A 72089-nucleotide genomic window follows, 5' to 3' on the forward strand; every position below is an offset into this window, starting at 1 on the left:
GTTTTTATTGTAATCTAAAAGAAACAAGCTTTCTACTCTTGACTCTAGGCACTGATAATAACAAAAGTTATTTAGATGGATATAAATGAGGCTACATAAATGCAGCCATGTAATCCTAGAACTGGAACCATCTTACGTAGTTTTAGAAAAATATTTCCAAATCCACTCTCAGGATTCATAATCCTCCATGGCCATAGGTATAAGGACTTAATGAATGACAGCCTGGCACAAATAAGATACAGAAGATGATAAGTGGCAAACGAAAGACCACCCACAGCAAGATGTTTAACACTGTTCCACGGAGTACAAAAGGAATAAATATTGGTGGATGTTTATGAAATAAAACTAAAATTAGATATATCTGTTAAAGTTCAATTTAGCTATCATATTTATTCTAACGAGCCTCTTCTTTTGCATGACAAAAGTTACCTTTGCCTTGCTTACTACTAAATGCCAAATTCTTTGAGTAGTTCCTGGAATACAGTGGTCTTCAAAAATATTTGTTAAGGGCAAAGACATTCAAACACTGAGAGTCAAATATTGGAAATCACTCTGTCAAGAGAAAGGAAGCAAAAAACAAGCTGACATAGCTACTCTGATAATGGATAAAATTGATTTTAAGAATCAGAAGAGATAATGAAAGTCACTATATATTAACAAAGGGAGCAATTCATCAAGAAGTCATAACAGGGGCTGAGAGACATGGATCATTGGTTAAAAGCATGTAGAGGGCCTGAGTACAGTTCCCAGCACCCATGTTAGGAGTCTCATGGCTTCCTGTAACTCCAGCTAGAGGGAGTCTGACAGCCTTTTCTAACCTCCATGAGCACCTATACTCAATCATATTTATCCATTTACCCTTCAACTCAAACACATAGAAATAATTAAATGTAAATTTTATTTTTAAAATGTTATAACAATTGTGATATATATGTACCAAATTTTGAAGTTCATAACTCTACCATAGTGAAAAAAATAGTTTACATAATAGGGGCAAAATGCCAACCATGTATCAGATAGGAATTTTACATATAGACATGCTTGCATATCTACATTTATTTCCCTATTCATTCACAGTTGTTAAGGAATGGAACCCCACATGGTAAGATGGCTCAGTGTGGACTCTTTCACCAGCTCTTGGGACCCTTTTCATCCTTCTGGGTTGCCTCATCCATCCTTTATATGAGTGTTTGTGCCTAGTCTTATTGCATCTTGTTAGGCTGTATTTGGTTATCACTGGTAGGCCTTTTTTTTTTTTCTGAAGGGAAATGGAGGAAAGGGGAAGGTGAATAGGGGGTACTGGGAAAAGTGGAGGGAGGAGAGGCTGCAGGCAGGAGGTATTGTATAACAGAAGAATAAACAAAAAGAAAAAAAATGGCTCAGTGGGTAAAAGCAATTTTTACCAATCGACTACCTTGGTTTAACTCCTTGGAGGTGGAAGGACAGAATCAATTCCCACAAGTTGTTCTCTGACTGAAACATGAATGTGGTAGTAAACACACATATACACAAAAATTACTTTAAATTTTTTAAACGAAATGGAACTATGCTAAATTTCTATCAACTGTTGAATGACTAGAGAAAATGTGGTGCATTTATAAAACTGAATTTATTTAGTGTGCTGGCTTGTTTTTATGTCAAATGGACTCAGACTAGAGTCATTTGGGAAGAAGTAAGCTCAGTTAAGAAAATTGTTCTTTTGGTATGCTTGTGATGCATTTTATTGATTGATGATTTGCATGGAAGGGCCCAGTTCACTGTTATTGTGCTGTTCCTGGGCTGGTGGTTCTGGGTGCTATAAGAATGAAGATTGAGCAGTCCATTAAGAACAATCCTCCATGGTCTCTGCATTAGATCCTGCTTCCCAGTTCCTACCTTGTTATTGTTCCTGCTCTATAGTCCCTCAGTGATGGACTGTGATGTGGAACTGAAATAAACCCTTTCTCCTTGAAATTGCTTTTGGTCATAATGTTTCATCAGAAGAATAGAAACCCTAACTATACATAGTTTATAAAGGAAACTAACATCATGGTATCTGCAGGAAAATTTATGGAAATTATATTAAGGAAGATAAGCTAGATTCAGAAATACAAATACCAGGTATAAAAATATATATTTAAATGTGCATGTTTGTTTGTCTGTTAATGTTAGTGTTTATTTACGAAAACTGAAAGGAGATCACAAGAAGAAAGTAAGTAACCTTAAGTAGTAAGGGGTGAAAGAAGATAATGGAATATGTGTTGTGAAAGCAAAAAGGAAGAGTATTTTTATGAAGTAGGTAACCAGCCAGAGGGAGAGAGAGGGCATGAAAGTAGGCAATGGGGGAAGGGACAAAAAAGAATAAAGTATCATGACATCCATGTGTGAAAATGGTATAATAAAATGTATTACTTTGTATGTTAACTTAAAAAAATCAAATGGGTGAAAATGCTTGTCAATTGCACAATTAAACAAAAATAATAACACAAACATCAAAAATAGGATGCAAGGATGAGTGATGATAGCACAAATGATAAAAGTATATATCATTTTTGTATTAGAAGGTAATTATTGATGTGAGTTTGTTTTGGCAGTTTTAAAAGAAAACCTCAACAACAGGATTACTCAACCTCAAAACTATTAACATTTCTGGGCATAGAGAAATGGTCCAGTGGTAAAGTACCTACCATACGAATATGAGTGCTAGAATTCTGATCCCTAGAATCCATGTAAAAGCCAGGCAGGCATGTTAGCCACCTATAATCTCAGCTTTCAAGAATCAGAGACAGGAGATTCCTGGGATGAGATTTATAGAGTATCTAGAATTAGCAAGCTCTGGGTTCTGAAAGAGAGCCTGCCTCAATCAATTAAGTGAAAGATAATTAACTAAGACACCCAAGGTCAAGTTAAGGCCTGAATATGTACATGCATGCTATGTGAGCACATGTGTACCTACATCCATGTTAGCATGTATACTACACACATATGCAACCCCCCTCCATAGCTATTAACTTTTTGCACCAGTGACTGTCCTGCATACTGCATCATCTTTAGTTTATACCCACAAGAAATCAATAACATTTGTTCCTTACTTTGTGAAAACTAAAAAACATACCAAAATACTAATAAATGTCTCCCTGCAGGAGCAAGATCACCAAAAATTGAAAATTATTGCATCAGAAGGACCCTATTAAGTTCAGAAAAGTTGAAATTCCAGAAAGTAGTATCAACCTAGGACCATGCTTTAAATATTGCTTAGCGTATTTTACACTTTTATCCTTGCAAAACCAATGCATATTTATTGAAACTATTTCTGTTGAAACTATTCCTTCCCAAGTCAGAATTTCATATTGAACAGTGGACAATAAAAGTGGGAAGAAAATACACTTATGATTCTGTGCTGTCAGGAAAAGCTAAATTCAATAGTAAACAAAATAAACTATACCTATGTATATGGACTTATTATACAGCAGGCAAAACAGTAAAAAAAAAAAAACAGGAAATATAATGGAGTATGATAACTTCTATGAAAATTAAGATAGAAAAAGTACTTCAAATAAAATTGCAGTGGGTGGTTTAAGCACTTTTGATGTCATTTTTTATTGCTTTTAGTTGGCAGAAACTCAGTTGCAAGCACAGGAAGCAGCTGTTGTGATTACCTTTGTTCCTGTACTTGTGGTAAGAAAGCTCAGGAAGACTGGCAGAAAATACGGAGGAGTTTGCCTTCCTGAGCCTAAACAGAGGTTCTGCCTGAACAAGGCCTCTCAGTACACGGGGCTCTGACTCCATCACAGTGTCTCCATAGGTTTGTAAATTGGTTTTACGCTTGATAGTCTGTTCAGTTAATTTTCCAGAAATTCTCAAGCTGCACTCTCTGAGTCAGCTACTAGACAACTACAGGAGCCTGAAAAAGAGAGAAAGTTCATACCTTTCATAAAAACAATTTTAAAACAACAACAACCAAAAATAAATAAATAAATAAATAAAAACCAAGAGGCATGCACAAAATTATTAACAGAAGCTGGATTGGCTCTGTCAGGTTACAGGAAGCAGAATAAAACAGGGTAAATAAGACATCAGAGAGGTCATATTTTCAGAAACTAATCTGCCTCCTTGATAGCTTCTGACTAGCATGAAAAAAATGACTAAGCTTTAATAGCTTGACAGCTACATCTCAGAGATACTTAGTATCAAGAAAATCAACTCTAGCCTTTGTGATGAGCCTTCTTACAAGTACCTTGTTCAAGAAAACCAAATGTTGTTGAAAAGTAAATAATGAGAATGGAATCCTTATGAAATAAGCAGTGGTACTACTTGAATGAAGGAAAGAAGGACACAGGAAATGGATGGTAGGTGAAAACTTATATGACAAGAGTTACCATAAAAGTAGGTGAAAACTGTCACTAATAGCTCACACAAATGACGTAAGTAAGCAAGAGCTAAAGGAAGATGGTAAGATAAGATTAAGATGAAATCTTCACTATCAGGCCTTGGGGGAAAATGTGCAAAAGGAAACTTAACAGTCATGGAAATGAAGGCCAGAATGACAGAAACACAAGGAAGAAAGAAACTGTATTAAAAAATGTGCCAATTAGTCAGCTCTGAAAACCTATTACCTACAAGTAACATTATATAAACCAAGTACGTGTGTGTGTGTCTGTATATAAATAATTTAAAGAAAAAAAGGCCATAACTTTGAAGGAAAGAAAGGAAGGCTATGCATGGAAGGGTTAATAATGTACTTAGAATCTCAAAACTTTACTTAAAAATACACATTAGTGTAAAATTTCTGTTAATATAGGACTAAGATCAAAAGAAATTTACAAAATGAAGGAGTGATAAACTTGATAGAGTACAAATTACATAACTCAAAATAACTGATAGAGGAAAGAGAAAGAAGCCATAGGCAGCAGCGCAGGCCTATGATTCAAGCACGTGGGGAGGCAGAGGTAGGTGTATCTCTGTGATTTCGAGGCCTGGCTGGCTTACAAAACAAGTTCAGGAGAGCCAACGATACACAGTGAAACCCTGTCTCAGAAACCCTGTCTCAAACAAACAAAACAAACAAACAAACAAATAAAAACCAAAACAAAGAAGAAAAAGAAATATAAGAATTAATTCCAATATACTGATTTTATTGTTAATAACTGTAGTCAAGTGATATCACCTATAGCAAACAAACATAGAAATAATGATACTAGCTTACTGCATATTCCATATATAAGCAACAAGAAGTAGAATTTTTACATTTAGATTTGTTAATTTTATTATTCTGTGTGTATGAGTGTTTTGTCTGAATGTATGTATGTGCACCACATGTGTCTTTTGCTCCAGGCATCAGTTCCCCTGTAAGTGGAGTCACAGATGGTTGTGAGTCACCATGTGCTTGCTAGGTGGGAACTGAACCTGATTCCTCTGCAAGAGCAACAAATGCTTGTCTTAACCCCAGCCAAAGAACTAGAATTTAATCAACTCAAGTAAATGAATGAAAAGAGAATAGAAAGAAGGAAACATGTGAAGTCAATCAGTAAAACAGTGTTCATAATAGAAAACAATGGAGGTAAGAGAATCCTTAAATATCCACTAATAATCAAGTCACTAAATAATTAAGATATATTAATGCAATAACATGCCATTCAGCTATTAAAATCAAGATGTTTGTGTAGTAGGTTTAGGAATGACAAGGTTATTCACATATTGTTCAGTGTATGTGTTTGTCTGCATGTGTCTAAAATTTGTATGTATACATGCTGTGTCCCTGGAATAATGCTGGAATAATGCACAAGACAATGCACAACATTGTCTCTTGTGGGAAGAACTGAATATTGTCAAGAGAAACGAAATGGGAGATTTTGATGTATAACACTTTATTTGGGGAATTTTGAGCCATTAGGATGGAAGTGTAATTGGCATGCTTAGAGCAAATGAGGATATTCTAAAGAGACCCTCACCTTGGTGATCTGGACCAATGACACAAGGAACCCCAAAGATCTAGAATGTAAAAATAATCTCCAGCTAGGAGAAGTAAAAGGCTGAATGAAGCCTGATGCTAGCCAGAAAGGAAGGAAAGAGCTCTCACACAATGCTCACAATTTTCCAGGCTACCTTACAAGACAGACTGGATTCCAGTTAATAATGGGACACTTATGGGACCACATCTTAACCAGGATTGCATAATTATTGACATCTATTGCCTTCTATTTAAACCTTCAAGACCCTGAAGAAAGATTTAGCAGGAGAATATCATGTAGGTCTCTTTGTCACACTCTTCCCAATATGCCCAATATGTTTCTGCTTTTCATTAATAATTTGGCTATTTTAATTGGTTTATTTAGGATGGGTGGGCAAGCCTAGCTAGTTAGGGATACCAGGGCAGATGCTCTGACCCTAAACAAATGGATTGTCTATTTAAAGAAAACTCACCTTTAAATTTAAAACACGGAAGAAACTGTTTGATCTTTTAATTCCCAGCCTTATTCATATCATATTATATGATATGTCTGATGCATGTTTTGCACCTTGCTCACTCCACATACATTTCTCTTTGTTCTGATCCCCTGAACTGAGAGAAACATGTGAGATTTGGCACCCTGTACCTCTGTTCATTCTCATTATTTATCCTCAAGATTTAGTAATTAAAACAACAATCCTATACAAAGACAGGAAAAACATTGCCTGTATATGAGTCAGAACCTTTGAGTCCTCAAAAATAACTTTTAAAATCCATAAGAGATCAGTTGGAAGTTTTCCTAACTTACAAACCTGACATATATAAAACTGGCCTTGGCACTCTCTTATTAGAGACCCTTCTTTTCTATGAATCCCAGATAGTAATAATTCAATACTTAAGATTTCTATCAGAGAAGAGGTTTATGGGCAGGAATGAGGTGACAAAAGGTAAAACAGCCAATCTCATGTCTCCTGCCTCAAATCAATTACCAAGTGGAAACATTAGTGAATGTTCATACTAAATATATCCATACATGTTCCTGAAAATTAAAGAGCATCATGTAAGTTTTTCTATGACTAGGGAAACAAGCTGCAAAACTACTAAGCACAACTTAGGACATCTTCAGCAGCAAAACAAAGTTTGTGAGTACTTTTGCCATCCTGCCCTTACCTCTATTCCCACTCATAGCTGAGGAAGTTGCCAACCTCACCTATTGTCCAAATTAAGAGCCTGGATAACATTCTGGATCCAAGGTTACATTTTGACATTTGGTACTGGTGAAACACAAATATTTATTCTAGGGAAGATTGTGTGACACAGTTTTTTGGAGTGCTCACTTCTGCTGATGATATAAGCCATCATCAAATTGCTATTCCTTCATTCAGAATCACCCCATCACCAGATACATGCAAGAACAAAGAACAATCGAATATTGATGACTATACAAATGAGGAGCTTGGCAGTGGTTTAAAAGATGTGGTGATTCAATAAACCAGAAGAACAAGTTCAGGTTACTATATTGCCAGCAACATTTGGTGGAGAGAAAATACACAGGTTTAATGAAATGGTCTTTAGGGAGAGTTGTGTGCTTTACGAAAACAAAACAAAACAGAATAACTGTACCAAAAGAATCTTTGTTACCAATTCCTATTTTTTTGAGAGTAGCCATGTTGAAACATTTAACTATCTTCATTTTTTACTTGCTGTTCCCATCAATAATAATAGAAAAAGCAAATGTATAGATGTCAAAGTAACATAGCAATAGAGAACACATTTTAAAATGACAACATAGAGAAAAACAGATGTTTTCAAATGTACTGGTCTCTTTTTTCTCTGAGGGAAGTCATTTCAAGTCAAGGTTATAACAAAGATACATTTAGTTTCCCCAAATTGCATTATTCCTGTTGCAACTTCTTGTTTTCAATCCTGCCCTCATTTCCAGGGAATGGAGTGAGGGGACCTCAAAGCACACAATCCCCAGGGACAACAGGTGGCAGGGGAGGGTTCCAGAATGAGGGTGGAGAAACAGTGCCTTTTGGCACCACACACAGAGGTACTCAGGAGAAGCAGCAGCAAATCCAGGACTCCTTCGTTCAGAAACTGGAAGGCAGTCTGCAGCAGGCTCACATCACAGAGCAGACAGCTCACACCAGAGTACGGCTCTGTAGAGCTGGGGTGTCAAGGGCAGTAGGAACGATCCGGCTCAGTGTTTGTGGTGGGAAAGCCCAGCAGCAGACAGGTACATTTTGTGCTCAGAGCTAATTAGATCTTGGTTGTCTGTGCCCAACAGGATGGGCGTCCCAGTGGTCATGGCCACGGCTCCTTTCATATGCCTTCTGGACCGGAAGCCCTCTTTGAAACGGGTCTCCTACCTAGGCTCTAACTCCCACCACACGACCAGTCAAGGGATGAGGGGGCAGACAAGAAAGCTCTCTGCATGCCCACCTAACCAATGTTTTCAGGAAGGCACTACCAGCAAATGAACAGGAGGGGGCGACCTGGGCCAGGACCTGTGGTGGAGATGCTTTGGTACCAGGTGGCTTTCCTGGGGCACAGCTGCTCAGAAGGTGTACTCTAGCCACTGAGGCCCTCTGAGAGTTGGGAGGCATCTGCAGTCTTCAAGTCTCCAGTGCCTGCAAGATGCTGGACCGCGGCACAGTACAGGGAACTTGGAGTTCTGTGATGTGCAGACGAGTAGGGAGGCGCATGCTAATTCCCGGCCAGAAGCTTCAGCAAGGACAGGAGCCTCTCTGCCTTGCCACTGTGCTGAGGTTAAAGAGGCCTAGCAGTGAGCTGCCACTGATGACAGGACTGGCAAGGCAGGGTGGACCAGGACTAGAGGACACGGGTGTGTGCACAAAATCCTCCTTGAATGCACATCATCCAGCCAAACCGTGGAGCTCTAGGCTCAAAGCGGGGGGGGGGGGGGGGGGGGGGGAGCGGGACACCACAGGCAGTTGTGGGAAACAAGACAGGGTCCCTCAGCCAGCCAGGGCAGCCCAAGGCACAAACCCGTGCTGGCTGTGTGGCGCGTCAATAACCACAGGCCACTGGCCTCATCCAGTGTCCCGGGACCTTGCATGGGCAGCATCCACTCCTGGTTGGAAAACTCCCCAGAGTTGGTGCAGGGCCCTGGCAGGCACTTCAGCTTACTGGTCACTACGGAGTGCTGCTGGGAACAGGGTACAAACAGGAGAGCTGCTGGGAACAGGGCACAAACAGGAGAGCTGGAACTCAAATGGTGTGTGGAGGCAGAAGAGGAAATGAAAGCTCTGGAGAGATGTACGGAAGAGAGCAGGCAGAAGGCAGGGTACTGTGCACAGAGACCACTTGCACAGGACACAGTGTCTCAGGACAGCACTCCAGGGACATCGGCAAGTACATGACACCTGTCCTGCAGCAACAGCCACAGCAGCACCCCTCACAAGGGGAGCACATGTCTCCTGCTTTGCCGTGGCTCTGGAAAGGCCTCTCCTGCCAGACACATGGCAAACATGCAGGCAAGCCAGTTCTGGCGAGGCAGGAGCTGAGGAGATTTGGAAGAGGTCTGGAAACAGGAAGAGGGCTGTGAGGGAGAGTGAACTGGTCGGGCCTGGATGCATGGCTCAACACATAAGGGCCTCCTCGCACTGGTGTGTGGATCTAGCAGGCAGAACACTGCTGTCTGCAGGCAAGTCACGAATACCACTGACAGCATCTTGTCCACTGTCTTTGTGGGGAGTTCCCGGATGGCCCCCCTCTAGAAAGGGCTAGGGGAGAAAGGAGGCTCCCTAAAAGTGAAGCAGCTGCCAACCCCCTCACCCTGCCAGGAAGCAGTGGGTGGGATCCTGAGGGAGGAAGGTGGCAGGAAGTGGTCTTGACAGCATCCTAGGGGGACAAGAAGAAGGAAGCAGGGCCAAGCCAAGTGGTAATCTTTACAGGGGAATCCTTCATCAGATGGGCACAGCTGGGCAACACGACCACTGCAGGGTACACAGATAAGTGCTGTGGACTCGGGCCTTCAGCCCAAGGAGGACAGTGAAGGAGGCCTCTTGCTTAAGGGCTTCCTGTGCTCAGGGCCCCATAGTGCCTGCTTCAAGGCTGTTGTCCTCTCTAGTCCTCTACACACACCTTCACCCTACCCCTCTTGAAGCTGACTTGTGCTGAGCACAGCAGTTCCTTTCTGCCCCTGGCTCCTGTGAGCACTGCTCAGTGCATCTGTCTAGGAGCAGGGACCCCAGGCAGCTGGACTGTGTGGTGCATTTCATCTCCTCCCTGTTTGTGCAGACCGCAGACTCAAAGAGGAGGCCCGTGCCCCCGTTTGATTTAATTTTCTTGCCAATCAAAGCACACACGTTTATTGATGATACACACTGGGGGTGGGGGAGGGGACCTGGGAGTTAGAGGGTCAGTCAGTACAATGGACAGGAGGGGAGGCGCATTTCTTCCATTAACATGCTAACCATCCATCAGCTAGTATAGGAAAGAGGAAAGGGGAAATACTTCAGCTTAAGCAGTGGCAGGTGCGTGTTCGGAACAAACTCCTGTATGGGTGTAATTTCTGCTAAGTGGTCCCGCTCAGGCAGGGTGATAACCACAGGGAAAAGCAGCACTCCTGATGTTGCCATTTGATGTTCTTCATCCGCAGCCAGCAGCCACGGGGATCCCTTTACCCTCTACTGTATGAAGAAGGCTCCAAGGGAGCAATTCACAATGCACTTTACCTGCAGACTACAAAACCCAGAAGTTGCCCACGGCTCATGGGGAACCCTGCCTGGCCAAGAAGAGTGTGGCCCTCCGTTTGGCAAAGGGAAGGAACTTTCACCCATGGAGGAGCCCACAGGCGAGGCTGCATCCTTGGTAGCACCCACTGCAGTTTCTTTGCCCTCAGTAAACTGCCAGGGCCCTGGGTGGCTTCAGTCTCATTCTGTTCGAGACAGCCACTTAAGGGGAGATGGCTTCCACAAGCATCTCTCTGCTCCCACTTCTGATAAAGAGGCACATGAATGACAACAGCATTTGGGCAGCCAGCGCTTCCTCCGCCAACACCTGCTTTTCAGACAAACCCATCAGCGTTTCCAAACCCTGAACCTTTGCACAGCCACTTCCCTCGGATATCAAAGGAAACTTCAGGTCTGAAACGGACTTGGCAAGCATGTTATTAATAACTGTCATGCTTATTAGCAGATTTAATCCTGCCTGCTGCAGAAATGACTTGCAGCAAGGTAACACTGTCTCCCGATACACTTCATCGATGTACATCTTAATCTGGTCCTGATTTGCAGTACTGGTGTTTGGGTTTTCCGGGACACAGGGAGCCTTCTCCCTCACAGTGGGCTGGGCGGTGAGGATTCTGCTTCCAAACACTGAGAGGCTAGCCAAATGCTTCCTTACATTGTGGCTAAGGGAAAAGCCAGCATCTTTGGGCTCAGTGAGCATTTTTTTTTCCCTTGAATGGAAGCATACTTGGTCAGGTCAAGGATTGGAGTAAAAGCTTTTTGTCAGCCTGGTGGTGGTACACCTTTAATCCAAGCCCTTGGGAAGCAGAGACAGGTGGATCTTTGTGAGTTTGAGGGTACCGTGATGTACAGAAAGTTCCAGGATATCCAAGGTTACACAGAGAATCCTTTTATTGTAAAATAGAATAAAAGGAAAAAAGTTTCCTGCCTTCAGGGTTCCAAATATCAACTTTTCAGTCGGCGGAAGAATGATTCTTGTTTATTTCTATGATCGTATCTTTGTGACTTCCTAAATACTTTTCACAAACAATTTAATTCTACATCATTTTCAGGACTTCGGCTTTCTTTGATCCTTGAACTGAGACTAATGCCTTTCTTCAGCCCTGTCTGAAGCCACCCACTCTCTGTTCTTTTTTATTTTTAATTGGTTTCTCCTTTATTGCAGTTGTGGATGAGCATTCTTACCACTTCAAGACCTGGCTTGCACACCAGATTTCAGTAGTTCATCAACTAAGCACATCCTATATCCATCAAAACTCACACATGGACCTCACTCTTAACAAAGTTGTCTAATGATAGTCTTCTGGGTCCCACATTATTAGGCATGTCTCCTGAATAGTGTCTTAATGTCCTAAGAGCAATGCAGTTTTAAGGTGAGTCTTTCAAGAAGGACATGCTAACACCAAATCAATCAATCTATCTATCTATCCAACTATCTACCTATCTATCTATGTATCTGTCACTCCCTTCTCTCTCCCTTTCCCTCTCTCTTTCTGTCTTTCTCTCCCTCTGCCTTTCCTTTAGAACCATCCTCCCTCTCTTTCTTGCTTGCTACTTTGTTTCAGAATTAGAATTTCCAAATGTTTCTGTCTGAAATTTCCCCTCAAGCATAACATATGCCTTTTTATTGTATTTTAATATAAAGTGGTGCTGGGGAAGGGAAAACAAAGACTAAAAGAGGCAGAAACAGTATTGCTTCTGGATTCTGGATTCTGACTTGCCACACCCAATTCCCACAATTTTCTGGGCTATAACACTCTATAGAAATTTCCTTCATCCATTTCCTAGGTTAGCTACAGAAAAACAGAGGAGAAAGAATCAAGTTTGGTGCATGCACTGATACAGAATTCTCAGGTATGTTCCCTTTAGATTCCAGCTTTAGAAGTTTGCCATTTAAGGCCAGTATGTTAGATACTTGCATGAATATATAATTAATCATGAATCACATTATTTTGTACAACTAAAATGCATGCACACAAATCAATGGAAGGCAAATATGAGCAGGTACAGTGATATATGTGAAAATATTATAAGGAAATCCATTAGTTTCTACATAAAGTAAGTAAAATTTCTACACAAAGTAAAACATTTGTTTTCAGCACATCACTCACATTGTCTTCCAGTCAATTTCTGACCTGGATGCTTCTCCACAGTTGCTAAACTGTTTTGCTATGCAGTTTCCCCATCCTCCTTTCTACACTATGAATGCTGTCACTGTGTTCACAGAAGCAAAGAGAGTGAGGATTAAGGGTTTTCTGGGAATAAGCGTGGAATAGCAGGTTCTGATAAATAGCTTAAATTCATTCAGGGTCTTTTGACTGGTTCAAGCCTGATGTTTCCTTAAAAGAATACAAACTTTATAGTGTCAAACATCTTGAGGGTGACGTCCTCTTCCCTTCCCTTGGTTTCTGCTGCCCTCTACAGACAGAAAAACAAAACAACATGCGTGTAAAGTCTTGTCAGTATTTAGAACTGGAAGAAAAGGCCACATATTCTACCTTTCACTAAATTAGGACTCTGGAGAACATTTCCCACATATCAACACCAGGTTCCCCAAGCTAGTCTGGGTCTATGGACCAGGTTCCTGGTCTATGGACCAGGTTCCTGGTCTATGGACCAGGTTCCCAGGTAATCTTCATTTTCATAACAAATTGTTCATATCCAGAGTGGTTACTTTCTTCTTTATATGGCCATAAATATCATCTCACTGAGATCAGTAAGAGCTGATGGTTGGACCAAAAGAACTTCACCTCTCTACAGTTCTTGGTCACTTAAGGTCCCCAGTTTTTATTCCCACCAGCCTCTGCCTCCCCAGTGCTGAGATTAAAGGCAAGGCAATCAAACAACACCCTATGTTGCTTTTTATTAGGGTATTTTATTATAGCAACAGAAATGAAACAAGAACATTGGGTTAATTAATGCCCCTCTCCACAGTTTGGAAGTACAGATAAAATCAGTCACAACTAGCTTGGTTGAAACAGAAGGTTCTGGAACCAATAAATGTAGCAGTACTTTAACAAGAATCTTGACAAATTGATAGATCTTGGGACTGAATTTGCTGGAGGATAAATATTCTTAGACAATCACTCTTAGAGAAGTGTAGAAGCAGGACATGTTAACACAGTCTCTCTCTCTCTCTCTCTCTCTCTCTCTCTCTCTCTCTCTCTTCCCTTCCCTTTAAAAGAAGGTATTAAAGCTATACTTTAATTGATTTTACCTCAAAAACTCAATAGGTTTTCTCATTGAAGATAAGAGGAAAATTAATAAACTCATTCATGTTTTTGGCAAGGACAAAGAAAAATAACAATTATAAAGAATTATCAAAATGTTAGTTCCTGCTGGGCAATGGTATCGCATGCTTTTAATCCCAGCATTCAGTGAGGCAGAGGCAATGGATCACTGTGAATTTGAGGTCAGCCTGGTCAGCAGAGAGAGTCCAGGACAGCCAAGGCTACACATAGAAACTTTCTCTCAAAAAAAGAAAGAAAGAAAGAAAGAAAGAAAGAAAGAAAGAAAGAAAGAAAGAAAGAAAGAAAAGAAAAAAATATAAAAAAGACAGAAAAAAAGAAAGAAAGAAATTCACCCACATTCGCTGTTGGTGTTCCTACTCTCAGAACAAATAAACACAACAACAACAACAAAAACAGAATAGACTATATTCTTAACTATCTGTGATTATTGATTTCTACCATTCTGGTGATTCTCTGAAGAACCAATTTAAAGGGCTTGCATTTATTTTATTGAATTCAGAAACTTCCAAAGATGAAATGTGCACTTTGTGGACATTCTTTGAAAATGTATAAAGGCAAATACACTTATCTTACTAATACCTGGGGTGTGGAATAGCAATGAAGGTTAAAAAAAAAAAAAGAGTGTGTAAATTACAAGGAAATCCTGGAGAATATGATGCTCTGAGGAAAAATTCCTTGGTAAAGCTTCAGCCTCTTTCTGAAATCTGTAATGCCTCCACAGGTCTGGGGACATTGATGGGCACACATGTTTAGTCCCACTACTCCAAGAAGAAGCTGGTAGATCTCTATGAGTTGGAGGCCAGCCTGCTCTATTTAGGAACTTCCTGGCTACCAGGGATACCTAATAAGACCCTGACAAAAAAAATAAAATAAAAATGCCAAGATGACCCTAGGCTTTTACTTTTGATTGATCTTTAGGTATAGAATGTGAAATATATGCAGAAGTGAACTCCAAGGAAGAGTTCTACATTATGAAAATGAGTCTTTAAGGTGTGCCCCCAACACATGTTGTCCATTTACAAACAATGGAGTGTTTTGTTTTGATTTGATTAAGTTGCAAGTCTTAAAGGAAATCTCTATTGACTCAGTAGATGAATGTTAAACTCATGTAATATTCATTAAAGTGGCCACAGTAAAAAAAAAAAAAAAAAAAAAAAAAAAAGTAGTCTTTCCAGATTGCTTTAGTAAAAAACAAAACAAATAAGCAACAATAATCAAAAAATCATCATACCAAATAGCAAAATAAAGCTCCATGAAAGCAGGCTCTCATTTCCAGTTGTCAAAATAATTGTGGGTTTTTTGGGAGAAGGGACTTTGTTTTTCTTTTTTTAAGAAAAAATATGTTTGAAGACATGAACACAAGAGACAATCTGAGCAATACACAGAGAATAATAAACTAATACAGACTGCAAATCTATTACTTTAATATACTCAAAGAAATGAAGAAAAACATGAAGAAAGGAAAACATAAGAATACCTTTTCGGCAACAGAAATTCGACTGAGATAGACATTTGAAAAGAAGAAAGAGGAGAAAGGCTAAGGGAAACATAGAAAAAGAGAAAGGAGGGAGAAGAGGGAGAGGGGATTAAGTAAAATAACTAGAGGGCTAACATTAGGTTACAAAATGAGCAGTAAACCCAAGGATGGGAAATTTAAAATTATGAACTCTGAGCAACAGACAGTAAAGGGAAGAAAGAAACCTGAACTAAGCCTGTGTGATACATAGAACACCATCTAACAGACAGATGTAAACATTTCTGAAACCCAGAAGGAGGAAAGAGAAAAGGACTGAAATCCTAACTACTCAGGAAACTAAGGAAGGAGGATCTCTCAAGTTCAAGTCCAGCTTTGGTTTCAGCTGAACTCAAGGTCAACTTTGGCTATTTAGTGAACCCTTATCTCAAAGTCAGAAGTAAAAAAGAGTCCTAGATACATACTCTATCTCTTGCCTCATATGCATGAGGCCCTCATTTCAATACCCCAAATACATACATACATATATACATACATACATACATATTTTGTTATTTAGAAAATTCTTCAAACCAGGACATTTTAAACCTGAAAACTACAAGACATTATTTAGAGAAATTCAAGAAGACCAAAATAACTGACAGTGCTACTGGACAGGTAAACTCAATGTCATAAATACATTAATTTTTTACATTGGTATGTGGATGCAATACAATCCCTATAAAAATTCTAACATGTGTGTATGCACCTGTGTGTTTAAAAACCTTTTTTAAAAAAAAAAAATCTGGAGAGAATGGGGTGAGAGGACAAAAGTCCTGTAGAGAAAAGAGAAACTGACGGTGGGGACATCTCTGTGACAAGCTGGAGACCTAAGTCAGGATAGGCCCCTGGAAGGATATGAGGGGGATTCAAGCAGAGACTCATAGTAACAGAGGCCATAGAGACTGAAGAGGACATCCACTAACTAGACTAGTCTGCTAGCAGAGGGAAGGGAACACCAACCCACCCACAAAATTGACTCCAAATTTAACCTGACTACAAGATGTTCAGGGGTAAAGAAAGAGCAGATAGAGCAGAGACTGAAGGAATGCCCAACTGATGCCTGGCTCAAATAAAGACCCACCCTGGTATAACTGGGTGGAGCCCAATTTTGGGGTAGACCACCCCTATGGAACAGGGCAGAGGGCCCATTAAGAGACTGCCCGCTATCCCTTTGGTTTCTCCTTCCTCTTCCTTTCTTTTTGCTTTTATTGTACTGGTACATTGTTTTCTTTTGTTGTTATTTTATGGGTTTGTTTGTTTAATTATGATGGTCTCAATAGGCAGGTGACCAAACAGCTGTGCACCATGATGACTTTGCTTGCCCCATGCTCCCAGCGCTGTAAGCTGGGTTACCTCTGGTGGCATGCCTAGGGTGGGACAGATGGAGAACAGCCAAGAGCAGGATGGGCGGGGAGAGCTCGCCTAGACTGATGGGACAAAGTGCTTGAAATTACAGCTGGATCAAGTAAGAAGAGTTTTGTCTGTCTGTTTTAAATGTACGTATGGCCATCACGTATTTATTTCTGACTGATCTTAAACGGTTAATATGTTCTGTACATCTTGGTTATAGATTAAGAGTTATGTTAAAATTGGATATGTTTAAAGGTTAAATTCAAACTCTTGTTTAGAACATATATGTATGCATATGTGTTTGTAAGATCTATAGACACACGGATGTTTTTAAATAGCAACCATGTGGCTTGTCATGCAATGTGATGTGACTTCGCCATCTTGAAATTGCCAGGTAGTATGGGACAGAGCAAAGGCAAAGAAAAAAATTACAGAACTTCTTAGTCATGATAAATTTTGTTTACCATCCTATTTCCTTTTAGACTAAGAAGACAAGTCTCATTTTAAATTGGTATTGATTTTAGAGATCAGATTATTTGCACTGGTAAAATTTGGTTTTGATTTTTAAAATTATGGTTATGCTTCATGACTTTACTCCTAAAAAGGGTACTTTATTTTAATATTGCAAAAACAGATTTCTTCTAAAAATGTGTTTAAGGCTATAAAACATTTTAAAGTTTATCAGGCATTTTAAAATAATGACCTTGGGCAGTCTAACAAAGAACTTGGAACAATTTCTCAGCCCTTTGGGAAAGGACAAAAGACCTTGATATTTATTTTATTAATTTTACCAAATGAAACCAAGCCATACTATTTGAGCCAATTAAGAAAATTGCAGCTTTTACAGTGTATCATGTCAGAATGGTAAAAACCTATGGAATGACTAATTAAAAAAATGATGAGAAAGATTTTGATGGAAGTTTTTATGTTGTCTGAAAAGCAAGAGAGAAAGCAAGAAACTGGGATAATAAAGAAAAGAATAGCTTGTCTAAAATAAAAAATGTCTGCTTAAACCAGAAGAACGGAGCTAAGAAAAGCCTAACCTGAAGGTATATAGAATGTTAAAGAGGGTCAGAGTGTGTATCGAAAGCCAGAGAGCATATGAACTGTGTTTGCTTTGGTTTTTCATACCTGCAAATATGATTTGAGAAAGAACTATAAAACATGTTGTTCTTCATTTAAAGGGCTGGTGATTTTTCAATGCAAAATATTTTCTTTTGCTTTTTAAAGGGAGAAGAGGACTGCAGCTCCATGTTAGTCCAGGGTTATACAGTGTTATTCAAGTCATTGTTAACCATTATATGAAATACATGCCTGACCGCCAGTTCCTGAGTAAATAGATTAATGCTGTTTCTTTCTGGCCAATAGGTTTGGTATGGCCAGAATAGTTCAACTACAGTTTAAAATTGTTCTATACTGCTCTATTATGCAATTTGTTCTAAAACTTATTTGATTACAATGTTAGAACTTAGTTATGGGAAACTGTAAATGAGCCACAGTGCTATACTGTGGGGAGGTAGCAACACCATCAGCAACACTTAATGGCTATGTTTTAAATTGCCGCTCACAACACATGGCTAGCCGACATGTTGGTTCAGGGGTAAGGAGGATGGAACTATGGTTTCCACCTCCATTTTTGTTGAGGGTTGCCAGCTGTGTTTAGTTCTCTGTTTAGTGTTAAGTGAAACTTTTGTCTTTTAAGTTTTTGTTGTTCAGTCTTAATGCAATGTCGTAAGATCAGCATGGTTTGCTAACCCCTCTATGAACTGTATCTAATTGAAAGTTTTGCTTCGATTTTAGTTCAGAAATATTTTTAAAGTTATGCTAATGACTGCAGTTGGTCACAATATTGAGCTTTACCTAGTCCCTTTGTTAATGTTTTCAAGGTTAAGCCTAGGAAGCCTATGATTATGAGTAGTTACAAAGTTCACCTAGGTAGATCTACTTGAATCAGATATGCTCCTAAAACACTTATCGAAGGCCCATTTGATTCTACCTCTGATTCTGGAGCCTAGTTAATTGCTTTATTTTCTGACCAGAAAACGAAGCCACAATATTTATTTTATGTGCATGGGTACACAGATATATGCAAGCAAAACATCCATGCATATAAAATAAAATATTTTTAATGATAAAGCTTTCTGTATCAAGATATAGACATCATTATGTACATGAAAATGGAACTACACAACCTAATATAAACACTTGATAAAATGATATTAAACTACTCATATCTTCAAGATTTAACTATGCTTTATAGTTATATTATAATGTGTATTTTTTGTTTATAATCCATAGATTAACAATATATGTATTATATTTCAGATAAGAGGACTGGCCAGAAAATTTTATAATACTCAAATGCGGTGATTAGCACATTTATAGTAATGTTTTCTAAGGGTAAAATGGTATATGAGTACTTCAATTGCTGACTCCAAAATTTTAGTCCAGACAACTTTTACAAACTAAATAACTTTCAAAGCCCAAAGCATAATGTGTCTATTTTATGATCCTTATAGAAGCCTAAATAATGAACTTGTAATGTGGTAGAGGAAGAGGCCCCTAGAGGGCTGAGAGAAAGAAAAACAAGAAACAGCCATGGGGTCTGAACAACGTCCAGCACAGGCATACATGCAAGCTGTCACGTACTCAACTAACCATGTATCACCCCTGTGGCCCCTTGCCTTTGCCCTCCCTTCTCATTTAGCAATCACTATCTACTAGGCTAAACTAACCAATCACAATGTGTTTAACTAGAGGACAAAGAATCAAAAAAATACACAAAAGCCCCCATCTTTGGATACTGAGGCATTTGTTTTTTGGGGACTAATATCCCCGGGCCTTGCTTTATGCATAAAATAAAACTGTTTCCCAGAACACAGCTTGACTACCTCTTCCTTTTGCATCCTACAGGAATAGTATAATTGTGAATATATCTCTTACTTAGTTCAATTTATGTGCCATCCCAGACCCATTTGACTGTACCTCCTATACTGGAGCCTAGTTAATTGCTTTATTTTCTGACCAGAAGAAAGGAAAAAAAAAAAAGATTCATCCTGCTTGTACATTCTGAGAGTCAAAGTCATTGCCATCCATTGTCAAGCTATAGCTTGAGGAGTCACATAACATAAGGAATAAGCAATGGAGGCACCAACTAGCATGATCTCACCCAAGCACATACAAAAGAGTTAATGTCCTCTAAGGCTGACTTTGACCAAGAGACCAGCTGCTCATGAAAACTGACTGAAAGAAAGTTAGGAAAGTGGCTCAATGACAGAGTGCTTGCATGCCCTAGTTTTGATCTCTAGCACCACATATTCCACACACACTCTCACACACACACAAACACACACACACTCACATACACACATTCACATGCACACCAGCATGTGAACAGATAAATAACTAACTGTTATGTTTGCTTTCCATCTAGCCTTGCCTTAGTTCCCATATTGCATATCCCATTAAGGTGTCACCAGGTAAGGTTTTGTTTTCTATTTTCTAGTCCTGAGCTAAGAAATCATCAGATTATTAATTTAAAAAAAAAAAAGCTCTGTAGTAAAAGATAGAACTTTGATGTGCCTCAAAGAAAGCAAACATAAAAATAATGTTGCTATTATGGAATAGAATAACATGTCATAAATAGCCAAAACATGATGAAATATAAAAAGTGCCCTTTGTCTGGGAAATTGTATTGAAAATAGATGTTTACTTTGTAATATACATAATTGGTGGCCAAGATGAAAAATTCAAGTGATAACACATGCTGGAGAGGTTGTGGAGAAAGGGGAACCCTCCTCCACTGCTGGTGGGAATGTAAACTGGTACAACCACTCTGGAAAGCTATCTGGCGCTAAGACAATTAGGAATAGTGCTTCCTCAAGACCCAGCTATACCACTGCTAGGTATATACCCAAAGTTCGTTCAAATACATAATTGGATATAATCAAGATTTTGGTTTTTTTTAGATTTATTTACTTTGTTTTATGTGTATGAATATTTTAACTACACATATGTCTGGACATCACATGCATGTCTGGTATCCATGGAGGTCAAAGGAAGGTCTTGGGGCCCCTGGGACTGGAGTTACAGATTGTTGTGAGACACCATATGGGTGTTGGGAATCAAACATGTGTCCTCTGAAAGAACAACCAGTGTTTTGAACTGCTGAGCCATCTCTCCAGCCACATAACCAATAGTTTAGATAAAAATATTAAATGCATTTATACAAATAATATGGTTTTACAGGATTCTTCAGTGTGACCAAAAACTAGAAGCCATAAAGAGAAAATTACAAAACATCACTTCTTCAGAAAAAAAAAAAAAAACATAAACAAAGTTAAAAGAAGCAGATCTCCTCCAAACCTCCTACTTTAATAGGAGCAAATATCTGTAAATCACTTGAATTTCAAATTAAGTAACAACCTTCTGTGATAACTTTGATCTCAGTCTACACTGATCTTAGGAAGAAAATGTTCTAAGCAGGAAAGATTAAGAATCTGATGTCCTTATGAATTCTATTTCTCACAGTAATAAATTATAATTCTGCATTTTATTTTCAAAAGGAAGTCCTATTTTCTTTGGTAACATGTTATGTTCTCTCCAAGCACAGCAAGGCTCAGTAATCAAAGGAGGCTGAGGAGGCTGAAAGCTCAAACAAAGCTGCCATTCACCTTTCAGGGCTTTAATGGTCAGCCCACTCTCAGTAGGGAGTCAAATTACATTTGCAGGAACCTTTGCAGACAAAGTTACCCCTCCACTAGCTTGCACCCTTGCCTTCCCTCCTACTCCTCTCACACCCCTCTTCAAGTACACACATTGCCTAAGCTCTCATCACAGGCCTGACAAGGCCTCCGTTGGAAGTAGGTGGAGCATGTGTAGCACTGGCAATTCTAAGTACTGCTTTCCTACCTCCTCCTTTCCCTCGGCCTGAGCACACAGGGGAACTAGCAATAGAACTGAGGCTGCTGAGTTAAAGACATGGAAGAGCCTCAACTTAACTCAGACAAGCCAGAGAAAAACTTCAGCTTGGGATGTGGGGTAAACATAATGCAAACAGCAAAGAAAATTAGTCTTATGTAATCGCTATGTTCAAAGACATTCTCAAGAGAACCAAGCAAAACCAGAGAGCCATGAAAGCGAAATGTTATCTACATCAGCTGTCTGACCTACACTGCAGTTTCTTTTGAAACAAGGCAGATGAAATGTGAATTACAGAAAGAAAATCTGTTTCCTGAGCCTTGAATTGTTATGTTTTGTGGGTGGTGGGGAACTGAGCCCCATTATTAGAAAATTGTCTTTGAGCACATTTAGGTTGGCATAGGTCTTAAAACTGATGAGAAAATCCAAACAGCAGAATATTCTCTGGGTGTTTTAACATCATCCCTAAAAGAGAAGAAACTAGTTTCTCCCTGACCTGACCCATGAGCTCCACAGTCACAGCCAGGATCCTGCTCGTCCTAAAATGACTGACAGCTGCAATCTTCCAGGGAAATCCTGGGACATCAGGAAGTGGCCTGGACTTGCCCCCCATCTGTCTGACCCATCAATTGCCAGGATCCTTCTTATCCTATCATCAACCTAAATAAAAAATTAAAACACCAGGGAGAGATTAACCTAAGAATACGTATTCTAATTTGAGAGTAACAGGGAATATTACAACTCAAATCCACATAGCACAGTAAACCATGGGCATATTCAAAGAGTCTGAGGCAAGGGAAAACTTGTAAAGATAAAACAAAGAAGATCATATCTGGTGTTTTCAAACAAAAATTCATGCATCAATGATTAAAGTACTTTTTGTGTCAGGTTCAGTAGCATCTGCACATGCTCATGGATTTGGTAATCTTCCATGACAGCTATTCTTGGGCAATTATCTGTAAGAATCCTTTCCTAATACCTGTCAGCTCCATTGACTTTGTATGAACTTTTATATAAGGCCCTTCTCTTTAATTCTGACAGTCTCACTAGCCTGCTCTCTAATGCTGGATTCTCACCTGGCTTTTCTTCCACCAGTGTGCCCTCAATAACCTTCTGACCTTTTGTATTTCGTTCTTCAAGCTCAGCCTCTTTAAGTTCCCCTTCTTAATAAAACATTTCCTGGGCACTACTGTATACAATAGTTTCCATTGCCTCTAAGCACTGACAGAAAGCATCCACGCATGACTAGAAGCTCTTTTAGATTTTATAAACATATATAGTTTTTAATTTTATGTATTGTCACACATTGTGTCTCCAAACAGATCCTGAAGCCAAGAACAAAAACAAAGCCTTTTTTCTACTTCTTAAACATACCTTTATTGATAAAGCACAACTCTTAGATGAACAAATCTAAATCAATACAAAAGTATAGCTTGTTAGACATAATAGTTTCTTCATTGTATGGTTTAGTTAAACAATAAAAATCTCTCAACTTAGGTAGCAAGTTGGATTAATAAATGCTTTTGTTGTGCAAGCTCTAATATGTATTTGGCATATGTAAAATGGCTCAGTCTAAAGCCAGCATCAATGACTTAATAATCTGTGATATTTATTATTCCTAAACAGCAGCTCAAAGGACCTCTTTGTAACAAAAGTGCAATGAAAACCTAAGAATTTAGACAATATGCTGTTCCCATGTGCAAACTTTGAAACATTACATCAGTGTTGTTTGGAACAGATCTCAAATTATAGTTTGGTTAATACTTTTAGAACTTTCACTTTGACCACCACATCCTTATGATTTGCTAACGCTTTGATTTTCTTAACACACACTCCAGATTCTTTGAATAAGAAAAATAGTGAACTTCTGCTGAATTCTTTCCTGGATGATGCAAGCCCTTCACTTTTTATATTGTCATTTATATTTTCAAAAAGGGTAAGGATGTTAAGAAGAATCTCTCTATCCCATTCCTTATTAAATAGGGAAATCAGTTCTGATGGTACTTTACAACTAACCAGCTCTCTTGTCATGGCTGGATTTTCAGTAAAGTTTATAATTAGTTTCATAGTCTGTATCTTGGTGAAGTGATTTCCCAGGAATAACAAAGCAAAAAAGTCTGGAAAAGAATAGGAAAGCAAATGTTGGTAATGATTAGTCACAGTCATGTTGGTTAACAGTCTTAGTCCAGCCATCTGTACAGCTGAATCCAAGCGACAAATCATGGTATCATCACACACTTGACTGATGTAAGCCTTAATCTTGCCCTGGTTTTCAGAATTAACGCTCAAGTTATTAAGGGCATTGTAGGTCTTTTCCCTAATAATGGGGTCTTTGGTTTTTATCAGTTTTGCAATAATTGGGACACCACCCAATTCACGTATGGCATTTTGATTAAATGAATATGCTGCATTGTTACCTAGTGTAACCAAAGCTACCTCCTGAGTAAAAGGGTCATTCGTTCTTTCCAAGATGTTAAGGACCTTTTGAAGATCAGGGGCGCTCAGAATATCATCAATTTTATAGGGAAAGTTGAACTTGCCTCTTCTCACAGGCCATGCTGTGGCTGGGGCCTTAGAGCTCTTACTTCCGTTCTTTCTCTTGGTTTTTCCACTTGCTCTGCTCCTAGCCCTAGAGCCACTTCTTCCCGGGTGACAGCCCCCACCCCTGCCTCCTGGGCAGGGCAAACTTTGGGCCAGAGTCCTATTCCCAGAGATGTTAGGAAGCCTGATCCCTCTGCCTGCCTTTGCACGTGCCTGTTCCTTTAGGATCTTGAAAAGGGCCTTGGCCTTAGCTTCTAGGCCACCCCCACCCTGGGATTCTGGATGCACTTCCTTCTTTATCCCTGGACCATTTGCAGGTCCCACGTTCACTTCAGCCTTTGAGCTATCTTGAGATTTGGTTCCTGCCCCAACCCCAACATTAGTCTTCACTTCTCTCTCAGTTTTTCCCCAAATTTCTGGTTTGCCACTACAAGATTCTTCCTCTTCTTCTTTCTCCTCTTCCTCATCTTCTTCCTCATCCCATAGTTTCTCATTCTCATCTTTTCCCCAGGTTAGTCTATATACACAGTAACAGGCACCAGCCCCGATGACCATGCCTGCAGCTACACACCCAGCTTCCCGGGTGCGCCCCATGGTACAGCTGGGGCAAATCCCTTAACCTGGACAGAGAGCAGACTTGTTCTGGTCCAGAATATTCCCAGGTCAGGGGCAAAGTCTTCAGATTCTACAGGTAGGAGCAGCTACAAACAGCAGATACAGTGATACCTAGGGGAGAAAAAAGAAGATTGCAGACTTTTGACTTCTCCAGTTATGACTTTGTACATAAATAGGACTTAATCTCTTACCTATAAACATACAAACATACAGAGAGATATTGGCCAGCATTTGGAACCTGGCACCCTCATCATTATTCCTTTCCTTTATGTGGAAGCAATTTTGAAAGTTTTCCAAACACCCAGATTCTCCAAACTTATGTTCTTTCACCCATCCCAAGAATATTAAATTGAATATATTTATAAGTTGCCTATGATCATTACCCTTCAAGATATCCTGAGTCAGGATCACAGAGTCACCCTCACATAGTTCTGATTAGTACCCTCCTCCTTTCCAGCCTCTTGCAGATCTGCAAACAAAAGAATACAGGTCTGATCTGAGAATTCAAGAACCAGATAAATGATACTCAAGAGAGGACATATTCTCCATCTTCTCAATTCCCATCCCCTTGTCTTTTACTGCAATGTTTCTTACCTTCTATTAACTTCCTCCTTGGATGATCAGTCCCCTGAGCAGTCCATCTATCCACTACCACTACCCTATCTCTCAGTTCTTCCAAAGGTAACACTACATGCTGTAATAATATATTTTAAAATGCCACATACAACAGATCTGATATGAAAGAGATGTATTGGATGGAGGTGGAGAGAGAGAAACATGGCGCCCCCCCAGGAGAGAAACCAAAGCAGAGAGTGCAAGAGAAGAGAGAGAAAAGTAAGAGGCAGGAGTCCTTTTATCCCCAGCCCCTGGCAGTGGCAACCAATGATGACATCGCAGGTGGCTAATCAACCTAGGAGTGGGCTAGAGCATGACTTGTGAATGAACATATACCCTTCCATACGAAAATAATAATAATAATAATAATAATAAACAGCAACACTTAGATCAGATAGACTTTAAGTGCATCCACATTTACTTCTGCCACCTGGACTATCTTAAAGACAGCCTCCTCACTCTCTTGAACAATTACGTCAATTTCCACTGCTCACAGAAATTTCTTTCCTCCCTCATCTCAGCTCCTGACTTCACCATGCTTACAATCTAACAAACTGGGTGCCTATTAGACTAACACCAACAAGGACTGCACCATTCAGTATTTTAGAATAATGTCCTCCCCGTTTCCAACCCAGTACTAACCATCTCTAACCACCTCCTTCTTGGTTTCTGATCTGCAAAGTACTTCCTTTTGTGAGCTCAGGACCAACGTAAATAGACGGGCAAAGGGGATGCAGAGAAAGTCTGAGTCCACTGGAGTTCATAGTCACCATTGTTGTCTATCCCGGTGACCCCCCAAACAGTGTCATCATGCTTCTTCTGACCTACTTGATGAGATTTTATTTTTCTTCCTCCCCTGTTCCTCTGTTTGAACTGGTCTTCAGGAGCAAGATCCACGAATACAGGCGCCTACGCAAAGACAGAATACAAAACTTAGACCATCTAAGTGCGCTAGCTTTTCCAAATCCAGGAACCTGGTCGGCCAGACGGATTTCGTTTTATTATTTCTCACCCTACCCCCCCAGTTCTCTGGACTCCGTAGACACCGTCCCAGAGCTATACTACTACATCCTAGCACTTTTTTCTGCAGTGGTCCGCCATTTTCCCAGCAAAAACCACACCCCTTTGGAAGCACAGGACTGGAAGCCATCCCAGTTGGTTCCCCAACCCAGCCCACATCAAAGATAGTCATTTTTTTTCTGCACAGCTGGGAGAACAGTCCTTTTTCCTGGGGCGTGGGGTGGGGAACGACGGACATATAAATTGCTAACGAGTGAATAATGGTCCCAAGTTACAATATAATCTTAAACACCACCACCCATTTCCAAGCCGCAAACAATCTGAGCTTTAACTGACTGACTTGCAGAAATTAGATGTCGATTATTCCTTTGTGTCAAAAAGTGCTGCACCCTACTGAATGGCACAGGACAAGAGTGCTCACTGCCTCAAATTTTTCTTCGTAGATGGACCCATGCACCCAACCATAATACTTGCCCCTCCGGATTCTAGGTTCTGACATGCCAAATACTCGCCTCCCCAAACGCTAATTGGGATCTGGGGTCTCTCCTGGAATCTCTCCCTCCAATGTTCAGTTCACCGTTTTCTTTTCTTTTTTTTTTTTTTTTTTTTTTTTTTTTTTTTTTTTACCTAGGAGGATCCGGATCCGAGGACAATGCAAGCGTGTGGAGAGAGCAGACTAGGTGGCTGGCATGTCTGCTAACTGCTACCTCCAAGACAGCGATTCCCCCCAGGCACCACCCATCCACAACACAGACCTGCTGTGATGCAGGCAATTACCTTCTCTTCCTCCTTCTGCAGCAGGCCGGGCTGCTCGCAGCAATAACACAGAAAGAACAAACACCAAACGCAGACCAGAATTAGAAAGACGTCTGCACACGTAGACTTCAGCTCACGTGAGGGTCACGTCATCAGTGAGATCAGGACTCCAACTAGCACTCCCTCAAACACTGCAGCAAGAGGGAGCCTTTCCCCCTCCTTCTGTGCCATACCAGACCCTGCTATTCATTTTCCTCTTGGTTAATCTCCAAACCAGAAGGAGCTTCTTTTGTGGTTGGAATTTGCCTTTCTATGGTTAACAAGAAGACTGCACTGGCCTTTTCTTCCTCTTCTAAGAGTAATCCTGGCTTTTTATTTTTTTAATTCCCACCCCAGATGCTTTCCCTTCTCCCTGGTCCCTTTCAGCTGGGAAGATCCTGCATCTTCCCCGCATTCTTATAACAAACAGGATTTCAGAAAAGGAGATATGGAGTGAAGTTTTTTTGACTTTCTTAAACTTTTCTCCACACTTGTTAAAAGTCAGCTTTGCTTTAACATTGAGGATATAAAATTATATTTTTCCTTTGTGTCAGAAAAATTTAAGTAGAAGAGGAAAATCCAGTGGACCTTACTAATTGCACAAAACCACACAAAAATATTTCTACTGATTACAAATAGTTGCGATCACAACGCTAACTTGTTTTAAAATCAAAAACTGGAATTTTTGCATGTGAATACTCTAAAAATAAAAACATGACCAGTTGTCTAATTTGGGTCATTTTAAACAAACTGGTGATTATTTTTTGTACTTTTGGCTCAACTTGCAATTTGGTAAAGTAAAAGCAACACAATCTAGTCTAAGTTATTTAATTAATGTAAAACATGTATTGGAGCCCCAGAGTCTTAACTGATTGCTGTAGAAAAGATTTGATGGCTACTTTAAACACCTGCCCCTGGATTAGATAGCGGTGTTCTAAAGCTGTGACAGCTGAGAGTAAGAGACTATTCCTTTCCCCTTGCCCTCCCAAGAAGGGAGGAATGTGCTGCCCTCTTACATTCCACAGCCTCTCATTCCTTGTATTCAGGCAGCTGTTTTTTGCTCAAACCCAACACACACACACACACACACACACACACACACACACACACACACACCAATAACCACCACAACAGTATATGCCACTTTTATTCATATAACAACCCTAAGTATGTTGTACCCAAGTCCCACGGATCCCAAAGACCACCAAGGAGCTGTTTCCGATGCAAATGCAGTAAGGTCTTCTCATTACAAACTGAGCTTGAGCCCACACTCTCACCAATGCAGCAGTTGAAAGTAGACCTCTGAGCTCAGAGGGAGGAGTGTGATTTAAATGTCCCAGCCCTTCCCAGCACACCTAAAGCATGGGAATTCCAGCCTGGCAAGCATCTATTGGTTGAAACACAAAGAGGAATGTTGCATTTTTAATTGATTGGTTATAGGAAGGCCCCCAAACCATTAATGGTCTGTCTTCCCTTGTTTGGCTGTCTGAGGGAAGAGGGACGATCTGGGCTGGTTTCCTAGCAACTGTACCTCTAGTGGGCAGGAAAGAATGCACCTTCCCTCAGGTGACTGGACGTGTCTCGATGTGTCTCGCCTTTCTTTAAGCTTGTGCATTAAACTTTAATCCAATAACCCAAAAAACTAATTTTTAATTCTTTGGTCTCTCAAGTAAATATATTTGGTCCCTTCATGGCTTTCCCCAAGTTTCCAAAAAGTATCTAAGCAGCGCATAAAAGAGCTTCCTATTTCCACCTCCCTCTTTGCCTTTATTCATGATGCTCCTAATACTGCTGCTATCTGCTGCTATCAGTGCCTGAGAAGAACAGCTTGCCAGGTCTCTCTGTCCTGCAAGAAATCCACATAGAGCCTTGTCTTATTTCAGGGTCACTGCCTACAGGTTCACATTCACATTGATGTATATATATGCATGTATATATGAGGACAACCGGGTTACACAGAAAAACCCTGTCTCTATAAAACCAATATACATGCATACACACACATACACACACACACACACACACACACACACATATGCTTCTCTGTGTATCTGTGTAGCATTGGCTGTCCTGGACTCCCTTTGTAGACCAGGCTGGCCCAAAACTCACAGAGATCTGCCTGCCTCTGCCTCCCAGAGTGTTGGGATTACAGACATGCTCCACTGTGCCTAGTTTTAAATTATTTCTGATATATATTTTTTCTTTAGAACTGTAAGAGCGATCGCTCCATTATTTTTCAGCATAAAATTTGTCATATAAGAAGCCGAATTACAATTTACTTGCTTTTTTTTTTTTAAGTTGCATTTTTCCCCTCTCTGGAAACTTATAGGGATTTATATTCTTGTGAACTTAAAAAATTTCACTAGGTTGTGACTAACCAATATTATTTTTGTGCTTTTAAAATTTTCTTATTCAGCATTTGTGATTGTTTTAGATCTTGAGGATCAAAATCTCAAGAAGAATTATTTTCTATTTTCTCTTTAAAGTTTAATGAGCTTTGGAGAGATATTGAATTGCCTGGAACTCAGACAAGTCATTCAACTTTTATAACTTTTATTTTTTTCTATTTAGAAGAATTATATAATTAAGTGTCTGAAATAACTAATTTTATGTTCAGCCAGGTACAAGAAAGCAAGGTTAAGATCTTTACCAACCCTGCATCCGAGAGAGGGCTAATATCCAGAATATATAATGAACTCAAGACATTAGACTCCAACAAATAATCCAATTAAAAACTGGGGTACAGAGCTAAGCAGAGAATTTTCAACAGAGGAATATTGAATGGCAGAGAAACACTTAAATGTTCAACATCCTTAGTCATCAGAGAAATGCAAATCAAAACTCTTGAGATTCCATCTTACACCGATCAGAATGACTAAGATAAAAAAAAAACTCAAGTGACAACACATGCTGGAGAGGATGTGGAGAAAGGGGAACCCTTCTCCATTGCTGGTGGGAATGTAAATTTGTTCAACTACTTTGGAAACCAATCTGGTGCTTTCTCAGACAATCAGGAATAGTGCTTCTTCAAGATCCAGCTATACCACTCCTGGGCATATACCCAAAAGATGCTCCACCATTCAATAAGAACATTTGCTCAGCTATGTTCATAGCAGCTTTATTTGTAATAGCCAGAATATGGAAACAACCTAGATGTCCCTCAACAGAAGAATGGATACAGAAATTGTGGTACATTTACACAGTGTAATATTCCTCAGCTATTAAAAACAAGGAAGTTATGAAATTTGCAGGCAAATGGATGCAGGGAGTCTTATGGAAGAAGGTGGGGATGGAAGAACCTGGAGGGAACAAGAGCTCCACAAGGAGACCAACAAAGCTTAAAAAACTTGTGCCCAGGGGGCCCTGCAGAGACTGATGCACCAACCAAGGACCATACATGGAGAAGATCTAGACCCCCTGCTCAGATGTAGCTGATTGGTAGCTCAGTCTCCATGTGGGCTCCCTAGTAAGGGGAGCAGGGGCTGTTTCTAACATGGACTCTGCTGCCTGCTCTTTGATAACTTCTCCCCTGGGGATGTAGCCTTAGGGTAAGAGGATACAGGCAGTCCTTGATAAGCCAGGGTAAGATGGCAGGGGAGGAGAACTTCCCCTTTTGGTGGACTAGAGGAAAAAGATGGGAGGAAGAAGGAGGGAGGGTGGTACTTGGAGGAGATGAGGGAGGGGCCTACAATCAGGATATAAAATTAATAAATTGTAAGAAAGAAAAAACAGAAGAGACAAAAAAGAGGGAGGTTAGCCTTTCTAGTGACATTTTAATCAAATCATATTTAAATAGACAAAACTATTTTAAAATGAATTTAAAACATTTAAAACTGAAGTTTAAATGTTCAGTTTCTGTTTTAAGAGCAGCTTGTTAATGCTCTACTTACAGAGTTTCCTCCTAGGTTTCTCAGCAAACAGATATTAGGTGGTTTACCATGTACAGTCCTTGCTTCATAAGCCCAGTGAACCTGAACTGAGTTCAACCCCAGAATTCATGTAAAGGTGGAAGGAGAGAACTGAGAACCAACTCCATAGAGTTGTCCTGTGACCTTCACATGGGTGCCATGGCACATGTATACCTGAGCCACAAATACACACAGTAATAATGATAGTAGTAGTAGTTGTTGTTGTTGTTGTACTTTAAAAGATATTACCAGTTTCTTAAATTCTCCCATATTTTCTGTGTACAAGGACTTTTAACATCTTCGAACACAATAGATGACTACAAGACAATTTCACCTCCAGCTGAGATGACTACGTGAAAATTTATTCGTAAATGGAATAAAGTTTTAATGTCAAGCAGCTTTCAGTAGTAATGGTCTTCTAAAAACTTAAGGAATTTTTTGAATAGTATAGTTCTAATTTAGAGTGTTTTATGCATGCATATAATATATTCTTATAACCCCCCACTTCTTATAACTCCTCTCAAATGGCCTGCTTCCAACTTTATGGCTTCTTTTATCTTTTATAGATAGCCATTGTGTCCAAGTGTTGCTGCTCATACTCCTCTGGCTCTGACAACATCCTGTAGAGTGTGGTCACCTGACAAGGGGCCACACCCTTAATGAAAATAAACTCTCCTTCCCCTAACAGTTATCTACTGTTAATATTAGGTCCTCTCCTAGGAGTGGGGGCTCATGATTCTCCCCTCCCTCTATGCTGGAATGTTGAGTAGCTTGAGCTTGTATAGGTTTTATGCAAGTAACCATAACTGTTGTGAGTTCATGAATTCGGCACTCTTGTCATGTCCATAAAACATTGTTTCACTCTGCTCATACCCAATCTCTAGGTATAACAAGCTTTTCATCTCTCTTCTGTGGCAGGTAGTCACTGAGTCTCAGGGGAAAATGATGTGATATAGATGTCCCAATTTTGGCTGAGCATTCTACAGACACTTATTCATTCTACATTCATTTCTGTGTTGATCATTGTCTACCTCACAAAGAAACTTCTCTGATGAGGCCTGAGAGTTTTACTCATCTATGGGCATGGAAATACAAATTAAAATGGCAGTTGATACTATGTCTAGCAAAATAATAGTGGTAGGTTCACTCCTGGAGCTAGTGAGTTTCCCAACAGTGGGTTCTTGCCTAGACTTAACACTGCTGTAAGTGAGTTTCCTCCTATAGAGTAGGCCTTTAATCCAATCAGAAAACAGTTGATTACCTTCATAACATTCATGCCACTATTTCACTCATGAGCATATCTTGCCATGCTGGTTATTACTGTAGCACATGGATTTACAGTTGGTAAGACTATTGATAACTTTTTACTTCAAGCAGCCTGTACAGCACGGTTAGGTACTATGAAAGCTAACCAAAAGGGAAGAAGCTTCCTAGTCAGTACCAACTTGATTTTTCCATATTCCATGATCAAAGTGTATGCTATATTCAACAATGGGGTCTTACTATCAAGTTCTTGCTGGCAGTCAGAAATGCTATAAATAATCTGTATTGTTTGGAGGCTTTCTAAGACACTCCTGAACACAACTGAAGAGGTAGCATCCCATATGTGTTCACTGAGCTTTTTATTTGGCAACTTATGACCTCTGGGAGGAGCATTATCCTCTGTGTAGGGCGATTCCAATTAAACTTTTTTTTCTGTGAAAAAATATATGAAGCTTATAAAATGGTAAGTTTTCATGGAATTGGGGAGGATAAGTGGATGGTTGAAGAAACAGGAAAATTTATCAGGCATTTGTATATGCTCTTTTAAAATAATCTGATAATTAAATAACAAATAATTATTATAATATATTATAATTATATTATATTACATACTACACATAATATATAATACATTATATTACATATAATTACATATTACATATTGCATGTTACATATTAAATATATATCATATATCACATATCACATAGCATATATATATCTATACATATAATATACATCAAAGATGTTATAAAGATATAATATGTAAAGATATATTATAATTATTATATTATATAATTATAATTAAATAACACTAACCATATTCTATATTATATTATAATTAATTTTTTTCACTTTCCTTCTTTTAAACATGAAAAAGAAATCAATAGATCACAGAGATATTTACACATCCATGTTTTTTATTGTGCTCTCATTGACATAAGTGGTCAATGGAAATAGTTTAGATGTTTTCAGGAAAGTGAATGGAAATCAAAGTTACTTTAGTCAAAGTAACCAAGATCCAAAAAGACAACTACCATATTTTCTGTTATATGAGGAAACAGAATTTTTATTTTTTTATTTTTTGTGACAGAGTTTCTCTGTATAGCCTTGGCTGTCCTGGAACTCACTCTGTAGACCAGGCTGGCTTCCTGTGTGGGGAGGTCATGATAGCAGATCATTAAAGAGGATAAATGAGTCTTGAGGAAAATGGGAAATAGAGTAATAGAATACATGTGATTGAAAAGGAGAAAAGAGGACTATTGCAATGGTTCTCACCCTGTTAGTTCTCACCCTTTAAAGGTCAAAGGGCCTTTTCACATGGGCCTTCTAAGATTATCAGAAAATGCAGATATTTACATTACGATTCATAAAAATAGCAAAATTATAGTTATGAAATAGCAATGAAAATAATTTTATGGTTATAGGTCATCACAATGTATGGAACTGTATTTAAGGGTTAAAGCATTAGAAAAGTTGAAAACCACTAATCTAGTGAAAGCAAGGGAACCAGACATAGGGACAAGAAGAATGGAGAAATCTGAGGGGAGGGAAACAAATGAGAACCAAGTATAATGATACATATAGTGAAGATGTCATAATCACACCTGTTACTTTGTGTACTAACCTATAAAAAATTTTAAAATATGTGAATGAGACACAATTGTGGCCTTGCAACTGACAAAATTTTAACTATGTCCCATTCATGTAATTTAACTAATAATGTTATTTATATCATCAAGTAGTTAAAATGATAGTTTCATAAAGAAGTAAAAACAAAACAAAACAAAACAAAAAACATACTTGAAGCTTGGCATGGTGCATATGCCTGTAATCCTAGCACTCAGGGAAGCAGAAGCAGGCAGATCTCTGTGAATTTGAGACCAGCCTGGTCTACAAAGCAAGTCCATGACAGCCAAGGCCACACAGAGAAAACCTGTTTCAAAAAAAAAAAGAAAAACCAACAACAATTGAAAGAAACACATCATTAAAGTAAACATAATCAGACACAAACAGGATCCCACCATTCAGTTTTGAAGTGAAGAATATAATGGCAGGAAAGACCATGTGTTACTAGAATTGCTTCTCTTTAAGAAAATAGGAAACCAGAATCAGGCATGGTGGCACGTACCTTTAATCTCATCAGTTAGGAGACGGAATCAGACCGATCTCTGTGAGTTTGAGGCCAGCCTGGTCTACGTAGAGAATCCCAGGCCATCCAGGTTGGTAAATACTGAGATTCTGTCTCAAAAAGAGAGACGGGGGGAGGGGGGGAGAATGAAAGAAAGGAGGAAGGGAGTGGAGAGAGGGAGGGAGGAGAGAAGGCAGGAAGCAATCAAGGAAGGGAGGAAATAAGAAATCAAAATCTATATCACATTTTGAGAAGAGTCACAGAGATTTAATGAATGGGTAGTGATTCCTAACACATCCCCACTTAACTTACCTATTTGGCCTATGCAGAAAACCATCTTAGACAATGACAGTGGATTCTCATAAATTAGACTAAGTGATGATTGCAAATGCAGCTGCTGCTTAAGATTTGCTCGCATAGATTGAGTACATTAACACATCCCTTGAAAACTTGTATGCAGCTGTTGATCTAGAAAATGCTATTTATTTCACAGTAGTTTGAAAAGACTACAGAAATAGTCTTTCACCTGCCAAGGGACAATAATACACCTTAACTGCTTCATTTCAGGGATAGATGAGCTTGCCATTTTGCTTCATAATTTAGTCTGCAAGGACCTTGGTCTCCTTTCTCTGTCAAAACTTACAACACTGCTTCCTCATAATGATGGCATTATGCTGATAGGATGAAGTGCGGAAGAAATAGCAAAGACTCTAAATGAAACTGAAAAGGCACTTGCTTTGTTTTTTGGTTTTTGGTTTGTGTGTGTGTGTTTGTATTAATTTAAGGCTACTGTTCCTGTGATGCAAAAGCAAGTTGAGGAGAAAAGGGTTTATTTTGCTTATACTTCTATAACACTGTTCATCATTGCAGAAAGTCAGGACAGGCATTCATACAGGGCAGGGACTTAGAGGCAAGAGCTAATGCAGAAGACATGGGGTAGAGGTGATGCTTACTGATTTGCTTCCCATAACTTGCTCAGCCTATTTTCTTCTAGAACCTAGAACTGCTAGCCCAGGGATAGCAGTACCCACAACATGCTGGGCACTTTCCCATCAATCACTAATTAAGAAAATGCCTTACAGACAGATGTTATGAAGCATTTTCCCAGTTGAGGTTCCCTCCTTTCAGATAACTCCAGTTTGTGTGTCAAGTTTGGCATAAGACTAGCCAGCACAGTTTGTTTGTTTGTTTGTTTGTTTGATTTTGAGACAGGCTCTCTCTACATAGCTCTGGCTGAACTGGAACGTGTTATTGTAGACCAAGCTGGCCTTGAACTCACAGAGATCTGCCAGCTTCCTCTTCTTGAATGTTGGGATTAATCCCCTCAAGCAACAAACCCAGCCAGCTTAATTTGAGAAACACAGAAATAAAGGCTTACTTCTCTTAAGAAAAATAAAGAAGAAACATCATTTGCACATGAGGGACTGAATAATAAATTCAAGAGCTTTTCACCTTAGCAAAATTTCTAGTATTCCAGTGATATGTACCATATGAATATCCATCCTTTAAGGTGAATAATAAATAAGCTTTTGAGGATGGCCACTCCTACAACTGTAACAGAGGCATGGCATCCAATGTTTTAATATTTTATTTTTAACGTAGTATAGTCATTATATGGATGTGTTACTTTGTCACATTAACTTTAAAAGGCTGTTAATTTTGAGTGTGGTTCACAAAAAAAAAAAAAGGACAACAGTTCCACAATGCCATGCTAGCTACTCTGACACATGAATTCTACAGTCCAGCAGGTTCAGTCATGCTCCAAGTTTCAGTGTCAGGTGTAGAGTTTGGGTTTTGGTTTGCTTTTGTTGTTTTTGTTGCAATCTCTTATAGATATACAACAGTTCAGACCCATGCAGCTTTGGAGCAGAACCCTATCATCTTCTGCAGATGGAAGCTTTCCTTTTAAAAAATGGATTCTGATTTGTCACTGAATTTTTTATATATATAATTATTTATTGTTTGTTATTATTAGTTACATTTTATTAACTCTGTATCCCAGCTGTATCCCGCTCCCTTATTCTCTCCCAATCCCACCCTCCCTCCCTCAGCTTCTCCCTGCCCCTTTCCAAGTCCACGGAATGGGGAGGACCTCCTCCCCTTTCGTCTGGCCCTGTTTTATCAGGAATCTGTTTTATCAGTCCTCCTCTGTGGCCTAGCTGAACTGCTCCTCCCTTAGTGGGTGGGGAGTCATAGAGCCTGCCATTGAGTTCCTGTCAGAGATAGTCCCTGTTCCCCTTACTATGGGAAACCAATTAGTTATTGAGCTACCATGAGCTTCGTCCGAGTAAAGGTTCTAGGTTATATCCATACATGGTCCTTGGTTGAAGAAACAGTTTCAGAAAAAAAAAAAAACCCTGTGCCCGATATATTTGGTCCTTGTGGGGCTCCTATCCTTTCCCTGTCATACTAACTCCCCTTCTGCGGAAGGTTTGGTCATGAGACTTAGTATCTGTTTTGAAACTCTGCTTGGTAGGGTCCCTCAGATGCCTTCTGCGGTAGACTCCTGTCATACGTCCAACGCACATCTCATTTGTCTTTCTAAGTGACGATTGATCGTCTTACCTCATGTCTGCTTTCCTGTTTATCTCCTTTAGGTGTATAGAATTCATTATGTTTATTATATCTTGTAGGTCTATATAAGCGAGTATACACCATGTTTGTCTTTCTCCTTCTGGGATACTTCACTCAGAATGATCTTTTCTAGATCCCACCATTTGCCTGCAAATTTCATGATTTCCTCCTTTTTGATTGCTGAGTAGTATTCCATTGTGTAAAAGTACCACAATTTCTATATCCATTCCTCCATTGAGGGACATATGGGTTGTTTCCAGGTTCTGGCTATTACAAATAAAGATGCTACAAACATGATTGAGCAAATGTCCTTGTTGTGTACTTGAGCAAATTTTGGGTATATACCTAGCAGTGGTATAGCTGGGTCTTAAGGAAGCGTTATTCCTAATTGTCTGAGTAAGCACCAGATTGACTTCCAAAGTGGTTGTACCAGTTTACATTCCCACCAGCAATGGAGGAGTGTTCCCCTTTCTTCACAACCTCTCCAGCATGTGTTGTCACTTGAGTTTTTCATCTTGGCCATTCTGATGGGTGTTAGGTGAAATCTCAGGGTCACTGTGATTTGCACTTCCCTAATGGCTAATGACATTGAGCATTTCTTTAAGTGTTTCTCTGCCATTCGATATTCCTCTACAGAGAATTCTCTGTTTGGCTCTGTTCCCCATTTTTTAATTGGATTACTTGGTTTGCTGCTTTTCAGCTTCTTTAGTTCTTTATATATACTGGATATTAGCCCTCTGTCAGATAAAGGGTTGGTGAAGATTCTTTCCCAATCTGTAGGCAGTCGCTTTGTTTTGATGACAGTGTCCTTTGCTTTACAGAAGCTTTTCAGCTTCATGAGGTCCCATTTATTGATTGTTGCTCTTAGAGCCTGTGCCATTGGTGATCTGTTCAGGAAGTTGTCTCCTGTGCCAATGAGTTCTAGGCTGTTCCCCACTTGTTTTTCTAACTGATTTAGAGTATCTGGTTTAATGTTGAGGTCTTTGATCCAGTTGGACTTTAGTTTTGTGCAGGGTGATAAATATGGATCTATTTTCATTTTTCTGCATGTAGTCATCCAGTTGGACCAGCACCATTTGTTGAAGATGCTGTCTTTTTTTCCATTGAATGGTTTTGGCTGCTTTGTCAAAAGGGAATGTAAACTTGTACAACCACTCTGGAAATCAATCTAGCGCTTTCTCAGACAACTAGGAATAGCGCTTCCTCAAGATCCAGCCATACCACTCCTGGGCATATATCCAAAAGAGGTTCAAGAACACAAAAAGGACATTTGCTCAACCATGTTTGTAGCAGCTTTATTTGTAATAGCCAGAAGCTGGAAACAACCCAGATGCCCCTCAACTGAAGAATGGATGCAGAAATTGTGGTACATCTACACAATGGAATATTACTCAGCAATGAAAAATAAGGAAATCATGAAATTTGCAGGTAAATGGAGGGATCTGGAAAGGATCATCCTGAGTGAGTTGTCCCAGAAGCAAAAAGACACACATGGTATATACTCATTCATATAGACATACAACATAGGACAAACCCACTATAACCCGTGCATCTAAAGAAACTAAGCAAGAGAGAGGACCCTAACTAAAATGTCCAATCCCCATCCGGAAAGGCAAAGAGGATGGACATCAGAAGAAGAAGAAAACAGGAAACAACCTAGGAACCTACCACAGAGGGCCTCTGAAAGCCTCTGCCCTACAGACTATCAAAGCAGATGCTATCAAAGCAACTGTTGGGCAGAGTGAATGGAATTTTACGTAAGAACTGGGAAATATTAAGAGCTTTAGAGGACAGGGTCTCCACAAGGAGAGCAACAGAACAAGAAAATTTGAACACAGGGAACTTCCCAGAGACTCATACTCCAACCAAGGACTATTCATAGAGATAACCCAGAACCCCTGCACAGATGTAGCCCAGGGCAGTTCAGAGTCCAATTGGGTTACATAGTAATGGGAAGAGGGACTGCCTCTGACATAATCTGATTGGCCTGCTCTTTGATCACCTCCCTCTGGGGGGGAGCAGCCTTACCAGGCCATAGTAGAGGACAATGCAGCCACTTTTGATGTGAACTGATAGACTAAGATCAGAAAGGAGAGGAGAACCTCCACTATCAGTGGACTTGGGGAGTGGCATGCATGCAGAGGGAGGAGGGAGGGTGGGATTGGGAGGGGAGGAGGGAGGGGCTTATGGGGGGATGCAGAATGAATAAAGTGTAATTGATGAAAAATTTAAAAAAAATGGCTAAATAAAAATTTGAAGACAGAATTTAACACACAAAAAAAATCAAGTATTCATAGGTGTGTGGGTTTATTTCTGGATCTTCTATTCGGTTCCATTGATCCTCCTTTCTGTTTCTATGCCATGCCATGCAGTTTTTATTACTATTGCTCTGTAGTACAGCTTGAGATCGCAGATGGAGATACCTCCAGATGACCTGTTGTTGTACAGGATCAATTTGGAGATTCTGGGTTTTTCGTTTCTCCATATGAAGCTGAGAATCTTTTTATCAAGGTCCGTAAAGAATTGAGTTGGTATTTTGATGGGAATTGCATTGAATCTGTAGATTGCTTTTGGCAGGATGGCCATTTTCATAATTTGTCACTGAATCTTAATGGAAACTGAACACCAAATCATGGACGAATAAGCTACAATGCAACCTGAGTTGTCCATCGTGAACCTAGTAGGTTCCAACAGTCCCTGAAAGTAAATTTACATGAGAAAGTTGTTCAAATGTTCATGGTCTTCACTTCTACTGCATTACCCTATCTCTTCTAGCCTGCACCTGACATCATGGAAATTTCCCTGCAATTCACTGGTTGAGGAAGAATAAAGTCTTGTCTAGTTTATAGATGGTTCTGCATCATATTGAAGTACAACCCATAGCTGTAAGACCTGAATATTATGGTCCTGTTAGTGTTAATTGTCAGCTTGACAAAACCTAGAATCGCCTGAGAAGGCATCAGTGAGGGATTGTCTAGATCCAGTTGGCCTGTGGCATGTCTGAGCAGGGTTGTCTTGATTGTGCTAATTGAAGTGCCTATCGTATGTAGTAATATTCCCTAAGCAAGGGGTTCCTAAACTGAATTAAAAAAAAAAAAAAAAGGAAAGCTAGTTCAACATATATGTATGCATTCATTGTTCTGAAATCGTGACTGTGAACGTGATGTGACAAGTTCTCTCAAGTTCCTGCAGTTGTCATTTCATTTACATGATAGACTGCAACCCGGAACTGTGAGACAAATGAACCCTTTTCCCCTTAGGTTGCTTTTATCAGAGCTTTTTTTTTTTTTTTTTTTTTTTTTTTTTTATCACTGCAACAGAATCAGACAGGTCCATTCTTGACCAATCTATGAGGGGCAGTTGTGAAGTTAAGTTGTGGGTAGAACATAAGCAGTGCTTGTGATTGTTTATTTTTCTCAGAAAGACAAACGGCAATGAATATACACTATTGCCAGTGTCATTGATTACCCTCCAGAATTTGACGATAAAACCTTGTTACTGAACGTCACACATTTTTAAGTCATAGAAGAAACAGAAATCAATCTGGTAGTCAACTAAAGCTTTCATCACTACTTTCTAGCTTCCATAGTGCTGGAAGGTGCTGTGCACACTGCTTGAGGGATAAAAACAATTGTCAGTCTCACTCAGATGTGAATCCTGTGACCTACAACAATGACTGGTCCCAGAAATATCTCTATTGCTGCAATAGGGGCATGAATGTTTTATGTTAACCATCCACTTTCTGATGAATCTAAGGTTTGCTCCATAAATTGAAACCCATTCTTGCCATTAATGGAGTATGAACCTGTGTTTAGATAAGTCATATACCCTAGGGAGGAACTTAATATTGTTCCCCTGCTAAATAGGCATAGTATTAAAATAACTCCCAATGACTTATTGCTATACACATAGATTAGTAGATCTCTCAACACTCATCAAAGAAACTTCTTGCAGTAGATGGAAATTAAAATAGAGACCCTCAACTGGTAAACATGTAGAGAATAAACACTCTGGAGTGTTCAGCCCTAAATGAGACATCTACATCACACACCTCACTCCTGTCTCAGGTATCATTGCAGAAGAGGGGGTTAAAAGATCGTAAAAGTCGGAGTTGTTGAATAACTTCAAAGAAACAATACTTTCAGGATATAACAAGACAGCTGCACATGTGAACTCATAATGTCTGTGATAACATGCATAAGAACTATGTAACCTCAAGCATGACAAATCTCAGAATGAGGGGAGTGTGAACATGAAATCCCACCACTAGCTGAGGAGCTATTGACATTTGACCCCCTAGTAGATCAACCAAATCCAAGACAGGAGCCCATTCCCCTAAATAATTCAGTAATACAAACTGTACTTAATGAGTTTAAAAAGGAAGAAAAAACCTGAAGTTGGGTAGATAAGGAGGTAAGGGTGAAGGGGGAGGGGATCTGGAAGGAGTTGGGCAAGTGTGGGATGCAAGGTAAGATATATGAAATTATCAAGGATTAATAAAAGTATTTTTAAAATAAATAATAAAATGTCTTTAAAAAGAGAAAAGAAAAATGACTATGTGATTTATTGTGTTACAATTTATGGCTTTTGGTAATGATTTGGCTAAATGGCATGAACTTCAGTGAAATACCTTTAGACAACTGGTGGCTAATAATTTTGAGGAACATGTATATATATATATATATATATATATATATATATATATATATTACTTTCTCAATGGACTAGAGATATGAGGATATTTGTAAACTATGTGAACATTCACAAAGGGTAACCTCAGTACAGAAAAACCTTAAAATCAAGTGGACATTTGACCTGTTCTGTTGGAGCCAATCAGCCTCTTTCTGAAGCTATTCTGTATATTTTTGCAATAGACTCATTCACAAAGCTGGCACTGTGATAAAGATGGGCTCAGTAACATAGGCTTCCACTCACAAAGATTGACCTAGCTACAACCACTACTAAGTGCCTAATCCTTACATACCAACAATGAGTCCAAAGTATGACTCCTTTCTGCAAAACAGTCACCCAGATACCAGGTGACAAGTTTATGACATTAGACTGTATCCATCATTTTGAAAGGACTTTTTAAAGTAGAGTAGATGAACATGCTGCATATGAATTTGTCTTCCCTGGTTTCAATGCTTCTGCAGAACTATCATCTATGGACTTACAAAATACCTCATGCACCATAATAGCATCCAACATAACATTGCTTCTAATCAAGGAACTCACTTTACAGATGATGAGGAATAGCAACAGGCTCATGCACATGGAATTCACTGGTCACATGCCAAGGTGGAATGGCTTTCTGAGAATTCAGTTACAGTACAAACTGAGCGGCATTTCCTTACAGAAAATTCCATATGAGAGTAATATTATCCAAGAAGCTCATGGGCTCCAAATCAGTAGTAAAGTTTTGATGCTGTTTTTCTAATAACAAGAATTCATGGGTCCTGTAATCAAGGAATGGCAACTCTATTATCTCTATTGATCTACTAGTAATTTCTTAATGTTATATCCTGCTGGTCTAGAAGTCTTGATCACAAATGGAGGAATGCTTCCAGCAGCAAACTTAACAGTGACTCCAGTAAACTGGAAATTACAACTGCCATACTTTGACCTCCTATGACTCTGAATCAAGAGGTAATGATAGGACTTGCTATCCTAGATTTTGGGAATATGAAAACTAGGTATTAAATGAGATTATGTCCCAGGTCCAGCTCACAGTAGGTCCACTGAGTCCAGAGCTTGACCTAGTGGCTTTCTCCATTATCTCTGAAGCTTTAACTGGTCCTAGCCCCATTGTTCTTTGGCCTGTTGAAGCAGAGATATCTGTAGAGAAAAAAGAACAAATAACTGCTTCTGAAATTGTGTATGCGTTCCCTGGCCAACTTAGTATGTATAGCATCCTGGGGCATGGTGAAAGGCACAAATTAGTGTCTCTAAAAAAAAAAAGGAGAGGAGGACCTCCCCTATCAGTGGACTTGGGGAGGGGCATGCATGCAGAAGGGGGACGAGGGTGGGTCTGGGAGAGGAGGAGGGAGGGGCTTATGGGGGGATACAAAATGAATAAAGTGTAATTAATAAAAGTTAAATAAAAAAATTAAAAAAAAAACAGAAAATATAGTGGCATGTTCTTCATTATACCTTCTTTTAAATTCACCAGTTTTGTGAGCTGTAAAATGCTTGAAAATGAGTGAGTTAAGTCCTCAGAGTCTACATGGTGGAAGGAGAGAATTGACCCCTACACCTGGTCCTCTGACCTCTGCATGTAAGCCATGGCAAGCCCCTTCCCCCCACACACTCATACAAATAAAATAAAAAATAAAAAAGGAAAAGTGAAAGAAAATATATGCATATCTTACAGGCTTTGAAATGTGCCAATGGCCTTGCGCCTATAACCAAGACTCCAAGTAAAGTGAAAATGGGCTGGAGCTCTGATAGGACAGAAGCATTACAAATTCTGAAGAGAAATGTGTATGTCTCTCTGTGCTGAAAACGGAGACTACTTACTGAGAACAGTGACAACTGAGGTAAACTAAGGCCCAGTTGCCTTAGGAATGGACTAGTTGAGTACACACACACACACACACACACACACACACACACACATTTTTTCTGGACTTTTTCTAAGATTTATTAATTTTTATGTGGCTCAATGATTTGCCTGCATGTGTGTTTGTGTGAGGATGACAGATCCTCCAGAACTGGAGTTTCAGACAGTTGTGAGCTATCATTTGGGTGCTGGGAATTGAAACCTGGGTCTTCTGGAAAAGCAGCCAGTGCTGTTAACTGCTGAGCCATCTCTCCAGTCCCCCTTTCTAGACCTTGTATTGCTATAAATTTGTATTTGTGTTGCTATAAAGTTTTCTATAAACTGTAAGAATCTGACATAGATCCTCCACCCACACACTAGGCAAAACTGTTTAAAAAAAAAAAAACTATTTCCCTTTACTAGTTTGTTTTTCTTAGTTGGTTTTTTTTTTAATACAGAGAAACTGAGCCACTAGATAAGAACTGCCGTGCTAAGTAACATAGCTTGTATGCTGTCAACCACAAAGTCTGAACGCTATCTCACACATGCATAGGTATCTTTGACAACACTGTGCAGTGGAAGAAAATTGGATCTTCTCCCTTGTGGATCCCAACATCACTTTTGATGGTTCTGTGAAAATCTACTCCAGTCTTCCTAAAGAAACCCTGATGCAAATAATAAATTTTATTTTTCTTTTAACTATATTTTCTTATTAAGTCAAAACTATTTTTCTTATGCACTTCTATACACACCAGAGTTAGCTATAAAAAAAAGAACATGTTCTTATGGACTCCACAGCCCCAAAATAAAACTGGTCCTTTTTATACATCCCCAGAATAGGCTGGAGCACCTACCTACTTGTTACAAGCATTTCTGACCCCACGCACAGCGACTCAGGCCTACCTTCCTAATGCTTGGAAAGCTGATGTTAAAGGACTGTCAGGAGATCAAGGCCAACCATGACTGCCTGAGAAGTCACAAAAGAAAGAATTCTCACTTATTTACTGTCCTTATAATCCCCACAGGAACTAATGACATTTCATGCCTTGGCTATGGTGGTAGCTTCCTAGCTTGTTTTCCTGTCTCTCGTCATCATTCCTGTCCTCACTCCAACTTGAACACATCCTAAACCCAAACCAACCATCGTCTGGTTATGAACATCCTTGCTGTTTCCAAGGGATAGATATAATACTCAGAGTGTATAACATAATAATACACTATAGAACAGCAATCAGAGGTGTTCCACAGAATTTGTGTTAATTTCCTCTCTCTCACCTCCTCTCATGCCCCTCTTGAAACATTCTATGCAAGGCTATGCAGAACTTGATTCCCACTTCCTTGCCTTTCTCCCACCAATTCTCTCCCCTCGGATGGCTTTTTTGACCTGTTGTATCATATTCTTCAAAAACAGCTTCCTTTAAAAGACCTTTTCCATAAAGTCTCCCCTGGGCAATGATACATGGTGCAGCATTTTCCTCTGCCTGTAAGCACTGACAGGAAGCAGCTGTCTGTGACCATAAATATTATCTTTCTAAATAGACCATAAACCCAAGAATGAAGACAATCTCTCTCTCATTTTTTGCTTCTTCAAACACACAACTTTATTGATGACATAAAAATAAAGTCTCAAATGTATAAACATAAGTCCACACAAAGGACCAAGATTACCTTACTTATGAAGAATCGGTTTGGTTTCTGCTCATGAAGCATACTAAAAATATCTCAATCCAGACAAGATAAAAATTGACACAATGTATTTCCAGAACAAGCTTGAATTCATTGGTGTTCATAAAATTGTCCAGCTATAAACCCTCATAGGCAATATTAGTTTCAAAGTTTTAATGCAATTTACAATGTACATCATGTTCAGGTTGTAAAACAAAAATATTACTCAAATTTTGGGGGAAACAGATAGCCAATCAAAGTTTATTTATTAACACCTCAACTTTTTCTTTCACCTCTGGATCACTACAATCTGCTGCTAAGGCTCTAAGTTTCTTGGCACAGGCTTTAGGTCGTTGAAACAGGAAATAAAGGGAACTTTTACTGAACCTGTCTTGGGGATATGTTTTTGCTCTTTTTTTAAAATGATGGTTTATATTTTCAAAAAGTAAAAGGGCATTAAGGATATTTTCTTTTGTCTCTTTCTTGCTAAAAATGTTGATCAGTGCTGTTGGTGCATTGGCAATGAGCAAGTCTTTTGTCATGGATGGATTTTTAGAGAAATTCACAAGCATTCCTAAAACATGGTCTTTAGTTTCTCCGCTTCCCATAGCCAACAACCGGAGAAATTCTGAAATATAATTAGTAACCATATGCTGATATTCACTAGTAATAGTCAGATGCCTTATCAATCTTAGTCCAGCCACTTGCACATTTGAATTTAACGGATAAGTAACAGTATCTTCACATACTTGACTTAAATATGTCTTAACCTTTCTATGGTTTTCAGCAGCAACTGAGATGTTATTCAGTGCATTTAAAGCCTTCTGCCGGACATTGGGATAGGGATTACTCAATAAGCTTTGAATAACTGTAATTCCACCTATATTCCGATCAATTTCCTGTGGATAAGGATAATCAGCACTATTATACAGTGCGTTAGTGGCTATTTCATGAAGAGAAGGATCTTCAGTCATTTCAATCATGCAGATGAGTTTTTCAAGATCTTGTGGATCCAGATTAACATCACGTTTACAGCGGCAGTTGCAGGAATGCACCTTGTCTCCAGTACTGACTTGCTTTCCGAAGCCATCTTCTCCTGGAAAGCTGGTTTTGTGTAATAGCTTGCTTTCTGAACAAATGATGGTTCCATCCCATACACCCATTCCTGCCCCAGGGACCATGGATGGATATATGCCTCTTGATTCTACTGACTTTTTGGCTTTCACCTGAGAGGTAGACTCATTCTCACATCTGTTTTCATTAACAATACAAAACCAAGACCGGATGTCAACTCCATCAGCAGGGCCAAATTTATCTTTAGTGCTGACCTTATCCCCAGTTCCAGATGCAGAATTGACATCCTTTTTATTTGTAGATCTGAGGTCACTATTGTCCTCACTCTTGGCCCCAAACAGGGTTCTTAGACTGATCTCTTCTATACCAGGGCTGGATTCTCTACTTAGCTCATCCTCCTCATCACCCTCATCCGCCTCATCATCATCATTTACATCTGTAGAAAAAGTCCAAGACGATAAGCCAGCCCCAGCCTCAGCACCAAGCCTACACCCTTTAGAGGTTGAGTCTTCATTCCAAAACCAAAACCCCATGCTGGTTTCAGCACCAGCACCAGCACCAGCACCAGCACCAGCACCAGCCTCAGCCTCTGCCCCAAGCTTAGACCTTTTACTTGCTTCGTTTCCATCCCAGGACCAAAATTCCATGCTGGTCTCTGCTCCAGCTTCAGCCCCAGTCTCAGCTTCAACCTCAGCCTCAGCCCCTGCTCTAACTCCAGCCTCAGCCTCAACCCCAAGCCTAGACCCTTTAGTGGTTGTATCTCCATCCCAGAACCAAAATCCCATGCTGGTCTCAGTCACAGCTTCAGCCTCTGCCCCTGATCCCACCCCTGCCCCTGTCACTGTCGCTGCCCCAGTTCCAGCCTCAGCCTCAGCTCCAAGCTTAGACTCTTTTGTAGCTGCATCTCCATTCCAGAACCAAAATCCCATGCTATTCTCAGTCTCAGCTTCAGCCTCTGCCCCTCCCCCAATTCCAGTCTCAGCCTTGGCTCCAAGACTTTTAGTGGCACCATCTCCACCCCCCCAGGACCAAAACCCCATTCCGTCTTCAGTCCCGGCCATTTCCTCAATTCTAGCACCTGCCTCAGCTCCAGATTCAGCATCAACTGAAGCTGCTGCCCCAGCCTTAGACCTAGACCCCACTCCCACCTCAACTTCAACCTCTGTCTCAGCTCCAGCCTCAGCTCTAGCCTTAGACTCTGTCTCAGCCTCAGCCTCAGCAACAACCGCAGTCTCAGCCTCACCCCCAACACAGGTGCCTGTAAGAGCTGAATCCTCAGATCTAGTCCAGGATCCAGTACTGGTCTTCTTTTCATCCCCCAAGCCAGAACTAGTGATGGTTTCCTCCCTAGTCCCTGATGCAGATTCATTACTGGCCTCATCTTTCATATTAGCTACAGGCAAAATAGTAGCCTCTTCTGTCCAGCACCAAGACCCTATAAATGCCTCACTCCCAGGCCCAAACCAAAATCCTTCATTGGCCTCCACCTCAGCACTGACAAGGAATCTTCCACTGGCCTGATCCTCAGACCTAATCCAGGACCCTCCGCTAGCCTGATCTTGAGGATCTACCCTAGATCCTCCACTGGCTTCGTTACTAGCCGTAGACCCTGGCCAAGATTCTCCACTAGTCTGATCTCCAGTACCAGGCCAAGAGCTTCCTCCACATGCCTGATCTTCATATCCAGATTTAGAACAGCCACTAGTCTGATCCACAGGCCCAACCCAGGACCCTCCACTGACCTGACTCCCATTGTCAGCCCAGGACCCTACACTGGATGGATCAGTGTGACATGATCCAGACCCTCCAATGACATGGCCACCAGTACCACCCCAGGGAACTCCTCCACTAGACTGATCCTCAGACACAGCTGGCCTGGACCCTCCAGTGCTCTGGTCACCAGCACCAGGCCAAAATCCTCCTCCAGTGGTCTGATCCTCAAATCCAGGTTTGGAACAGCCACCAACCTGATCACCAGTCCAGGATGCTCCACTGATCTGAGTCCCAGTGCCAAGCCAAGCCCCAGTACTAGACTGGTTCATGTGCACTGACTTCGACCTTCCAACATCCTGACCACTGGCCCCACTCCAAGCTCCTCCTCCAATGGTCTGACTCCCAGTGTAATTACAGAACCATCCACTGGTCTGATTTCCAGTGCCAGGCCAAGACTCTCCATTAGATTGGTCCCTGGGCCCCAGCCTAGATTCTCCACCAGACTGGTCCCCAGAACTAGGCCAGCATCCTCCTCCACTGGTCTGATCTACTCTACTAGTAGCCAGTTCTCCAGAGACAGGATGAGACTCTCCTTTGGCCTGGTCCAAAGCCCCAACCAAGAGCCCTCCACTGACTTGGTCTCCAGAATCTGCCCATGATCTTCCAGCAGACTGATCCTCAGGCACTGATTTGGACCCTCCACTAGTCTGGCCATTAGTGCCAGTCCAAGACACTTCGTCACTGGTCTGATTCTCAAAACCAGGTTTGGATCCAGCATCAGACTGGTCACCAGTCCCAGTCCAAGGTCTTTCTGCAGCCACATTCTGAGTGCCAGCCCATGATCCACCACTAGACTGGTCTGCAGATCCTGATGTAGATCCTCCACCAGCCTGGTCCCCAGTGCTGACCCAGGTTGTGCCACCAGAGGGATCTACAGTTCCGATCCTGGATGCTGCACTGGCTTGGTCTGCAGTCTCAGCCCATGACCTTCCACTGTGCTGATCCTCAGATCCCAACCTGGAGTCTCTACTAGTCTGGACACCAGCTACAGCCCAAGATCCCTTTTCACTGGCCTGGTCTTCAAACCTTGGCTTAGTCTCAACACCAGCCTGCTCACTAGTTCCTGTCCAGGACACTGCGTTGGTCTGGTCTACTGCCCCAGTCCAGTATCCAATGCTAACTATATTGCCAGCTCCAGTCCAAGACACTGCACCAGTCTGGTTCTCAGCCACAGTCCAGGTCCCAGTAGCCTGGTCCACAACCCAGGACACTCCACTAGCCTGGACTGCAGGCCATGACCCATCACTGACCTGACTCACAGCCCATGGCCCTGCAATGGCTTGATTTCCAGAGACAACCCAAGAACCTGCAGTGATCTGGTTCTCAGCCCCAGTCCAGGAAGCTCCACTGGCCTTGTCCCCAACCCAGGCCCCCTCAGTAGCCTGAGCTCCTGCCCAGAGTCCTCCACTGGCCTGGTCACCAGCACTTACCCAGGACCCAAGAGCAACATCATTCTCAGTCCTAGCTCCAGTCCAGGACTTAATGCTAGTTTCATCACAAGCTACAGCCCAGGAACTAACAACACCAGGCTTATCATTAGCCCCACTCCAGGGCCCAACACTGACTCCAGTCTCGTCATCAGTCCAGGATACACTATTCTCCCAGTCTCCATCTATGGTCTGAAACCTAAATTTGATCCACCGCTCAGCAGCAATCCAGTCCTCAACACCAATCCCATTCCAGTAATAATCATGAATGTTAGGCTGAGCACTTGCCCCACTCACAATTTCAGAACTGGGGATAGCCCCTGCTACTGGCTTTGCATAGATCTTATTTTCTGCAGTAGCTTCTACCTGAGAACCAGACAGACCCTTATCCCTTGCCCCAGGCAAGGCTTCATTCTGAGAACTGACCATAGCCTGGGGCTGAGTAGAGCTCCTTGTACCTGTTCTGGCTCCTGATTTAGTACCAGCATTTGACCTAATCTTATTCCTGGCACCAAGCAAGGTCTCATTCTGGGAACTGACCACAGCCTGGGCCTGGGCAGAGCCCCTTGATCCTACCCCAGCCTCTGCCTTAGGCACAGTGTTGGAATTGCTTCTGGCCTTATTTCTGGCACCAAGCAAGGCCTCAGCCTGGGAAGAAGCCAAAGCCAATATTGTACTTGCCCCAGACTCCACCTTAGGCACAGAACTGGAATTGCCCCTGACCTTATTTCTTGCACCAAGCAAGGCCTCAGCCTGGGGCTGAGTAGAATCTGTTGTACCTGCCCCAGCTTCTGCCTTAGGCACAGCACTGGAATTGCCTTTGACCTTATTCTTGGGACCAGGTAAGATTTCACCCTGTGTATTAGGCACAGCCTTGGCATGGGCAGAGCCCGTTGTACCTGCCCCAGTATCTGGCTTACACACAGAACTAGAATTGCCCTTGACCTTAGTCTTGGTACCAGTCAAGGCAATACCCTGGGAAATGGCCACAGACTGGGGACAGGTACCCAACCCAGCCTCTGCCTTAGGCACAACATTGGGATTGCTCTTAACTTTATTCTTGGCAGCAGGTAAGGCTTCACTCTGGGAACTGGCTACAGTCTGGGACTGGGCAGAACCTGTTGTATCTGGCCCAGCCCCTGCTTTAGGCACAGAATTACGATTACCCTTGGCCTTATTCTTGGCACCAGGTGTGGTCTCACCCTGGGAACTGGCCACAGCATTAGTCTGGGCAGAGCCTGCTGTCTGGGCAGAGCCTGTTGTAGTTGTCCCAGCCTCTGCCTTAGGCACAGGATTTGGATTGCCCTTGACCTTAAACTTAGTACCAGGCAAGGCCTCATTTTGGTAATTGACCACAGGCTGTGGTTGACCACCGGCTTTCTGGTCTGCCTTTACCCCAGCTTTAGAAACGGCATTAGAATCACTTTTGCTATCAATTTTGGAATCAGACGAGACCTCAGCCTGAGTTTTGGTCGCAGCCTGAGGCTGTGCACAAGTTTTCGTATCTATCCCAGCTCCTGCCTTACACTTAGCTTTGGCTTTGCCTCTAGCCTTACCTTTAGTATTAGGTAAGGCTTCACTCTGGCTCTGGGCCATAGCCTGAGCTCCTTCCTTAGATATGGTATTGGCATTGTCCTTAGCCTTGATTTTGCCATCAGGCAAGTCATCACCCTGGACACCGGTGACAGGCTCAGACTGGGCACAGAAAACCATTTCTGTACTAGCCTCTGCCTTTGCCACGACACTGGTATCACTTCTGTTTTCCCCGGTATCAGGCAAGGCATCAGCCTGAAAATTGGTTTTGGTATTTGCCTTGGCCCCTGCTTTAGCCATGGCACTGGCTTTACCCTTACCCTTGGCATCAGGCATGGCTTCAGTCTGAGCACTGCTTATAGTTTGAGGCTGAGTATCAGTTATATCAGCAACAGTCATTGCCTTAAATATAACACTGGCATCTTCCCGACCATCAATTGTGGCAGCAGATGTCGCCTCAGCCTCTATCTTGAACACAGTCTCAGGTTGTATTATACAAGTTCTTATCTCTGTCTCTGCTTCATAAATGTCATTTGTGTTATCCCAAACATCATTCTTTGCCCCTGGCACAGCTTCAGCCAGAATATTGGCAACAATATGAGGATGACCAGAAACCTTTGTATCTGTCCCAGACCCTGACTTAAACACATTTTTGAGATTCCCTTTGTCGTTGTCAACCTCAGCACTGATCAAGTCATCATTTTGGACTATGGTCACAGCCTGTGGCTGTGCATAGGATTTCACGTCCACTCCAGCCACTATAACAGCCATTTCATTGGGATTTTCATTAGTATCAACTGTGGTACCAAGCCTAACCTCAGATTGAGTCCTTGTCACACTGACAGACTCTTCTAGTGCTCTTATTGTGGCTTCAGCCACAATTCCAGTCTCATTCATGGTTCCAATCTTGACTACTTCCTTGGTCACTGCCAGTACCTCACTCTGTGTCACTGTTACTCTGTTAATCTCTGTCTCTTTTTCAGCCAATGTATAAACTTCTGCTTTGGTCTGGGTCATTGCTTCTTTCTTGACCTCTTCCCTGTCAGCCATTGCCCAAGCTTTAGCTTTCGTCTGAGTTACTGCTTCTTTCTTGCCTACTGCCACAGCCTCATCATCAGTTTGTGTTACTGCCTCTTTCATGGTTACTTCCTTGGATTTGGCTGTGGCTTCAGTCACAGTCACTGGCTCTGTCATGACCATTGTTTCCACCAATGAACTGGTCTCAAATTGGGTTTCTAACTCTTTCTCAAGCAATGCTTTGGTCTGACTGTTGACATTGGGTCTAACTAGAACAGGGACCTTGGTGTCTACTTCAGCCACAGGCTCACCTCCTTCTCCAGTTTCTGGTTCAGTCTTGGCTCTAGTCTCAGTCTCTCCTTCAGCCATGGTGTCACTTGTGGCCAAGGTCTGGTTCTGTTCCCCAACCATAGTCTCCGTCTCGAATCCAGACCCATTTCTGGCAAGGCTGCTCACACTCTGAGCTCTTCCCTTGGTTAATCTGTAAATGCAGTAGCAGGTGCCAGCCCAGATCACCAGTCCTGCAGTCGCCCAGCCCACATCCTGAACACGGCCCATGTAATCACCCCTGATGAAGGCTCGAACACTGTATAGGAGGGCTCACTCAGGCTAGGAAAGAGGATGGTGTGTCTGGGCAATGGTGTTTAACCACTTAAAGGCCAGTAGAGATGCCACTGGAAGTAGACCTGGAGGTGGAAGAAGGAAATGAATTTAACTGTCTCTTCTAACTGTACAGCATTATACAGATAGATAGAAACAGAAACAAGGAAAGGGTAGAAACAATAAGCTTGTTGGGAGAAAAGAATGATCAGCAAAGTTTTCAACCCTTATTTTATTTCTTCCTACCCTCCCCATTTCCCAGCCATTATTATATGTGAAATGAATTATGTTGAGAATTGCAGGAGAGTTGATGATGGATGGATGAGGATCAGAAACTCCCTGAACTAGAGTTTTAAGGGATCTAATCTGGTCACCATTATTAGAGGTCCCCACTCATACAAACCTGGAATAAATGAAGTTCCCTCTTCTATCCTTCTTTTGCTTGGTGAAGCACCCTAAAGTATATAAAGTCATGAGATCTTTAGACCTAGAGAAATGCAAACAAAAGGAGAGAGAGAGAGAGAGAGAGAGAGAGAGAGAGAGAGAGAGAGAGAGAGGTTTGTTCTTGATGGAACAGGCATATTAATGGCAATTTACTCCCTCAATTCACTCTGTTTCCTCAGGTGCTGTCATACTCTTTTCCATATACCAGAATTAAGGCAAGGGTTTGGGGTAAATATCAGGAATAGCGAGAAAAAAAAAATGGCTGTGAAAGAGAATAAGAAACTCTTCCAGACTCTCCCTTATGGAATGTACGCTGATCTATACTAACCCACATTAGAGGCATACCCAGAAAATTCCCTCCCTCTTACCAGTTATTCTGATCAGAGATAATTTCCTCTTTGCTTCTTTGCTTCCATAATCTCAGACTCTGAAGCAGACATGCAGGAGGATCTATAGACATGTAGATAAATAAGAGATAATGGGGACTGTGTCCTTAGTACAATAGAGAAGCACCCCTATTCTTGGTTCCAATGTTTGCATTGTGAGGGTCTTGGTCAATTTTAACAATGTATTCCCATGTTATGATCCCATCTCAAGGCTTCTTTGTCACAGCCCACTCTGCCCTCCATCAAATACTCCGTTTCCTACCCAGAAATTGACAGACTGTATGTCAGTATTGTGCAAAGCAGCCTTGGAGAGAAGGCAGAAGTGCCATCCACTGAAGTCCTTTCAAGCTCAGCCCAACCTCTTTTGTCATACCCAGCCACTACCCACCTTCATACCAACCTCCATAGTTTCAAAACAGTCTCCCCCTCTTTCCTTTCCTTCCAGGGGTAAAAAATCCTACTTCAAACATGAGAAGCCCTGGGAACAGACAAAGAAAACGGAAAGAGTAAGTGCTGACTGCTTGTGACAGCCTAGCATCTAACATCTGTGTCCCTAGGCCCTGCCTTTCAAGATTAAGAGACCTAAGCATAACCTAGGGCTTTACCTACCCTGAAATGGATAGAACAGAGAAGGGGAGAGGAAAAGTAAAAGGGAATAAACAGAGAAAATTTATTTTAAAACCACCTGTAGGATTCTATGTCTTTCCTCAAAACTCCATCATTTCCTTTATCAAGATGGTCAGGTAGACTTGACTGTCTGGAAACTGGGGGATGGCAGAAGAGATGGAGGCCCCAGATCCCATGATTCTTTGATCACAGCCTGCCACCGGCTTCCTCTGAATGCCTTCTCCAGGAGTCTCAGCACAAGATGCAAAGTGTGGAGGAGGGCTTTTGCTTTTACAAAATCATTATCCCATCCCCCAAAGGCTATGTAAAACAATAGTATCGTTTTTTTATCCAATAAATTGTATTTTTCAAAATCATCCGACACAAATTAAAATAATGTGTCATGAAGTTTTGTCTTCACTATAGAATTTAAATGATAAGTCCAAAGCCTGGTAAGGAAACAAAGCTTAGATAAAGTTCCCAGGCTAACCCCACCCCACATTTAATCATATATAAATACAACACACACACACACACACACACACACACACACACACACACACACACACTCACACACACACACACACACATACACACACACACACACACACACACACACACACAAATATAACAGTGTCTACGTGGCTGCATAAAATCCACACAGAACTTCAACAGTTCAGTATTGGTGCTCACACTAACCTCCATAGATCCTGTGCGGTTCTCTTGTCTACGTCTCCGTATTTCCCTCGCCTCACCACAAACAGTGCCACACCGAACTATTGTCCAAAAGGGTAGAGTAAAGGCACTGAGTGCTTAGGCCAGTACCAAGACCACACACCCCAACACTCCTTTTTGGAATCCGGTTGTCAAAGGTTCCTCCCCTCATTCTAAGACACCACCCCTACCGAGCTCGCTGTCCAGGCACTAAGGCCCACCATTTTCTCAGCAAATGCCACGGTGGCGCGCGTCCCTCCTCTGAAAGGAGCAGAAAGCCAGTGGACATGTGCGGGCGCCTATTGATGGAGTTAATTAAAAAGGATGGACATCTCCTTCTATATTTCCCTCTAGAGACTCTCCCCACCAGTGGCCCTGTCAAAGCACAGGGTTCCCCTGCACAGATTTAGCTACGGGCTGGGGGACGCGGGAGAATCTGAGGGGAAGGCTCCTTGAATTTGATCCCTCATGGACACCACCCTCCCCAATCCATCTGTATTGCAATGCCGGATCGGATCAGGAGGCTGCAACTAGCCTGGCCGAGGTGCAGCAGCCCCGGGCCCCTTACCTGCTCCGCTTGCCCTGGGCCAAATGCCAGCCCGACGCTCGCAGGGCAGCGGGGAGCTGGTAGCCAGACGCGAGTGACGACTGCACCCAAGGCTGCGTCGCTCTGCAGCTCCGGGTCACGTGAGGGGCCCGCGTCATCGCTCGCCCTCCTCCTCACAACCCCCAACTGATCTGAAGGCAGTCAACAGGACCCCCCTCAGTAAGCACAGGCAACCCCCTCCTAGAGTCCTAGCGAGGAGCCCCAGCGCACCCCGCCCTATCATTCATCTCCCCGCTCTCCAATCTGAGCTCCCACAAGTGTCATCACCATCTAGCCATTGGAGTTTACCGGTCCCTGGTTACTAGGAAGGGTTTGTACCCGCACCCACTCCCAGGCCTTGCTGTAGCCTTTTCTATATCTTTGAGGAATCCTTTCTTTTCATCTTAGACTGCAATACTAACGCTCCCCACTGGCTCTCTTTACAGCCTGCCTTCCCTTAGTAACAACTCCACTACCAAATCGCCTAGAGAACAGAGGAAAACCATGCAATCAGAGCATTCACTCTCTTTGTCTGTATTCCCTTTTCTGTTGGCCTCACCCCCCCCCCCCCTTAAGGGAAAAATGCAGTAAAGACATTTTTATTCTCCATGAATATGTTCAGGTTGTAAAAAAATTTAAAGACTCATTCATTTACATAATTTGATGACACTTAAAAAATGTTTCCTAGTTACTATAAATTACTTCTGAGTGTTGAAAACAGATGTAATCGCTGACATTTTAAATACATTTTTTCCTAAACAAAGCCAGCCCATTTTTTTCAATACAATTGACAAGTTAATTTTTGGAAGGACATTCAGATTTCAAAATTTGGTAGTTTTACAGAAATAATTGAAAGCTTTTGAGGCTTTGGCTGTACTTATTATCTTCCCCTATCAGACACCTCAGTACTTATTCACAGGGAACCCTGGGTACAGTACTGAAGACCAAACTAAGATGAAACCAGTGGCTTACAAACTAGTGACTTCAAAGGTTAGCCTGGTTTGTGTCCAATGATGGAATTTTTTATTTTTTATTTTTACATCAGTCTCTCCACACCCACAAAAGGAACAACTGCTACCACATAGAAAGAAAGGAGGTTTAACAGGTGGAATTTTCACCCTATCATGGCACTGGTGAGGACTCCCCTTGTTCTGCCATTTCTGTTCTGTCTGTCAACGTATTGATGGTGAGTGTTCAGCATTTTCCAGTGGCAAGGGGTATGAGGGTTTGTGGATGACTGTAGATTGTTAGAACGCCGTGGCCACCAGTGTTCTTCCCCTTTACAAATGGAAGAACAAGGTCCAGGATTCCAAGTGGTGCTCAAAAGAAAGGCCACTTTACTCCCTGCCTTCCTTAATAATTTTAGTGCACCATGCTCACAAAACCCAGAACTCAGAAATGAAAATATGCAGGAGAGTCCCCAGGCACCATCTGTTTCCACTGGGGAATCATACTCCAAATGTAAACTGTCCAGGCAGCCTTATTCTTAGAATGCTGAAATATGACACCCAGCTTGAGGCCCTCCCTGGTGAGGGGCCCCTGCAAGAAGCAGGCCCTTTCAGGAGGTGAGCCAGAGAGTCCATAATGCTTTAAAACATTACTAACGGATTTTCAGAATTCAAAATTTGCTTTCTATACCAAAAGGTAATCCATCAATCCATTAACATAAAAATTTAAAATTTTGTTCATGTTTAAAAAGAAGCATAAACATTGGATGCCAGTGGGCTGATTGCAATTTTAAAAGCCTTACAAATCATGAATAAAATGACCCAAATAGAAAAAAAAGTACCAAATAACTTAAAACAGATTTGTTCAGAAACACAAAAGATCCAAATGTCCAATAAAAATGTAAAAAGATGTTTGATTTTAAGAACATGGAAATGAAAACACCTGTAACTTACTGTGTTTCAGCTATGATGTCAAAGTTTAGAAATTCAATAATATTGACTACTTTGTGTGATTCCTATACTCTCTTGGAGACATATAGTCTAAGTCAATGTCTTTATGGAAGGCAATTGGTCAAAATCTATTCAATGATAAATATAACAACCTACAGTTCTATTATTCGATATTTAATTAAACATATCCTTACAGAATGACATAGATATATACTGCCATACCCAGCTATGATATTTCTTGCAGTACTATTAAAAAATTAAAAACAAAACAATTGTACCAGGCTTGAGAGATAGCTCAGCAGTTAAGAGCACTTACTGTTCTCCCAGAGGACCTGAGTTTGGTTTCCAATACCCACATCATGTGCCTGACAGCTCCAGAAAACTCACTGGCCTCTTCAGCCTCTTAGAGCATATGTACAGACATAGCATGCCCCAACATAGACACACACACACACTTTTAAAAGTACTAGGAGCTGTATGGATTGCTCAGTGGTTAAAAATACTGACTGCTCTTCCAGAGGACCTGGTTTCAATCCCCAGCACCTACATAGCAGCTTCTAACTATCTGTAACTCCAGTTCTAGTGAATCTGACACCCTCACCCTCACACGTATGCAGGCAAAACACCAATAAATTCACAAAAAAACCCAAAATGAAATAAATCATTTTAAAAGTATCAATAGGGGAAAGATTAAATAACTTTTGATATTTTTTTTAAACACCATGAATGATTTTTTTTAATTTTATTTTTCTCATTGGTTACATTTTGTTAATTCTGTACCCCAGCTGTATCCCTCATTCCCTCCCCAATCCCAATCCCTGATTTTTTTAAAAAAGACTTAAGGCTTTTACCCTTTTAGGTTCACCCACATTTTCTTATTGATTGTAGTGCTTGCACATCTTTGCTATGGATTATTTTACTGCTACATGACATACACATATGTTCTCAGGTGTGTCACCATCACCCTAATTTTATAGCATGTTTGATATTTGATGATCAAATACATTAACTGTTTCCTGAAAGGTTTATGGGACTATATACAGACAAACCTCTGCACTATTCACAAAAACATTACATTACTCCCCCAACTTAAAAAGATGATGTATTATCTGTGAAAACATCAGTTTGGTCAGATCTGTTTCACTGGATTTTATGTTCCATTGATATATGCATCTCTTACTACCTTATAATTGGTGTAGATTTCTAGCAAGTTTTGGTGTCTGGAAGGAAACTCCTCAGATGTTCTGCTTTCTTACTCTCTCTCTCTCTCTCTCTCTCTCTCTCTCTCTCTCTCTCTCTCTTTCTTGAGGCAGAATCTTACCATGTGCCTCTGGCTGGCCTCAAGTTACAGATATCTGCCCTCTTCTACCTCCCAAGTGCTGAGACTAAACACCACCATGCCCAGCATAGGTACTTAGAATACTCACCACCTTAAAAATGTATCAAAGAAGTAAAGTACAGTCTTCTCATTTAGCTCTTTGAAATATAGAATGCATTATTATTACCTACAGTCCATCTACTATGTGAGCATACTAGGGTTTAGTTCTCCTGATTGTAACATCATACCACCTGACCAACCTATATCTATCTTAACCAACCCTTTACTATCTATTTGTTCCTCAGCATCATGTAAAGATTATTTTACTCTCAACTGTAAATTCAGCCTTACAGCTCCTCTAACACATGAAAACATATTGTATTTTTCTTTATATATCTGGCTTATTTTAATTACAATGCTGTTTTCCAGGTTCATTGATAATATCACAACTCACAAGATACTTTTTAGTCATTTAATAATAATACACCACATATATTTACCACATTTTTTATCCATATATCCATTGATGGGTGTTTAGCTTGATTTCATTTCTTCACTATTAGTAGTGCTGTAACAAACATGGAGATAGGCTCTTTAAGATACTGTTTTCATTGGGATTAATATATACCCAATACTTGGAATTTGGGGTCATTAGGTAGTTCTATTTTTAGTTTGTTTTTGTTGTTGTTTGTTTGTTTGCCAGTTCCTATTTTTACCTTAAATTTTATTTGTTTGTTTGTTTGTTTGTTTTTATGTGTATGGGTATTTTGTCTGCTTTATGACTATGCTCCATGTGTGTGCCTGGTCCTGGTGGAAGCCAGAAGAGGATGCTGAAGTCTCTGAGACTAGAGTTAAGTATGCTTGTGAATTACCACATGGGTGTGGGAAATTGAGCCCTAGTCCTCTAAAAAAGCAAACCTAATTGCTGAGCCATGTCCTCGGTCCCCATCCCTTACTTAAAAAATACTTTTTAGAACATTTAGTATAACATGCATAAAATTATTTGCAATACATGTACAAAACAATAGAAGTAGTATCTTTCTAAAAACTGGTTTATTTATTTTTGTTTTATATGCATTGGCATTTTGCCAGCACATATGTTTGTGTGAAGGTGTCAATCACTTGGAGCTGTATTACAGACAGTTGTGAGCTGCCTCGTGGGTGCTTGGAATTGAACTCAGATTCTCTGGAAGAGCAGACACTGCTCTGAAATTGCTGAGCCATCTCTCTAGTCCTACAAATAAATATTGATTATACAGTGACTACAAATAGTCAATTTTTTATTCAATTTCAACCCATACCCTATTTTTTACTTTTCAAAATAAAGTAAGATGGACCTGTGAGGTGGCTAAGATAAAGGTACTTTCTTACTTGCTGCCAAGCCTGATGACTTGAGCTCCATTGTCGGAACCCACATAGTAGAAGAGGAAAAACAACTCCTGCAAGCTGTCCTCTGGCCTTCACATATGCCATGGTATTCTCACACCAACACACATACATATACAAACACATAAAAAAATAAATGCAGGGAGTTGGGCAGTAGTAGCACATGCCTTTCATCCCAGAACTCAGGGGGCAGAGGCAGGTGGACCTCTTAGAGTTTGAGGCCAGCCTGATCTACAGAGCAAGTTCTCAGACAACCAATGCTACACAGTGAAATCCTGTCAAAAAATAAAAAATAAAAGGAAAAAAAGAAAAAGACAGGACTAGAGAGATGGCTTAATGATTAAGAGCACCTATTGCTCCTTCAGAGTACCAAGGTTCAGTTTCCATCACACACATAATCTCACAATCATCTGTAAGCCAAGTTACAGAGAATCATATGTCTTCTTTCCACCTCCTCAGGTATCAGGCATGCACATGGTACACATACATACCTGCAGCCAAAATACTCACACATACACATAAAATAAACAAATCTAAAAATACAAAGTAAATAAATGTAAATTTTCAAATATTGGTAAGCAAATATTTTAGCTTTCTTCCACACTTCTTGTATTTCAGTGTTTGTGGCATAGGTTGTTATAGTACTGTTAAATTATACTTGCTGTTTTTAAACAGAAAGATAAAAATATCTCCTTAATACCTTACCTTGTATAAGTGATTAATAAATATCATATTTTCAGTTCTTTGAGGGATAGTAATGCATACTATTTTCCAAAATAATGTACAAATTTACACTAACCCTCTGAAACTGTAAATAAGCTCCTTAGTCTATTATCATCACAGTGGAGAACATGGCAGCAAGTAGGAAGGCATAGTGTAGGAGCAGTATCTGAGAGCTTTACATCATGATCCGAAGGCAGAAGGCAGAGAGAGAGAAAGTGGGCTTGACACCTCAAAGCCCACCTCCACTGCCTCAACTACTCCAACAAGACCACACCTCCTCCAAAAAGGCCACACCTCTTAATTCTTCTCAAACAGTTCACCAAAACTGAGATCTAAGCATTCAAATATATGAGCCTATAGGGTCCATTCTCATTCAATCCACCGTATCTCAGAAGTCCCAATCTGGTGCTGGACTCACAGCAAATTCTTAGAAAGCTTCTGATCTTCATTTTATTTTGGAATCTCAAATAATTAGGTTCTAACAACAATGAAAGAATGCCACCTGTGAGAGTGAAGACAAGCAGGCAAAAAGCAAAACTCTCCTTCTTCTATGTGGGTTGCCACCAGAAGGTGTGGCCAAATATGGAGTGATTCTTCCCACCTCAAATGATCTAATCAATACAATCCTTCATAGAACTGTCCAAATTGGGATTGAGTTGATCCCAGATGTAGTCCAAGTTAAAAAAGAATATTAGCCATCATATTGTTCTACCTGAACTCAAGTGATACTTGATTGAGGTTTGGGCTTTAATTTGCATCTCCTTAATGGCTAGTGATATTAAGCACTTTTTTTCATATGCCTGTTGGCTATTTGTGTATCTTCTCTAAAGAAATTCTACTCAGGTTCTTTGCTCATTAGAACCACAAAAGACTCTGTAGTAGTCAGGCTTCTTTAAAGGAACAGGATTTGTATAAATTACATATATTATATATACATAATAGGAATTTATTAGAATGGCATACAGGCTGTGGTCCAGCTGGTCCAGAAATGGCTGTCTACCAACAGAAGGATCAAGAACGCAGTAGTTGCTCAGCCCATGAATCTGACCGTTTCAGCTGGTCTTCAGTACACATCAGAATCCCAAAGAAATAGCCTCTAATGCCAGTAAAGTAATGAACTTGCTACCAAAGCAAGAGCAAGCAGACAAAGAGAACAAGCTTCCTCCTTCTGTGTCTTTTATAAAGGCTGCCAGCAGAATATAGCTGTGGTCCAGATTAGAGGTGTATCTTCCTGCTCCAAAAGATCTAAATTAAAAGAGGGACTCACCCACTACAAAGAATTTAAGTAAACAAACAAACAAACAAATCCCTCACCGGTGTACCCAGCTTCTTGGGTTTTAACTAATTCCAGATGTAGTCAAATTGGCAACCAGGAATAGCTATCACTGACTCCTAATATCTAAAATAATCCGGAGCAAAAAGAACAAAACTGGTAACATCACACTAAGTTCAAAAAAGTGTTGTACATAGCTATAGTAAGCAAATTAGCAAGGAATTTGCATTAAAATAGAAGGGTAGACCAATTGCTCAGACTGGAGGGGTGAAAAACAAGTCTATATATTTACAGCCAATGAATTTCCAAACAAAAAATGTCAAGGTCCCAGGACAAGGAAAAACTGTTTAATAAATGGAAAGTAGGATCCATACAAAGAGGAATGAAATGATACCTAATTACCATTAAAAAATAGCCCTGAGGTGGATTAAATACTTAAATGTAAAGCCTGAAATTACAAAATTGTTAGAAGAGAATAGGCCAGGGAGGGTATTATACAAAATCATTTTGGCCAAGGATTCTTGTAAACAAGATCTCAAAAAAATCACAAGAAAGAAAAGCAAAAATAATCAACTGAGATTATACTGCCTAAAGAGCTTCCATATAACAAAGATAATGTACAGAGGACGGCAGAAAATCTTTTCAAGTTATACATCTAAAAAAGTGTTAATATTCAGAATTTATAAAGAATTAAAACTACTAATAGCCAAAGCTGTTAGTATTTAGGCAACCTGCTTCTGGGTTACCTAGCAACCTATGATGTCATCATGTGTCACCTGCCAGGTAGCCACACCTGGCAGGCATAGTTCAGTTGCTCCATAAAAGGATCAACCCGCCACTTGGTCACTCTCTTGCTCTCTTGTTCTCCTGCTCGATCCCCTTTCTCTGTCAGGGGACCCACCTCCCTTCCCCCTATCATATCTTGCGCTCTCTCTCTCTCTCTCTCTCTCTCTCTCTCTCTCTCTCTCTCTCTCTCTCTCTCTCTTATAAAATCTGCGTACACCATCACTTCATTGGTCCTAAGAATGGTGCATGGGCCGAGAAGGGGCTCTAGCCCCTGGTCTGGTCACACCAGGTGACCATGATGCCTGCAACAGCCTTTTCTTCTTTTCTACCAATCCCTAACCACCACTCAACCCCATATGCCTTAAAACCTACACTTTCTCACAACTGCCCTGCCCTTACTGCACACACCTGTCCCTCTGCTTGCGACCACTCAGACGTGGCATCCTGCCATGTTCTCCAAGCACCCAGGACAAGGCAGACACTCACGCTGGGCCAGAATCGGCTTGGGGAAATGAAAATGCTCACACCGGATGCTGAAGCTGCCACTTTGGACACAGACACAGCCTGCTTCTCAACTATTGCTGTTAGGTAAGCAATTGCTTCGGACCCTACGTACGCAGAGATTGCTTTAAATTGCACCGCTGACTCAGGCTCCACCAGCGAGATTTTAAATCTCCCGCAGAACGCCTGCCACAAGAGGCTTGCCGAGAAAGGTTTTCAATTGCGCAGACTTCTAATCAGCTGTGCCATGCGAGCCAGGCTGGAGCAGCCTTCCCACCAGCAAGCACCTGGTCTCACTGCTGACACACTTGCACACTGCACATGGCGAGCGGCCATGTTGATTTTAAAACAGACAAACCCTGCATGGGCTCACCCCTCCCCCACTCCTGCAAAACTCCAAGCCGTGCATTCTAAACACTGGCTCTCAATATTTCTGACCTCTAAGGTGTTACTTCCAAGCTTTTAAAAATCTTTTCTTCCCGATTTCTGTACACTCTGCTCTCTCTGTGTGTATATATATATATATATATATATATAATGCTGTAAATTATTATCTAATGATTTATATAATTTTCTCATTGGGTTTACATTTATAAGACTTCCTTAATAATAACTAACTGTTTATTTTTTATTTATAAGACTTTCTTAATCATATCTGTTTATGTTTATGACTTTTAAGGCTCCGACTTAACAGAGATAAAACCTAAAGTCCTAATATTTAATGGTTAACAAATGCAAGTTAATAGTCATCTCATAGATGAGTAAGTCCTTTAACATGTTCAAAAATTTATTTATAGTCTTACAGATGCCGACATGGCCTCATTGCTATCTTAATTGAACAGTTGAGGATGGTCCCTGAGTCACCATACAGGAGTTGGTAAAAATAATGAGAGAGGAGCCTTCCTGATAGGCTCATCTGCAGCGCAAAAACTATGCTCCAGACCTTGGCTGCTGCTCTGAGGCTGTCGGCATTCCCACACACACAACAAATATGTCTGCAATGCCCCATCCTGCCAGGATATAGCCAAAAGTCAGCTCTGCGAAGTAGTTTTATCAAATGCAGCCAAAGGGGAGACTGGTCTCACAGCTGCCTCAACAACCCCACACTCCCTGGTGAGAGGAAGTCAAAATTCTCCCATGCAGGCTTTTCTTCTGTGTCCAGCCATGGAGGTTCAACGATCACAAGAGCCACAGACACTTCCAGCCTTCAAGCTCCTTGCCTGGTGGAAAACAAATGGCTCCTAGGTTTAGTGACCTCCACCACCCTCACCCAGCCCAGGGTAACATTGCAGGTCTGTTTTGGCCTCACACTGGAGTCCAATGGACATATTGCCAACTTCTGTCTTGGGAGGCTTCAGATGCCTTCTCAATCCTCTTCATAGGCAGGAGAACAGGCCTTAAACAGATTTTTTACTGTCAGGTAGCTGTTACTGTGAGGTCCAGAATCAGTCTGCTTTGTTACCAGGCTCAAAAAGTAGGCCTCAGATGCAACATTTTGCCATTCCTTTAGCTAAAGAGCAATAAATGATGACAATTGTCTCACCTTTGTCTAATGGTAAATAACTAGATACATAGGCCTAAGGAAAATGTTGTTTGAGGGTCTAAGAAAATATTTTAAGGTTGATAAATGCAAGTTATAAAGGTTGCAAGGTCTAAGGTGATTTAAGGTATCCTAAATAGGTAAAAATGCTTAATATTTCCTCCTGTTGCTATGCTACTGTTATATTTACTATCCACTATACCACTCATTATCCTGGTTCCAAGCTCAAGAATTTAAATCTCCTTTAAATCTCCATAATGTGTAACCATACTAAAGGTTGAGATGAAGTGAGCTTTTGTCCCTTCTACTTCATGAAATGTTTTTGCTTTTTCAGAGATCACCTTAAAGAATGCATATGCTGTTAACACAAATATGTATGTCTGCTGCCTTTTCTACAATGTATATTTCAGTGCAGATTACAATTGTGATGCTAACATGTCTAAAGTCTCCTTTATAAAACTTAAAAGTAATTCTTGTAAACTGCAGGAAATCCACCTGAATCTACCTGTCAGATCAACTGGGCTCTAGATAAGTACTGCACCCATTGCCTATCTCAGAAGGTAGTATTCCTCCCCTTTTCCTGGTTTTGGGACTTCCATTTCCCGATTATTTGATTGCTACATTCCTACATCCAACTCTAGCTGATTGGTGAGGCTTCCTTTCTGGTTGGTATCAGTTCCTGGCTACCAACTGCTACATTCGCAAACGGAACACCAACCAATTGGTGAGTCTTCACTTCCGGTTGGTGCAAACACTTCCTACTGTTCTCACCAACCTACATCCAAACCATTCCTCTAGGACCTTTTTCTCCATTGAGTTAGATTTTCCCCTACTGGCATGGTTTTTCTCCCTCCCCATCTTACCCTTCTACAAAAATCCTAGTGCTAGGTAAACCATGTCTGCTACAGGCAACCGTGCCCTTGGTCTCTAGCCAACACTGTTGGAATAGATTGTACCAATCTACTGAGTCAAACCTTGCTCTTGGGAAGCCTTGATAGGTCACTGACTCCCACCTGCCCAATGGGAATAGTTCATTTGTCTATTTCTCCACATTCTCCTCTGGGATGTATGTCATCTGGAGAATTTCAGATATCTAAACCTAGTGCCCACTTTAAGGGCCTTTAATCTTACACATCTCAGTAACTAAACTTGGCCTCAATTGCCTCAGATGACAGATCCAAAGCAAAAAGTTTTTAATTACTGCCAGTGATTAGGTAAATGGACATACCCTCAGGTAAATGGAGGTTCCTACATTCAAATCTCTTTGATCAAAACCTTTCACCTCTGTTTGCTCTCCCAAAAGTTTTAACTGTACACCTAAAGAAATTTTCTCTATAACCTACTTAACTTTGTCTTCTGCCTATAAATATGTTCCAGTATTGTGCCAGACCCAGGTGTTTCCTATATCCACAACAGCACCAAAGCAGCTACCACAAAGTGTTCCAGTCTGACCTTACAGACTTCCATCAAGCTGGACCTGCACTTTCCCTCCCAGCCATGGATGTTCTCACAGACCCTGGACAAAGTGGCAGGTTTGTCCTACCCTTCCTGGACTTGACCAGCATTTCAGCCTTTTAACCTCCCTACAGTGCCCCCAGTGTCAACAGGAAGTACCCAGAAGAGAATCTCCACCCTGTTATTCACCTATTACTAACAAAAGGGTGGAATGGTGTGCTTCAGGCCCAGGACAAGTAGCTCCAGGTTTTCCCTGCATTCCTCAGTCCCTACCTGATGCTGGGCATGGATGACAATTCCACCCTCTACCCTGAACTTTTCAGAGCAGGGACTCCCCCTCCTCCTCTTGACCATGCAATCTGGACATTTTGTTTCTATTACTTTTCTCTCTCTCTCTCTCTCTCTCTCTCTCTCTCTCTCTCTCTCTCTCTCTCTCCTCCTTGCATGGCAACCAACAGCTGCTTCCAATGAACCTAAATTTATATACTTTAACTTGCCTTACATGAGAAGCAGTCCAAGCTCCTCATTTTTTTAATTATAGAAAAAGGGAGGAATGTTAGTATTAGGCAGCCTGCTTCTGGGTTGCCTAGTAACCTATTATGTCAGCATGTTTAGCCTGCCAGGTAGCCACACCTGGCAGGCATCATTCAGTTTCTCCATAAAAGGATCATCCTGCCACTTTGTCATTTTCTTGCCCTCTTGCCCTCTTACTCTCAAGCTCTCCTTCTCTCTCCCCTTTCTCTGTCAAGGTGCGCCCTCCCTTCCTCCCATCGTCTCTCTCTCTTTTCATCTCCATCTGATAAATCTCTTTTATATAAAATCTGTGCACATCACCATTTCATTGGTCCTAACAAAATTAATTTCACTGAATTTGTTGATTAGCTTGGGGAATACTTGAAATCTTAGTAACAAGCTATTTTGATCCATGCTCATGCAGTATTTCTAAAATTTATTCATGAAACTGGAAACGTGTCTCAGCAATAGAGCATTTGCTTAAAATTTATTCACAACCGTTTTTCTTTCCCTCAGGGAAATTGTATGGTCTGCTTCATATTGATTTGATACATTTCTTTTTTAGCTATAATCCCAGATATTTTATAGGTTTTGTTAAGATTATGAAATATAGTTTTTGAATGATATCTTCTTCTGTTCTTTAGGAAAATAATTTTATTATTTTTAGAAAAAATGATACTTGCAAAGAAAAAAAGAAAAGAAAAATGATGCTTGCTTTTTATGAAAAAACAATGCACTGAAATACCAGGATAAAAGATTCAATATCCCTTGGAATATAAGTAATTATGGAAAATAAGTAATTTCTCATGCATCAGTCAAGCTTCTCAGGAACACTATATATGTTTGTTTGATTGATTTTGGTTTGGTTTTTGAGACAAGGCCTCATTATGTAGCCCTGCCTGGCCTGAAACTCACTATGCAGACCAGGCTGGCCTCAAAATCACAGAAGTTCGACTGCCTCTGCCTCCTGAATGCTGGGATTAAAGTTGTGTGGCATCATGTGTTTTTTAAACCAAAACATTTCAGTCTTCCCTTCTTAATAATGTTATTATATAGTTAGCGCCCCATATGCATGGGTTCCATATCTGTGTATTAAACCACCTTCAAAGAGAAAATATCTATTAAAAAGTATATATTTAAATTGCTGAAAAGATGGTTCATTGATTAAGAACATGTAGTGCTTTTCCAGAGGACCTGAGTTTAGTTTCCAATATCCACACTGGACACTTCACAAACATTTGTTACTCTATCCAGGGAGGTCTGGCATCTTTAGCCTCTGAAGGGGAAGCTAGAAAGACCTGGAGGGGACAGGAGCACCACAAGGAGAGCAACAGAACAAAAAAATCTGGGCACCTCCCCACCCCCCAAGGGAGGAGCAGTCCTGCTAGGCCACAGAGGAGGACTTTGCAGCCAGTCCTGAAGATACCTGATAAAACACGGTCAGATGAAAGGGGAAGAGGTCCTCCCCAATCAGTGGACTTGGAAAGGGGCAAGGAGGAGATGAGGGAGAAAGGGTGGGATTGGGAGGGAATAAGAGATCGGATACAGCTGGGATACAGAGTTAATAAAATGTAACTAATAATGAAAAAAATAAAAAAAAAAATCTGGGCACAGGGGTCTTTTCTGAGACTGATACTCCAAACAAGGACCATTCATGGAGAGAATCTAGAACTCCTGCACAGATGTAGCTCAGTGTCCAGGTGGATTCTCTAGTAATAAGAACAGACATGAACTCGGGGGCTGGGTCTTTGATCACCTCCACCTGTACCAGGCCATAGAGGAAGACAATACAGCCAACCCTGATGAGACCTGATATATTAGAGTAAGATAGAAGGGGAGGATGACCTCCCCTATCATTGGACTGGAGGAGGGGCATAGGAAAAGAAGAGGGAGGGAGGGTAGGATTGGGAGGGGATGAGGGATGGGGATACACCTGGGATACAAAGTGAATAAACTATAATTAATTTTAAAAAAGAATAGAAACTTATAAAAATCAGTAATTGTAATAATGGAATGCAACTCATTCCATAAATAAGAATATGATGAGATAGTTATGTGAGTAAAGGCATTTTCCATAGACAACCTGGTGACCTGAGTTCCATGCCCGGACCCTGCATAAATGTAGAAGGAGATAACCTACTGCACAAAATTATCCTGTGATTACCATATGCATGCAATGGCATCCCCTGTCCACCCCAACACAAAAATAACTCTTCGAATTGAACACTATGTGTAAATTTTACTTAGTGTAAATTGTACCTCACTATGTTCAAGGTTGTTCTCTGACCTCCATATACTCACTGTGGCATACACACAGACTAATTTTTAAAAAATATTCCATGCATGAATTCATAGTGACAAAATATGTACTACAAATAAATCTAACTGAATGATATGTACAGATTACAAGCAGATTAATACATCATCTTATATAAAGTATATAAGCACCCACAGATGTGAATGAATATCTGTGGGAGTGTCCTGGACCTGTGATAACCCTATAGACTGTATAAGCATGCATCTATGTTCATATACGTGTACATAACATACATATATTTGTTTCTCTCACGTTTTCATATCTAGTCAATGTCCAACCTTTATCTGTTCATAATTTTATTTCTGGTCACATATTTGTATTGTAGGTTGTTCCTGATTTATTATTTCTAAGGCTTTTTTTTTCCTGTGTTTTGGCAGTGCTGGGACATTTGTTGCTTCTATAATAGTGTTTTTCAGTTTGGTTCTTTAGCTCACCATCTTTCTGCTCACCTAGTTCTGTGATTTTCACGTCTTGCCATTGAGCTCTTGTTTTAAGTCCATATTCACCTCAAATTGCTTTATAGCTCACAGTACTTGCTGGACATTTCCATATGCTCTTTACGGTATTTTCTTCTTCCTTAGATCTGTTGTCTTTTACTCTTTTACCTGTTAAATTGAATCCAGAGCTTCTAAAAGGTGAAGGCGAAGTTCAGACTTTCCACTCCAGATTCATTTTGTTTTAGAGCCGGGACTTTTTGAAGATGCCAGTGGAATGTGCTGCTTTCTTTTTTCCTTGCTGCTGGCCTCCACTCCACTCCTTAGGGTGTTTTGTTTAGTCTTAGGGCTTTATTGCTATTGTTAGGTCTCCCCTCCCTCAACCCTACTCCTGCTTTTTTATTCCTGTTTATATATATATTTAAATATATATATATTAAAATGTTGTGCATTTTAATTTTACCACATTTGAATTACCTATTTAAACTTTACATGGTAATGATAATTTTAAACATCCCATTGGATTTTAACTAGCTAATATTTGATTTCATAATTTGGCAGGTATTCACTGACGAAGTCAGTTTATAGTATTCTTTTGTTGTACTAAACTTTTCCAATGTGGGTATCTTCTACAATAAACTAATTGGAATTTTATCCTATGGTCTAGAAATAATTTATATAACAAGATAATTTTCTACTCCTTACAAGTTTGAAAAGTTTTCCTAATGATAAATTTGGAGTCGTCCACAGCTCCCAGGCTGAGCTCAAGGAGGAATTCAAGGAGGAGGAGACTAGCATTGAGATACTTTATCTACACTTCTTACATTCCATCTGCACATTCCTGCTGCCATGTGCTGCCCATTAATGATGACACTAATGAGGAAACAAGGCTGGAAAGAAGCAGTGGCAACACCATCTGGTAAATCTCCATGGGCCTGTGCACATGAGGCAGGTAGGTCTGGGAGTTCAACCTTTGGGACATCTTCCTTTCACACTTTGAATCTTCATTTGGGGAAGATATTCTTTATTTTTTATTTTTCTACTCAGTTTTAAAATTCTTTTTTATTTATTTTATTGTTTATTTTTACATGTGTGTATGTATTTGCATGTACATGCAGGTGCCTGAGATAGGCCAAAAATCGGGTTGAATTCCCTGGAGCTGAAGTTGCAGTTGATAATGAGTCACCAATGTGGGTGCTGGAAACTGAACTCCTGTCCTTCAGAAGAGCAGCAGGTATTCCTAACCATTGAGCCATTTCACCAGCTCCATGTTTTTGTTTTTGTTTTTTGTTTTTTACTACTTATGTCAATTTTGATGATGATGTTTTCATAATGAATGGTTCATTTTTGTCTGAAGTTTCAAGTTGGCAAAAACTTGTGAGTTTTTAATCAGGTGTGCTGGAGTACGCTTTTAATCTCACCACTGTTGAAGCAGAGGCAAGTGAATATCTGTCAGTTTCACACCAGCCTGGTCTACATAGTGAGTTGTAGGACAGCCAGGGCTACAAAAATCAAATCGCAATTTGTGTTTCCTTATATTTTTTCAGTTGTCTTCCACATATGCAATTACAGTCTTTAATGTTGTTTATTGTCTTTTTCTCTTAGTTCCAATTGCCAAAATTTCTCAAATAAACTCAGTCTAAATTAGTCAATAGACTATAATTTTGTTTCTCTTTTTATTTTTATTTTATCTTTATTATGCCCTTTCTGTTTTCTTGAAATTCCTTTTATTATTTTCTGCTATATTCATGAGATAAATGCTTATTACACTTATTTATCTTAATTTTCTTGTTTTCAAATACATATGTGAGTATAGAAGTGACTCTTGATGACCCTAATGTCATCTCACAGGTATGGACAGTATTAACAGCTGCATTTCTTTGTTTTTTTTTAAGATTTATATATTATTTACATAGCATACTGCTTGCACACTAGAAAAGGACACCAGATCACACTATACATTGTTATAAGCAACCATGTGGTTATTGGGAATTGAGCTCAGGATCTTTGGAAGAACAGCCAATGTTCTTAATCTCTGAGCCATCTCTCCAGCCCCATCTGCATTTCTTATAAAGTCAGGTTACTGGTATGTGTGTTAATGTCTAATTTTATTTCATCATATTATGTCACCATACCTTCCAAGCTTTCTTTAATTATGTAACCTAACAGAGATAGTGGTACATACCTGTACCAGAGGTAGGAGTATCTCAAGTAGTAGGTCAGCTTGGGTTCCATAAAGAGTTTAGGCCCAGCCTGGGCCACATAAAGAACAAAACAAAACAAAAACCCTTCCAGTGCTTATGACATCATTTAATTTCATTATCATTCAAGATTTATCACCTCTTTGTCCATGCTTCATTTAATTCCTTTCTGTAATATATTAGCCTCTTGAAAACAGGGGCACTTTCTCTTACTCACCATCACATAAAGCAGAGCCT

The 72089-nt window shown here is 40.6% G+C and overlaps 2 protein-coding genes, 1 long non-coding RNA gene and 1 pseudogene across 11 annotated transcripts in view; 1 reads left to right on the top strand and 3 right to left on the bottom strand.

Moving 5' to 3' along the window:
• Positions 1 to 10222: 10222 nt before the first annotated feature.
• On the bottom strand, positions 10223 to 16924 carry LOC110563888 (protein ARMCX6-like; annotated as a pseudogene).
• Positions 16925 to 23015: 6091 nt separating this feature from the next.
• On the bottom strand, positions 23016 to 27391 carry Armcx1 (armadillo repeat containing X-linked 1). Of its 6 annotated transcripts, none has more exons than XM_021661103.2 (4): positions 27253 to 27391; positions 26284 to 26364; positions 25224 to 25309; positions 23016 to 24951 (listed from the first exon to the last, which is right to left on the bottom strand). In XM_021661103.2, the coding sequence occupies exon 4, from the start codon at positions 24817 to 24819 to the stop codon at positions 23431 to 23433; it is 1389 nt and encodes a 462-aa protein (XP_021516778.1). In that variant the 5' UTR covers positions 24820 to 24951; positions 25224 to 25309; positions 26284 to 26364; positions 27253 to 27391; the 3' UTR covers positions 23016 to 23430. The 6 variants fall into 6 exon arrangements, with proteins under 6 accessions (XP_021516778.1, XP_021516777.1, XP_021516775.1 ...); XM_021661102.2 differs by having other exon boundaries at positions 26280 to 26364; XM_021661100.2 differs by having other exon boundaries at positions 26098 to 26364.
• An 18156-nt stretch (positions 27392 to 45547) lies between these two features.
• Armcx4 (armadillo repeat containing X-linked 4) lies at positions 45548 to 55660 on the bottom strand. 4 transcript variants are annotated; one of them, XM_021661106.2, is made up of 6 exons: positions 55490 to 55660; positions 54907 to 54983; positions 54002 to 54079; positions 53584 to 53665; positions 53175 to 53258; positions 45548 to 52857 (listed from the first exon to the last, which is right to left on the bottom strand). In XM_021661106.2, exon 6 carries the CDS (start codon positions 52727 to 52729, stop codon positions 45602 to 45604), a length of 7128 nt encoding a protein of 2375 aa, XP_021516781.1. In that variant the 5' UTR covers positions 52730 to 52857; positions 53175 to 53258; positions 53584 to 53665; positions 54002 to 54079; positions 54907 to 54983; positions 55490 to 55660; the 3' UTR covers positions 45548 to 45601. The 4 variants fall into 4 exon arrangements, with proteins under 4 accessions (XP_021516781.1, XP_021516779.1, XP_060231615.1 ...); XM_021661104.2 differs by having other exon boundaries at positions 53990 to 54079; XM_060375632.1 differs by lacking the exon at positions 54907 to 54983.
• A 15119-nt stretch (positions 55661 to 70779) lies between these two features.
• LOC132650084 (uncharacterized) overlaps positions 70780 to 72089 on the top strand; it is an 18288-nt gene continuing 16978 nt past the window's right edge. Inside the window, exon 1 of the long non-coding RNA XR_009588447.1 lies at positions 70780 to 70885. This is a non-coding gene — a long non-coding RNA (uncharacterized LOC132650084). The remainder of the gene's footprint in view (positions 70886 to 72089) is intronic.

The sequence above is a fragment of the Meriones unguiculatus genome, chromosome X, assembly GCF_030254825.1.
Source record: "Meriones unguiculatus strain TT.TT164.6M chromosome X, Bangor_MerUng_6.1, whole genome shotgun sequence".
NCBI lineage: Eukaryota > Metazoa > Chordata > Mammalia > Rodentia > Muridae > Meriones > Meriones unguiculatus.

Excerpts from the sequence above, each read along its gene's own strand:
- Armcx4 (XM_060375632.1), bottom strand. The coding sequence starts at position 52,729 with ATGGGCCGTGTTCAGGATGTGGGCTGGGCGACTGCAGGACTGGTGATC.
- Armcx1 (XM_021661103.2), bottom strand. The coding sequence starts at position 24,819 with ATGGGGCGCACCCGGGAAGCTGGGTGTGTAGCTGCAGGCATGGTCATC.